The sequence below is a fragment of the Chanos chanos genome, chromosome 3 (assembly GCF_902362185.1).
Source record: "Chanos chanos chromosome 3, fChaCha1.1, whole genome shotgun sequence".
Classification (NCBI taxonomy): domain Eukaryota; kingdom Metazoa; phylum Chordata; class Actinopteri; order Gonorynchiformes; family Chanidae; genus Chanos; species Chanos chanos.
This window is the reverse complement of record NC_044497.1, coordinates 18,354,753-18,415,700: the sequence shown is the minus strand read 5'-3', so window position 1 is coordinate 18,415,700 and position 60,948 is coordinate 18,354,753. Positions and strand designations below refer to the sequence as shown.

Sequence of the window (60,948 nt, the reverse complement as noted above, 5' to 3'; positions counted from 1 at the left end):
CTTTCGAATCTCTAAGTGTAAACGGTTCCTTGCCGCTCCACTCCAATGCATAACACAGTAACTACACTGATTTCTCATGTAGCTGTTGACCCAGCCTCCCAAGACCGCTGAGAGCGAAGACTTTTTTTCCCTCCTGAACTGCACATGCTCAGTCAGCGCCGCAACACTAAAGGTCCGGTACTCCCATCCCATATATGCGGCCTGTGTGGACCACGGAAGAAAGCCGCAAATACGCTGATGTACTCACAGGAGATGGTCTCATGGAGCTTGTCAAATCGGCAGTGTCTCATTTGCGTTTGAGTCCACAATGCACTTTAGGATTTCAATAAGATGTATGTGTGTTCTGAGATAATCATTTTGCTTCTTGCCTGCAACTTCTACGTTTTCGTAAGCACTCAGGGTAAGTCCGTTTTAGTTTTGTTCTCATGTACGTCTAATGTTGCTGCCTTGTTACTTTTCTGCCCATTTATACGTTTTCGGTAATGTTTAGATACATATTCTGTTTTTCGAACATGTTAGAGATATAAAGAAATAGTTTTAAGTTGTGAAAATGCAGCTGTATTAAGGACTTTTAATGTTAGTTTTAACTTGTTGATTCGCTACAACTGCATCATGTATTCCAGCTACAGTCACCGTTACCGTTGTATGGCGTTATGAATTGATAAGCATAAATGAAAGACTTACAGGAGAAAGAAGACGAAGAAAAAAAAATCCAAAATGCTGAAATATTTAACTTATTCGGTCAATCGTTCACCAGAAATGTTTTCTACGCTAACTTGCGAATGTGACCGTTATGCTCCGATAATTTCCCCACCGGTTTATCTCGCTATCTTGACAATTTGCTGATTGAGCTGCCAGATTCTTGACTTTTTGCATAATTTCATAATGATCAAATTATGAGAGTAGCCTGCATTACAAAGAAAGCAAAACTTGCAAAATGTTTACATGTAAACATGTAAGGGCGTGCGCTTACTCGTAGATAGTTACACGTTTAGAAGATGATAGAAAATGTACTTATTTTATATTCTAGATTCAGGTATATAAAAACCTCGATGTAAATGTCACGGGTAACCGGAAAGGTACAAAGTGTAGGTACTAATTAGAGCTCCACACGGAAACAATGCCTCACGCGCACCAGTCTTGTTTGTTTTCAGAGACCATTTGTGGCTTAGTGTTATTACAGTTTTCACGTCCATTGGTTGACATACTTGTGAGAAACAGTTTCCTTGACCTTTATTTCAGGAAGCTTCAAAGAGTATGGTGATTTTCCCACTGTGAACCACGGACTCGAATTCTTCTTTAGATTTAATTAATCAGCGGGGAGCCTATGGGTTTCAAATTGGCATTTGGGCTTTTACGGACTTTGAAGTCTCGTTTGCCCACATGTGCTCGGGATGTGGCTTGTCTCGCGTAAATATCGCTCAGTTACCGACCAAACATCTGTTACGGTGTGTAAGTAAACGAAGGGGGGGAAAAAGAAAATGTCGTTTGATACCTTGTTTCCAAAAGAATGACAAAAAGATTTCTCAAAAATAACTAAAAAGCACATTTAAGTGTGGAAGTTGTCAAATGGCTTTAAACATGCCATGAGTTGATTAATCACATTCCTCGGCCTTGAGTGTGTCGCCTTCAGATAACGGTTTCTTCTCTCGCTTAAGCTACTCGTTTTTCCTTTTTTCTTGTTCCGTAGGCTACTTCCCTTTTCTCCTTGAAGGTAATCACGTCTATAGCAAGGCGTTGTGTAGCCAACACACTGGAACTGTTTTTTTTTCTCCAGGAGTAAACATCTGCAACCAATTTTAGCTCCTCAAAGTAGTACTCACGACATGAGTAAGAAAAATAGATGTGGCAGTCTGTGCCTCACTTCAGATTCATGACAGAATGTCATAGTTCGAATCGCGCACGCTGTGGCATGCCTGTTCGAGCCACAGCCTAATTATTGTTTTGGTGAAATAGCAACGTTTAAGTGTTACGCTTCGGTATCAAATATGTTTTTGAGCTGGTTGTGTCACCATGACTTTTGACTTCGGAGCAGAATAGATCGTTTTAAAGGAAGTATACAGCAACCGTAATATGGTATCCCCATAGTATGAGCTTAGAGGTATTTTTGATGAAGATGTGTAGTGTTCCATCACAGCCTGTCACTTTTCCCAGTTATTTTATTGCCGGACTGCTTATTGGTCACTAAATGATAAATGCCATTGAATAAGACATTGTGTAGCTACAGACTGTGATCTGTAACCTTTCACTCGAATTGTTTCAATCTCCATGTCGAGTATAGAAGAATGTTCATAATGCTGTACAACTGTTTTAGCACCACTACTTGTGGGAGTGCAGTATGAGTTATAAATATTAAAGTTAAATATCGTTCTTCGCCATCTATGAGAATATGATTAAATATGGAGTAGACTTTTCTCAGGCAGGATTCCTTAGACAGTCGTGATTAGACGTTGTTCTTATGTAATACGGGAGGACGTGTTTCTCTTTTGATGTTCTGCCAGCTAAATGCTCGAGCACTCCCCCCCGCCCACCCTTTACCTGGACATATGTAAACCATTAAAACTCCTTCAATCTTTTTTTTTTTCTTTTTTCTTTTTTGCACTTTCAATAGTATGCATATGGAATAAGATGGATCAGCTCTGCCTTACTTTGTATGTTCTGTTATTAAATGTGAAAAGACGTTGGTGCGGAACTGGTTTGCGTTTGGGACCCCACCACATCTGTTAAACAAGCGATAGCACTCAGGTGCTACATGGTTTGAACAGCAAGCAGATATCTACACACACACACACACACACACACACAATTGCTCACACCTGGTTTACACATGTTCCAATCACGTAACAAACCACATTATGGCCACATGTCCCCCTATGCCTTTGCATGTTATCCATCAGTGCACATGTGGCATGTGCTATTACAGTCTCACAAACATAAAATATTATAATATTCAGAGCCTTAGATATTTAATATGTAATTGTTCTGTGTGTAGATCTAGAAATCGCTGAGGACTGCATAGCAAGGATTGTTTTCCACTCAGTATAAAAACCACAATGTGATTATGGGCCTTTATGCTAGCATAACTGAATTCCAAATTATGAAACTATTCTAATCTTCTGATCCTACTTGTTCGTTACAATCCAATTTTAATTTGATCATTATGACATTAATGCTTTGGACATTAATGCTTTAGACTCTCTCTCTCTTTCTCTCTCTCTCTCTGAAGATCCTTTCAAAGTCAATTAAGTGACATTCAAAGTCAAGCCAAAGCAAAACAGAGGATTGAAGGAATTATGGTTTTGACAGATGTCTGATTTTGACAGTACACAAGCACATCCCTTGCTTTCAAGAAATTTCTTCAAGAGTTTCACAGTCTTTGAGGAATAGCCCCATTCACAGATGACTGACAGATGTTGGTAATTTTGAAATATCTTGTAGGCTTTCTTCTTCAAACTGTTTTGCAGTTCCTCTCTGACTAATGCATTGATCTTAGAACAATCATTTGGGCGCAAATGCCCCACAAAACCACGACTTTGGTTCTGTACAGTTACGGGAAAAAATGAGTAGCCTCTCTCACTCTGTTTATCGTGAGTCCATCACTCTCTTTCATGGATATTGAGAGTAATGGCCTTAAAATCTTTCAATTTAGGAACTGACCGCTGCATGAATTCCTTATCTTCAGCATGTAACAAGCCTCACTCTTTTTTTTTCATCACTGTCTCCAGATTTGGAGTCTGTGCAACTCAAAAAAATTCTCAAAGTGTTCTGTGATTCTCTCCCATGGGAGTTTCTTTAGTGCTGTGGCTTCAGAATGAGATGAGCATTCTGTCTCTAATGAATCGGGTAAGAGTTAGGCCTCACTTAAGAAGGGCCTGATCCCAGAACAGTTGCTAAAGAAAACCCATGTTTGTGGCCAGAGGGTTTGAAAGGCAAGCAACACAAACCCTGATTTTAGTCAACCATGAGACTGTAAAAGTATGGTATACACCAACTCTATGAAACTTCTCTTATATGTCCTTTTGGGAGTGGAACACATGATATTCTTGACATGATATTTCACTTAACAGAATGTGACAGACGGTCATTAAAACAGAGAAGAAGATTCACAGCTGCTGCCAAACACACATCTCCACTCTGAAACAGTGAATTAAAAATAATTGAAGCCTTAGGCACAACTGGTTTCCTCTTTCTGTCCTCCTCCGATCAGCACGTTGTCTTTCCCCGGTGCCTTCTCACTTATTTCAGATTTGCGATTAATTAATGCACAGGAAATGACCTTTGAGTCAGTAGCACTCTACTCTCTGCTCTCAAGAGGGCTGTCATAGAGGAATGTAGGAGTCAGTGAAAGAATCAACTGCCATTCAACACTGTGTGTGTCTGTGTGTGTCGTATGTGTTCTGAGCTGCAGAGACAAGAAAAGAAAGCAATGTTGATTATGTCTTTGTGGCCAGCAAAGACATAATCAAAGCATAAGAGATTTCATTGAAACATGTCCCCTTTTCCCCCACGTTTATATGTTTTCTGCTTTTATGAAAACTGAAGAGGAAGAGCGCCTCACTCGTTTCAAGGAGGAAAAAGAGGCATGGATTCAAAAGGAGGAGGGGAGGAGGGGAAAACAAGGTTCCAGCAGGAAGTGGACTGGCAGGAAACACAAGCAGTGTTTTTGTGTCACAACGAGAAAAAAAAATCAACTCTTTGCCGGCCGGCCACTTTTTTTCGTTTTCTTTTTGTTTTTTTGCAAGCAGCATCTATTTCAGGCTTTGTTTGTCGTTGTGAAAATATCCTCTTTCTCCGTTAGCCTCTGTCTGCACCAGGCCTGTGTTTTTATGGTGGAAAATGGGAAGCACATTTTGACATGCAGTATAGGTCTGAACAGAAGAACTTAAACCTGCCTGGCCGAACATTGCCTGAAGGTGGCCAGGGTCAGTCTGCATGCCCAGTCATTAGGTTCAAACGGATGTTCCAGTTGGACGCCTGTGGCACTCACACCTTGGCAAGAGAAAGAGACAAGAGGGTGGCGTCCAATCAAATCTCTTCTGATCTTGAACGTCTATAGCCAAGCAACTGTACTCTGCTGACAGAACAAGAAGTTCTTGCAATAAGACTGCAAATGCTGACTTTGTCTTTTTCTTTTGTGGCAAACCCTGACTTTGTCTTTCTCAGCATTGACATGCTTTTGGCATAGTAGTTTGTCTGGCATTTCCTCGATCAGGCTACTAAACATGGTTCCGGTAGAGGTTTGTAAACCTTGACCAGCCAAGAAGAGGAAGAGGTTATTCACCCTGTTGCCAGAGGCAAAAGCCCAAATACACAAGCACTATGAGTGGATCGTTTTACTCGACCACACTGCTGATGTCCAGTTGGATGTGTCCTTAAAATAATAAATTATAATTATAGAAAATCGCCTGGGGACACAATCCCATACCGGGTGTTTATCCTGTATTTTCTATAGTTTTTGTTGTTTGATCCCAACTTAAATGCAGGGTCCTGCCCTGAAAGTCATTCCCACACAGACCCAGACAGTTAACCACAAATTAGAAACAGACAGTAACACTGAGCACTGATAGCAGTTCATTACAGTCAGTTTTTATAGCATTCATTTTTCATTTGTTTGTCATTTTATGAATTTTGATACAAAGGAAACCGCTTATAGTGATCACGTCTGTTCGGGTAAAATTGATCAATATAAGCAGATGATCAGTATAACCTATTTTTTTTCTCTTTCTTTATTTCTCATGCAGATTACCATCTAATTGACATTTCTATATTTATTACATGAATATAAAGTAATGAAACGGACAGTGTCGCTATTTACGGAATTTGTGGGCTCTTTAAAAATACAGTAGGCCTACAGCTGTTTAAAACGCTTTTCAGATTGCAGCACTGTACAATTTAAATTACTGAACTGTATATAATTCAAATACACTATAATACAGTACAGCACTGTATATAAAATATAGCTTACTGTAGTTCAAATTATAATTAGGCTACAGCTTAAAACGTAGTATTGTGTGTGCGTATTATTGTGCATTGTGTATTTTCATATCATGCTCAAAACAAGGTAGACTGAGGGTAGATGTTCAAGACTAACAACCCTAACCATAAACCCTGACCCTGACCATAACCCTAACCAAAAACAATTTCCCATTTTCACTTTTAGTTTTACCACTAGCAACAATATCTTTTATTTTTAAAAAAGTGCCTATGCAGTTTTTTTTTACTAGTGGAGACAATGTGTTTCACCCCAGTTTGACGAGGCATTGCAGTAGAATAGTATGCTTCCAGTCAAATGTCCTCCTGAGTTAGAGACGGATAGAGTTAGACTTAGTTACTTATAAAGTCCTGAGTCAGAATCTACAGAGACCTACACAGGTAAGAATGTAAGACTTGTGCTTTGAAGTTATGGCTGGGAGAGGGCGAGATGGTTAAGAAAGGTGGTGGTTGATTGTCGAAAAATTCTAAAATAAGTGATAGTTACTCCTTTTGTAGTGACTAATCACATATCAATGTCTCACTGCCGCTGTGCAAACACTTGTGCCACATCTGCTAAGCGTCGACCCCTCTGATCTCTCCATGTCCAGTATCACACTCTCATGTGTGTGCCAGCTACGTGACTTCAGAAAGAGATGAGAACAGCTCTGCTGTGGCAGATGGCTGCCACTGACAAAAAAAAAAAAGTCATGTCAAGACATGCTGATTGATGGCCATCCACCATGTGGGCATCACAGGGAATGCTGAGTGCTTCTGAGATGGTGTGTGTCACATGGTTAATGGATGGCTCTGCAGGGGAAGATAGGCGAAGAAGCAGAGGTGGAGACGTCCTTTTTTTGGGGGTCGCTGTGTATTTTTTATGTCTTTATGTCTACTTGTCTTTGTTGTGTATGTGAAATAGGGTGATTTTTATTTAAGTCCTTCAACAAACGGCATATGTTAGACCAGTGCAAGTATTTTTACATTATATTTTACATTGTAAAATATAATGTAAACGTCATTATTTTGTACTAAGATTACGTTAAATTATCTCTGTGACTGGGCATCACTAGGCATAGTTGGAGTCAGGGTTGGATAACAAACTCTTTCTTCATAGATGATGGTCATTGCTGTATTGATGATTCCTCTCAGATGCTAGCCAGATTGCCAGGAAAACCTGCTAATCAGTTATAAAGTAGCTGAGTGCATTATGGATACCTTCTGTTGATTATCACTCACAGACTTCCACCAGTCTTTTGTGCCCCTGGCGTTTGCAGCAGTCGATTGGTTCATTGTTATGTTCCAGGACCCCACCCCTCCCTCCCCCCACTGCACCCCCTGTGTATGTGTCTCCTGTCAGGCTAAATGGATTAGCATAAGCCCCCATGCTGGTCTGTATCACTGTCTGTTTTGTTACCTTTGCTTTGGGTTTATCTCTTGTCTTGTTCAAAGCTCATCTCCCACTGTGAAATGTCAACCTTGTGTGTTTGTCCTCTTAAAATCCATACTCCAGGAGTCCTGCTCACCCTCATGAAAGACTGTGGTTTTTCATCGCTGCTTGTCAGGGCCATGTATGTCACACTACCACTCTTGCAAAATTCTCAGACGTTTACCCTTTGGACGGAGGATAGAACTCTCTCTCCAATAGGTTATCTTCTACAAGAAGACTGGATCCTATCTGTAAGCTTTGGCTCTACATGTGTTATGACATGTAATATCATATTTCACATATTCAGTGAAAATGAATTCATTCTGTGAAAATTCAGTTTTCACCAAATGTTGCCAAGCATATTATATACTGTACAATATCTGGCGGTCATCAGTTTAACTTAAGCAGATGAAATGGTCACATGAAATGGTTATGTATCACACAGTAATGCACTCTAATGCTGGGGTGTTGAGGCCTAAGAGTAAGGATACTGACTTTGTATGGAAAGCTACATTCATAAGATCAGTAGAGAGACTGAACACTTTCACTGTCTTACTTGAGGCTGTCCTCTGTCTTTGTGCCAACACACCAAAAGCATTTTGTTCATCAATCCCTGTTTATTTCCACATTTCAGTCTAAGTACACCACCCAACCTATACAACCTAATCAAGCATTAGTGGGTTTCTTTATCTTTCTGCCCAGGCTTCAAAGCCCCAGCTGCCCTCAGTTCTCACCTGTCCACACTTCCCACTCCTTTCTGGGGGCCCCACATCTGCCTGCAAGCTGTTCTCCAAACACTCTCTCTCTCTCTCTCTCTCTCTCTCTCTCTCTCTCTCTGTCTCTTTCTCTCTCTCTCCCTCTCTCTCTCTCTCTCTCTCTCTCTCTCTCTCTCTCTCTCCACACTGTTGATGTGAGTCAAACATATGACCACCTCTTATATGTGTAAGTTTATAGAGTTCTCTTCTTGTCGTTTTCTGCAATCTTCTGGCTCATTTCGATTTGATTTGATGGTGTTCGATGACAGTAGTCATGTGGCTTGCTTGGATTTTTTCTTCAGCAGCACATTTTGTACAGAATCAGTTCAGTTTTGTCAAAATCAGTTATCCCCCCCCCCCCCCCCCCCCCCCCCCGCCAAAAAGTAGGACATTGAGACAAGACAAATGCATGATAGGATTTGTCATCTGATGTTGGAGGACCTCAGCCTCAAATAACCAGTATCTAACTGGGAATGTGTTGGTCCCATGCAAAGGCTTAAATGACTCTAACAGTTAGCATGGCGCTGCCTCACAGGCTTTGAAGCCCACATGTCAGCGATAAAGATCAAGCAGGACCTCTCCTGATGCTGGATCAGCACGTACGGGGTCCTTGTCTGTTATTGCCTCCACAGCAGCCCTGCCCTAACTATTCATTGGAACCAGCTCCCACTGGTCAGTCTGCCAATGCATTGTACATTGCAGCACACTTCTGGCCCCTTGTTTTTCTAGCTACCCTCATTAGCGGCCCCCTAGGCCTCACGGCAGCATGCATCTTGATGAGCACTTTAGCTGCTCTGTGTTTAACTGTCATAGTGCATTAAAAGTCTGGCAGTGGGAAACGCCATGGTTCACTGAACAATTCGTCGCTCTGAACTCATCACATTGCTCAACTCATTGCTCAGCAGAAAAAAGAACACTTTTTTTTCTGCGCTCTCTCTCTCTCTCTCCCTCTCTCTCTCTCTCTCTCTCTCTCTCTCTCTCTCTCTCTCTCTTTACCTTTTTTTAAAATTTGGTTTATTTTCAAGAAGAACAAACAAATACTTCCCGTTGCCATAGCTTTTATCAATTTCCACAGCAACCGTAATTTGTTTGGCCTGGACTGAATGTCTTGCGTTCCACTCAGGGTCCGTGGAGCACAAAGGGCACAGACAGACAAGGCGAGCCGCAGAGCTGGGGCTAGAGCTGAATGGTCTACTGAACCCCCCCAAAACTGTGTCATTAAAATGGCAGCTCGTTAAGAGGGTCCAGGCGATGGCCACAAAGAGACCGCGTTGTGCCTGCAACCCAACCCCCCACCCCTCCCACCCCCTACACACCCCTAGCACTGACAGTGAAGTCTGGGTAATGTAATGCTGGTCACTTAGAACAATTACTGTTGGCAAATGTGTTCTCCAAATTTAGTACATGGATGGATATTGTACGCCAAAGATAGCTCGGTTTGTTACATTCAGAATAGTGATGGCTAACGCTAATTCTGTACATTTGACAACTGTACATCTGTACATTTGAAAAGATGACTGAAATCCTTACACTTCCTGAGACAGAGCAAGACTAAACACAGTGGAAGTGAATGCCGTTTTACTGACAGAATAATGGCTTACCTAACCATGAGGAGTGGGATGCTAGCCCAGAACTCCCTGCACACATTCTAACACACAGAACCCTGGTGTCTATGGGACATTTGTGGCCTTTCCCCCTCCTTTGGTGGCTGAAGGTTGCTGCTTTGACCAGACTGTTTGCGAAGGAATGTAAGTGCTTCATTTTTCTGTGAACAAGAGAGGGGGGTGGGGGGTGGGTGGGAACAGCAGTCCTCTGAGACCAGTGTCCCTCTTCTCCTGTTTTGGTCCTCCTGTCTGGATTGGAAACATATGAGCTGACACACAAAGAGCCAGAGGGACCTGTGCGTCCTCAGGCTTCTGCTTTGAGTCCAAATGGAATCCAGAGGCGTCGCAGGCTCTCTGTGAAAGCGTCTGAGGGTCCACGACCCCCGTCTATTTTCCTCCTCAAGTCTGGTTTCCATTTCTTGTTTGATCTGCTTTGTCAGGTTGTACTGCCCTTTTAATCTAACTGAAATCCCCGTCAGAGCTCTCGGTCTCTCTGGTCGTCAGATGTGTACTATCACGTGCTACTACACTGGGGGGTGCATGAGGCCTCACTGTCTGCAACCACCTTGATTTACTCATTTGAGACTCCTGAGTTGGGCTCCAAGAGGTGTTGGTTGGAGGTTGGTTGCCCATCTTTGGGATTTGGGATGCTAGCTGATACAGGCTGTGAGAAGCAGTGAAGTGGGTGTGGGTAAATGCTTAAGGAGGTTGAGTTGACGGAAGTGTTTGTCATTCCTTTGAAGTGGTTTGCGGGTGGAATTACTACTATTCCTCCAGAAAACAGGGACTCAGTAGCAGGAAAAGCCTAAAACATTAGCACATGTTGGTTAGCTTCATGTCGAAGCTTACAACCTGTGATTGGATTCCTCTAGGCTTTGGCTCGTCATACGTACTGTAAAAAAACAAACAAACAAAATACCCAACACCAATAGCGCAAAAAAAACCCCACACCAATTTAAGGTCTACACTTGTTTCCTCAGCACAAAAGAATGTTTAAAGAGGTTTTCCACAGGGACAGTGGGTATGACAGCACATAAAGAAGAGGCAGAATGACATTATTTCACTGCACTGTCTGCCCCATTCGTACTCCTGAATGAATTTTGAAATTAGATTGGCTTCATCAAGTATATGTCAAATACATTTGCATCATTAAATTGGCTATGTAAATGTCTGAAGGCAAATAACTGCAGGCTCCTTACTGCATCTTTAGCACACTGAGAAGGCTATTGTAGGAGATGATGTTGTGGTTAGGTCTGGCAGCCACTGACGTTCAATGGCCACTCTCTTCCTTTGTGTGTGACTCACTCTCTTACCCTGTGTCTGTCACAACTTTTATGGCCTCGTAATGAACTCAGCATCTCGAAAGTGAATGGAAGCCGTCAAAGGGAGAGGACAATTGTTTTTGTTTTTTGTTTTGTTTTTTTTTTTTACAAAACTTCATGTAGCCATGCAGCCATGAGAACAATATTGTCGCAAGTGCAGAAACACGCTTTGTAGTGTGTTAATATATAGTGCTTCAGACAGACAGACTTCAGAACCAAACACAAAAAAGAGCTATGGAGCCAGCCCATTAAAGCTTGATCCCCGTTTTATCAGATGGACAGAAGGAGAAGAATCCTGGTCTGTCTCTTGTCTGCTTCACAAACCCAAACAGGGGATAGAAGGCAGAGTCCGTCCAGACACTCCTGTCTCAGGGTCCAGTGACTCTCTCCAGAGCTCCTTCTCAGACACGCTGCAGACGCCGCAGACAATGCTAACGCGGCGCTCAGTGTGTTTCATCCCCATCAATACCCAAGTGGCATTTACAAGGCAGAGGTTAGGTAGAGGGGAGAAAGAGAGAGAGAGAGAGAGAGAGAGAGAGGGGGAAAAGATGGAGGGACAAAAAAAAGGAACAGAAAAGAACAGATCGAACAGAGCTGATGAAAGGAAGAGTCTCGGAGGAGACGCAAATGGAGGAGGGCTGAGTCTGGGCTGAGATGAAAGCCCTCCATTCCGATAATGATGATATTTTCTGAAGGAGCCTAAACAGATGAGGATATGTTTTTATAAGATTCCTGAAGTGTCTTCTGCTCTTTGTGAATGTTGTAAGCAAGCTGTTCCCTCTCTGAGACATTCCCTCTCTGAGACTGATCTTTCAGACACCCTAGTACCTATTCAAGAGTTATGTGAACGCTACTTTTTTGTCGCCATAGATTGTTTTATTTTTAGGGCTTCATTATGTTAGAGTGCATGTATGTGTATGTGATTAATCGGGAGCATAAGTGTGTTTCATGACAAATTTGTCTCATCTTGTGAAGAAACAGCGATGAACAGAATCTTTGAGTGATTAACAAAATGTTGTTTCTTCTTCCACTACTTCCTTTGATGTACATCATTCTTCCTCCATCCATTGTGGGTCGGTTGCTATGGCACCCATATGTGCTCATTTGCCAGAACACTCCAATAGCCCAAGCACTCCTAAAAAAGAACACCACACACAAAATATAACTTGAGCAGTTCTTTTTTTTCTTTTTTTTTCTTTTTTTTTGGTCAATTTCTTATCGCAAAAATAAGAAATGATATACAAGATGAACTTACTGGTAATGGCCATTTCTGTTCCTCTATAGATTGTGTGCTCTTTATGTTGTTTTCCAACCAACATGAATGAAATCTCTTAAAACCTTAATTTCGTGCTTGTCGAATCACAGTTCTGAGTATAGTCTGTGAGATAGGACTAACTGCTCTCTGTTTCTCTCCCTGTCTGTTCATCTGTCCATCTCTCTCTCTCTGTCTGTGCGTCTGTCCATCTCTCTCTCTGCCTTTCGCAGATTCCTCCTGCTGTCACCATGCTGCAGAACTCTCTCAGTGTAGGGAAGCGTGTGATCAGGTAAGACAAACACACATGCATCTCAAACATGAATCTTCATTTTTCTCAAAGGAAAAAATATATGTCATTGTCAGTTCAAATATCTTATGCTGCAACTCCTAAAATAACCATGGCTTTCTATTTTGCTATTGTTGTTAATATGTAAATCTGTAGTCCTTCTCAAACCCAAATTTAGAATTTGATCGAGGTTCTTTTTTTATGATGTCATATGTACCAATGCTGCCCCAGGTTGGGGATTCATTTTATTAGCTGTACTTGTCTGAAGTTCTTGGGGGAAAAAAAAAAAAAAAAAAAAAATATATATATATATATATAAAGCATGTTTAGAGGCCAGTTCATCATTCTTATGGAAGAAAGTGAAAGCCGTGTTTGAGAGAATAGAGAATACATACTTTATTTACTGAACAATGCACTCTGTGTGAGACCCAACTCAAATACACAGACCGTTTGGAAGAGAAGTAGTGCGATGTTTTTTTCTTCCCCCTCTCCTTTGAAGTTGAGTGATGAGAGAAAGGGAGAAAGAGAGAGAGAATAGAAGTTTGCCTCACTCCCTTTTTTACTGAGGAGCAGGTGAGGGCTCTCTCTCTCTCTCTCTCTCTCTCTTTCTCTCTCTCTCTTTTGCCTTGTGTCTACATCTTATTCTTGTTGATGGCAGGGAGAGAGTGTGTTGAGGGCCAAGCCGGCTGTCATGAATTCATGTCCCGCTTTCTCTGCTCTGAGACACCAAAGACATGAAAGAGACATTTGAAAAGCTTTTTTTTTCTCCCCAAAATCAATAATGGGCGTACCAGTGGCATTGCTGAAACTGGGCAGCCCTTTTTCAGCAGCACCTCCCTCCACCTCCTCATCTCAGTCTACAAAGAGAGTGTCCCATTCATAGTACAGTGCTAGGCCCAGAGAAACAGCAAGGGAAGCCCCCTCGTCACTACTGTTGCACCTGCCAAATAAAGAGAGAGAGAGAGACAGACAGACAGACAGAGAGATAGAGAGAGACAGAGACAGACAGACAGACAGAGAGGGAGAAAGAGAAGAGAGACTTCAAGTGAGGAGGAACAAGTGTTCTACAGTAAAAGAGTGGGAGAGAGTGAACAGAGAGTTTAGGACAAGCAAATAATGACATCTTGTTAGAGTCGGGAAGAAGCAGTGGTACGTCTGTGAGAGGGAAAGAGAGGCAGGTTTTGGAGCCGAATTGCAGGCTTGTGTGGCTGCAATCACTCTGAAATCTTGTGGCCTAATGGATGCCCTGGGCTTTGATGAGACCAGGCAGTGAACAGCGTGAAATAGAAGGGCTCGTTCGTCTTTAGGGGAGTCTGACTAGCACCCATCATTTATTTATCCCTTCAGAAAGGAGAGAGAAGTTCCCTGAACAGACTGGATGGGCCATTCCTTTTCACTCTTCTGGTCTTTTTTTTCTTTCTTTTTTTTTTTTTTCCTTTGGCATGCTGCACATTTCCTTTGATAGGGCGCCAAGAACCCGCTGCATGTCAGCTGCTCTTGTTACCAAGGTAAACAGTACAGAGCATCTTTTTTCCTTTACTTCTTTTTTTCTTTTTGACTGTACAGAATTACTGTACAGCGGTCCACATCGTGTAAGCCCCCCCCCCCCCCACCCCCCCCCTCATTACTAACAACTTTTCCATACTAATTTATTTATTGATTGATTGATTTACTTGCTGATAATTCAGCAATGTTTCTCAATTGGCAGAAGCATGTATGCTATGTCTAGGATGATTTTTGCAGAGAAAGCATGTATCATTTTCCTCCTTTTCTTTCTCTGCTCCTTGTCATAGACTGTTTAGGTATGAAAAGTTCCCCAAGTTCTGTGGCAATAATGGATGGATTTAACACTGTCTCCCCCCCTTTTTTTAACCATCAGCGGTTGAGTTTGTTTGCTGAGTTGGGTCTCGTGGACTGTAAGCCAAAGCTTGGTAGTCCTGAGACACTGAATCTTTCTGTCATTTGGAGAGGCTTTCGAAGTGGTCGTCCAGTTCCTGCAGCTGCAGGGCCAAATGAAAAAGCAAACAACTCCACATCATTAACTTTGCTGTACAGTCAGCCTGTCTGTGTTTACTGTGGGTTAACATTCTATTTATCACTGGAGAGGTCTGAGAACTGTTTTTTTTTGGGGTTTTTTGTGGAGACTGTGGTCAAGATATTTGTTATATTGTCAGTGTCATAAAATGCTGAAAGATGAAAGATTAAAGCTCCTTTATATCTGAAAAGGTTTAAAGGAAGAATTTATATTTGACCATAATTTAATCAGAATGTTTTTAAAAATGCCATCTCTTTGCAGCTTGCAACTATTAGGAGTGAATCCCGTTTGAAGCACCTTCTACAGCGATTACCAAGTTACTGCCCAGAATCTATGGTAAGCAGAACTCATGTGTCTTCAAACAGAGCCGTAAATCATATGTGATTTTTTTTTTTTAAGTTGTCGCTGTGACAACACAGGAAGTCTTAAATCGGTGACCGCTACTCCTGCTCCCTTCGCCTGCCTCCGTGGCCCTGTGATCTCACCTGGCCTTGGAAAATAAAGTATCAAAAGATGAAGTCTGGAAACCAGGGCTCAGTTCTTTTCCACCCACATCCGTAATTACAAACCTGAAATGCCAGAGTAGAGAACATGCAATTACAGCCAGCCTCTAATTAGCCACTAGGGCAAATACTTTATTTTATTTGGACATATGTCTTGCACTAATTTGCTCAAATGGATCTGAATGGATTTTTTGGAAGTGGCTGCGAAACTTTGTGTCCAAGCCAGGTTCCGTTTCTGGCATGTCTAAGCTGATTTGAGGAGCTGGACCACTGGTAAAGATGGGCATTGAATGTAGTTGTGCTTGGAAAGGGAATTTGAAAAAGTTGTTTTGATCCTGCCATAGCAAACCATGCTTCATATTTTGTGTTATGGCTGTGGGTTTTTTTTCCCCATTATTCCATCGTTAACCTTATAAAAGAGAGTGATGTTTTCTGACTTTGGTTCAGAAAGCACAAATTGAAGTATTTTCCATTCAACCCGAACCTCAATAGTTTATTTTTATCTTGTCATAGCCCAGACTTTGTCAAAGTGTGCTCTTCATCCTTTGTGTAACTCAGTGTATTTCCTGCATCATGTGGAGGTTAGTTCTGTGTGAGCTGGAGGTGCAGTCAATCCAGAAATATCTCACCACAGGACTTTTATGAGTTTTATCGTTTTTCTTTGGTTTTCTCACATTCATATACTCTTAATTAAACCAAAGTAATATTAAGAGTAACTCCAGAACCCCTACCCCAAAGAAATTAAACAACACCATCACTAACAAAAAAAAATCTTTCTTTCATTCCATAGTGAGTTTTGAAGGGCTTTTGAGGTTTAAGAGTGCAATTATTTTTGTAGGCTCCCTCTTAGGCCTTAGTCCAGGCAATCAAATTCTTGGGACAATGTACAAAAATGTGTGAAATGGACTGGGAAACTGCAGACCACAAACTTTCTCACCCAGTGTGAGTTACTGTCAGCCAATTTTAAAGCAATTTGGTTGGAGAAAGCACTCTCTCTGAAAGGTATTTGGTTTGAATCAAGGCTCAAAAGAGTTTCTGAGTATCAGTTCTGGATCAACAGACATTGACACATTTACATCTTGTAACAAATATGACAGCAATGTCGTAAAGGTGTAGAAAGTCCAAAAGACCTTAAGCTTGTCTTTCCTTGATTCCAACATCCCAACAAATGTCCTGAGTTAAGTGGGCCAGTTGAATCTGAACGTTTGGTGTGGTAAGAGTGTGTTATAGCCAGGATAATTAAACCAAAATCATTATTTTCTTAATCACTTTTGTGTGAGTTGACATGTTAATGTCAGAATGCATTAACATACTGTGATGTTGCACTAACCTTTCTTTCTTTTTGTAGAATGAGCTTTGGATCTGCATCAATTCGACATTACCTGGTAAGATATGTGTAGGGGTGTTAGTTAAATCCACCTGTCTGCTCTCTCTCTGTGCCAGCTGTAAAAGAACAAGAGAGGATTTTTTGAGAGGTTCTGAAAGCTTAATGCCTCCCAGATGCAAGGAAAGATCATAGCTCATATCCATCAGTTTTCATCTAACCATACCCATTAAAAGCCATCAGAGCTTTGAAGTTCTCCATGACAAAAAAAAAAAAAAGACTGCGCAGTACATTATGTTTTATCAAAATAGTATGTGTATGTATTTTTTTGTATATGTACTGAGGTATTTTGATGAAATCCAGCAGCATGTTGCTAAGAAAAGGGGGTGTTGGTTAGAAACCAATTATTTCCCCATGGCCCTTGTCCCTTTCACAGTTTTTCTAATGAATCAATTAGTCCTTGGTTGTTCTCCAAGTTTTTTCTAACAAATAAATTAATCTTCACTCGTTTGCAGGGGCATCAAGGAAATCGGAAGGTTGGGTGGGACTGGGCTGCTGTGAACTGGCCATCTCACCCGAATGCCGTCGAGAATGCAAACTGGTAACGATTTCAGCTTTAAGAAAACAATCTATGAATAAATAAATGAATGAATAAATAAATAAAGGGAAGAGGAGGGGAACTTATGTCTTTTAGTACCTTTGTTAAAACCCCTGCCGAGTCATTTGAGACATATGAAAGATTGATACAAACACAGAATGTTGTTGTAAAGGGAAACGTAGCTATTTTAAAACATCATTAACACTGAGGGATCAAATAGAAGTGTTATATTACTGATGTTGTAATTAAAACAATAAAATAAAAAACTTTCTCATATTTCTTTTTTCCTTGTGCTTTCAGGCATCTTCCAAGAATGATATCACAAAAATATGCAAGACAGACACTGAGGTATGAGAAGAAAAGAACTAAAGTCACCCTGCATCAGTGCTAATGCTTGTCATTCTCATCTGACAGCTGTGTTTATTTGTATCCAAATACATTTCAGCGCTTTTTAGTATTGTTCACAACTTCAAATGCCACAATAAAAATCAGTCATAAAAATGGAAAACATTGTGTCTTAAGAAATGGCCCTGATAAATGTGCATTACATCTTTATGATTCATTTCCTGCAAGGTGAATGGTTTCCTAAAAAAAAAAAACAGATTAGTTCAAAGAACTGACCAGACACTTAAAAAGAAGCAGTAACTCATCCTCTCTTGCCTGTCTTTTTGAAAAAAAAAAAAGAATTCTTGGAATATTCATCAAAGGGTATCTCTCAAGTATGATGACTTTAATTTCTTCTCATTTGTTTGTCCTGTCTCAAAAGACTGTTTATTTGCTGGATTCTCCACTTGTCTGATATGTGGCTTGAGCAGTATTTGTCTTAACCTCTGTGTTGAGTGATAATGTTGGTATTTCCAACATTATTTCCCCCACCCTTTATTTGAGGTGGTTTCCTGTAAGAGTCAAACTCCTGGGGATTGCTATTTCCATGTCCTGTTTGGATATTATCTCTACACTTTACATTTAAAAGATTTTGAGGATTACAAATCAAAATGTTCGTGGCTGATATGAGAAGGAGTGAGAAATTTTTTAGTGTTTGAGAATAGAGTCCAGGAAAAATTCTACAGTATCTTTTTTCTAAAGCGAAGATATGAGTGAGTTTCTTGCGGCTAAAGATTCCTAAAAGTCATTTGCAGCACAGACAACTTCAGAACAAATTTACCAGCAGTGTTTGCTCATTTTAACTTTATTTGCATGTGGGAAACTAGTAAAAGACACCCTGCAAAATCACTGACCATCCTATTCATTTAAAAAGATTAAAAAAAAAAAAAAAAAAAAAAAAACATTTGCTCATTCTCAAGGATTTTTTTTAATTAAATCGGGCCCTAAGAGTGAAGCAGCAATTGAGCTATGACTTTGCGCTGCTGTGTATTCGCTCTTTTTTTATCCTCCTCCCGCCTGCCTCTCCTTTAATCTGCCTCCCTTTCTCATTCCAAACAAACAAACACAGCAGCGGGCATAATGTTTGCTTTGGACCAGACTACCTTCAGCTTTAAGGCTTCCACTGCTTTCATCTTCAGCCCTCCGTTTGCGCGAGTTGTCAGCGTCTGGGCCAAAACATGCAACAGTCTTGGCGGAGAAAATATTCCCATAACTTTTTTTTTTTTTAAGTTGTTGAGTGTTTTAAAGTGAGGTGTTTATGACAGGAGGCAGTAAAGGGCATGGTGTTGTCAGGCCCAAAGATGGCTGGTTCTCTGTGCCGTAAGGATGTTTTTAAGGATCAATTTGGTTTTTTTTTTTTCATTTCACGCAGTGTTGTTAAGCAATGAGAGGATGGCTCAGTTGGAGTGATTCAGCCATAAACATTTTATTTTAGCTCAAGATTACGTATTTCACTGTCTCTGGTCACACCTTTACCTATAGTAGTTTCAGACATAACAAACGTCAGTTATCAATGTAGACAACTAGTGTTACTCAAATATTTTTTTCTGCTTCCCCCTTTGTTGTGGCTGAAAGTTGCTTTAGCCAATCATGACTTATGTTAATCTTTTGATCTCATATAGAAGCCCAGGCATTGTTTCTCTGTCATAATTCTCGTCGCTGTACAACTGTTCATTGTTATTTTTTCTCTATTTATGCAGAAACCACTCTACAGCTGCATCACCAAAAATGAAAGTAAGTGTCATGCTTCATAAACATACATAGTACAAAATAATTTTCACGTCTGGAGCAGTGTGTATTTCACTGAAAAAAATCATCCTGGCGGCTGGCTTAAAGTGCGGGTTTGCACTCAATCTGGAACATACAATCCTCTGAGAATGAGAAATCTGCATAATAGTGTCAGTTCTGTGAACTGTGACCTCTCATTGAAAGGAAATGAGGAACCCCTGTGCCTGTCCAGCCATGTTTATGTGCCTGCGAGGCAAGGTCGTGACCCCTCGTCATCCGGTAGACATTTTGGCTGTCACTGGAGTCACTGGTGAATGAAGTGCTTATTTGTACTCAGTGCTGCTGTTTGGGAGAATAATGCCCCACAGACAACCTCACTGACTCGTCATAGACTTCCTGTCCAAACCTCCTACTTTTACAATGCAGATACAAATGATTTTGACCGTCTGTCAAGCTATCCATTCATCCTCAGTATAAAATAGGATGCTCTGTGTGTGTGTCTGTGTGTGTGTGTGTGTGTGTGTGTTTGTGTGTGTGTGTGTGTTTCTACCCAGTGGGTTCCCTATGCTGCAGTTATGCAGGGAGACACACAAACTGCCGTGAATACTGCCAGGCCATCTTCCGCACAGACTCCTCCCCTACCGCCACCCAGATCAATGCAGTCAAAGATTACTGCCAGAGCATCAGCCCACAGCTCATTGGCTGTGTGGTCAACTACACCAAATCTTACCCAATCAGGAGCCCTATTGACAGTAAGTATACCACATCACAGCCAACTGAAGCTTTGATCAGTTAAGCCATACCCTTTTTCATGAACTGTATGAAAATGTTACGCCACAATCCAGCACGTTATTGAGCAGTTAAACTAACAGTTTACTCATGTTTCACCTTATGTCAGTTACTCACGTTTCGCATTATAAGAACGTCAGTTCTATAGTAAAACTCTGGGCTTGTTGTTTACAACACTGTACTCTGGAATTCTAAATCCATCCAGTATAGGCATCCTGTTCTAGTGCCTATATGTTGGGAAACCCCCTGGAAGTTTTGACATCAAAGGCTTAGATATTCTGGACCTACACTACCTTACACTACCTTCTAGGTAAATGTTAGGATCTTTGACATGTGACCTCTTTGTCCTGTCCCAGGCCTGTATTGCTGTGACCGAGCTGAAGAGCCCCACTGTCAGACAGCGTGCAAGCGCATTCTCCGCACCATGAACACAGAGCATGAGATCATCGAGGGCCTGATTGCAGAGTGTGGCAGTCAGCCCCTCCCACAGGATCCACTCTGGCAGTGTTTCCTGGGCAGTGCACACCCCCCCACCAAAAGTGACCCAGAGACCTCACCCACCGCCAAAATGGACTGTGCCAAGCTGCACTGCTGTTCTAAAGCCAATACCTCACTTTGTAGGTCAGTAGGCCTTTTACCTCTTACCTAAAGGGGCCACACAACAGCTGAAAAGCTGGTGAAACAGGTCAGTAACCCTGTGTGCACTAATAACAGGGAAGAAGCAAGGCAGAGTTTCACTTATATAAGAGTTTCTCTAGTATATATTGACCCTAAAAATCCACTGTCAATGTTGTGCCGTTCTGGCTGGCACATTGCACCTTAGTAATTACCACATTTTAAAATACCAGCTTGTTGTTACATGTAAGATGGGAGTATAGTCTAACAATTACCTGTGCCAGTGTTCCACTGTGCAGTCCAGTTATTATATAAAAGCCTAATTATCAAGGACGCCGAGTATAAAGTGGATAAATATTAGGGAGAAATTAATTGGTTACCACCACTGTGAAAGGTTATACTTCTGGGTTAGGGCTTAAAGCATAAAGAAGATATTAGACATCAGATGGTAAATCAGGCTAGTATCCTACACTCCAAAACCAAAAGGTACAGCCATCATGTAAAATTTCATTGCTCTGTGGAGGTTCATGGCATCACTATCTTGGCAATTGTCTTTACATTAACCACACAGCAAGGCTTTTACTTGCTCATTTATTCCAATCTTATGGTATGGCAATGTGATGTCTTCACATCACTGAGGTACTTTTTTCCTTTTAAAAACTGATCAATGTGACATGAATGTGGAACTTAACCTCCCCAGGGACATGTGTCAGGAGATAAGCACAAACTGGGGCACCCAGACGTGGCAGGAGTTTGACCAGCTGTGCGAGTACAACCCCGTGGAAACCGACCTGATCACCTGCCTGGCCGACGTGAGGGAGCCCTGCCAGCTGGGCTGCAAAGACCTCACCTACTGCACCAACTTTAACAACAGGTGAGGGAAATCTCCCAGCACAGTCTCTGGTAAAAGAACACTAGCAAAGTCTCTCTCATGATGATATCTAACTACCAGAGTAAGTTTCTTTCCCAATGTGGGGGTTTCTGTAATAGATGTACTTTGAATGAGTGACCATTTGATTTGATCATTCTCATATTCTCTACTCAAGAGCAGACCAGTATAAATAGCAAGTGGTGAAATTCATGTAAAGTATGGAACAGTGTAACCGTACATTGTCCTCGTAAGTGTGTCATAGATGTTTTGTGCTGTAATGAGGATCCAATTTCCTTGTCTAAAAGTCAATAATTATGGTCTCACTGGTGCCAAAGCCATGATGCAGTGGGTTTATGTACAGCATATTCTTGTTATATACGATGGGACAAGTGGTTTCAGCATTGTTTTGAACGTGCGCCTATCTTTTAGGATCTTAACCCACACTACATCTTTTGTGAGCTCCTTTGCAGTCCCCACAGTCCTAAACGTCAAAAGTTTTCAGAAGGCCCTTTGATTGCATAGAACAATGTATGCGACTTACACAGTGATTTCGTAAGAGTGTCTTCATGTGTCTGGTGGGATAACACTGTGACAAATTTGTAAAGCCTTTGCTAACCACTAAATGACACTTGGAAAAAGCTAGCCCCCTCTTGAGCTTTTATGAAGGACAACAGGCTCGATGCCTGGAAGTTGGCAAAGAAGCCAGGCGTGACAGAGAGAGAGAGAGAAACAGTGGAAGAGAGGGAAAGTGAAGAGCTCTGGAGACCCATCGAACATTTGAACCCGTTTGTTCTCATTTTGTGCGTGTTGGGTCCGGCCTTGGTTTGGAACCAAACTCATTCGAGGCATGATCAAAGAGGATGAACAGAACTCATGGACATTCTGAACTTCTGGAGTGGAAACACCCTTAAACCAGCAAGCATTTTGCTTTGCTGACTATGAGACCTATCTTTTTACAAAATTTCTAGGGACACATAGACTTAGAGCATGTTGAGTGGGTGAGAGTTAACTTTTAAACACATGTATATTGTTAATGTCAGATTCTTAGGTTAGGCCCTCTGTAACAGGAATTTAGTTGAGTATGACATCAAAACATCAAAAATGTCTAAAAGCTCATCCTTTGCTTAATGTAAGGATAAAGTATTCTCTCTGAAATATCCTGCATTTTGTTTTCATTGGACTCAAATGGATGAATCTCCTTTCAGAGGATGATTCGAAGTTTAGGCAAATACACATCAACCTCCATTTCCTTTGAAGGGCTCTTCAGACAGAGGGCTCTGTTTGGCTCCCCTGCGGATTTCAAAAGCTATTGCATCCCACGCTGTGGGCTTCTTGACTGCAGCCACCGCACGAAACACAAACATGGGCATAGTGGTACTTGGGTGTACTAACATCGTCTGGAGCGTTGAAAATGGCCTGGGGTGACGTGTGCCTGTCCTAACACTCATCTCAACTGGCACCAGGGCTGGGATACCGCTAGTGCCACACAGCAAATAAACCCAGTAAATTGGTCTGAAGCTCACTGTGAATGCATGGAGCACAAATACATAAACACTCATTGTACATCCTCTGCCTTACTTTAAGAGCAGGTTCACTACCAGTTGTCTGCCAGGGGTATAACGTACCAGAATTGCCAGAGGGGGGTACTGATATCACTGTATGATGTCATACTAATTATGATTATATTCCATGTTACACCAAGCGTTCGTTCCTACTTTAGTTTTACCACCTATCACAGTAAATCAATCAAACAAGTGACCTACCTCCTAATGTCTATCGCTGAGGGTCTTGGAAGGCATCTCTGAGTTAGTGGACTGGGTTCTATCACATAAGGGCACCTATGCAGTCCTGGGTTAGCACTGTTTTTAGCTTGTTTTGATCAATTTGAGAGCAGAGTCTTCTTTCACTGCCGTATGATCAGCGCTCTTTGTATGAATGATTGTCTGTGTCTTCAGGCGTCACCAGAACACTACTCTGACAGTGTGCTCTTTTTTTCAAGTATATTTTATTTATCCCTGTAGCGAAATGTGTCCTTCTGTGTTGCCCTTCTAACCCATCCTAGCTATTTAGGAGCATTGAGCAGATATGGTGTCACACTGGGTGACCAGCTCCAGTTCTGAGCCAGTGCCTTCGTCAGGGGCAATGGTAGGTGCATATGAACATCACTAACATGCATATCTTTGGGAGGATACCCACAAGAACATGAAGAGAATGTACAAACATCATTCTGAGAGACAACGTAGAACTTGGACTCAAACTCCAAACCTCTCTCTTGTGAGGCAACAGTACTAACCTCTACTCTACCCTAAAAAAGAAAAAGAAAAGATACATCTACTCCCCATCAGGGAATCAAACCATGGTCTCCTGTGTAACAGGCAAGGATACTCACCAATATACTAACTAGGACACAAGCTAAAGAGTAAGAGTTGGTCTGACTTAGAGTAAGCCCTTTGTCTGAGTTAAATTGATGACTTTCTTGTGGTTGAGGCTTAGTCTTTGCTTTTCACTCCATCCCATCTTGCAACAGTAAGAGGGTCCTGGAGCTGGAAAAAAAAGCTGTAAACAAAGCATCCACCGACCAGTTCTTCAGTCATAACCAGGAACCTCAGTCTGAAGATATACTTCCAGACAAGCCCACCCATCACTGCTCCCAGCTGGACCTACATGAAAGGGTCTTTCCCTAGTTGATCATCAAAGAAAATAAAGCTCCCTCAGCTGCAGGTTTCCACAGGAAGTCTCCCTGCTCAAACATTCAGCAAGACGCTGCCTCTGAGGATGTCTCTGCATTGACAAATACTAGTAAACAGTGACTGGTTGAGACTGTGGTGACATCATCTGACACCACATGTCAGAGACATACAGCAAGGTCGTTTCCACAAGCAATACAAATGTGTTTCAAATTAAATGTTTTATCTTTCTGTGAACTTTTATGCAATGCATACGTTTTTATCAAAGGGGAATTTTGTGCATTTCTTTTTTCTTGTGCTTGTGTTTATGTACTTATGTCTTTATCTTTTTTTCTTGTACTTGGGTGTTTATTTTTTTCTTTTTAAATATCTTTTGTTGTGTGGGTCGCATTCAGACAAGGTGTTTTTAACCTGGGAACCATCAGTTCAGGATCTGGATCAAAAATGTTTCATTCACTGCCAGCTGATTGAAAATGCTAAGCTACTGTACTGCATAGGTGCAGATCACAGGTTTACTGACTAGACAGTTTGTTGACCAGCAATATTATGTAAATACATTTCATTGGCTCTCACATATCACATGGTCTCAACTCCTTTTTCTTAACTACTGTCTCACGTCTGACTGTGTTTGTGATATCTCAGACCCACAGAGCTGTTCCGTAGCTGTAACATCCAGTCGGACCAGGGAGCCTTAAACGACTTCAGACTCTGGTCTAATGGGACCATCAAGATGCCCTTCATGAACATCCCAGTGCTCGATATCCGCAAGTGTCGACCAGACATGTGGAAGGCTGTAGCCTGTGTCCTGCAAATCAAGCCCTGCTACAGCAAGTCCCGAGGCAGTGTGATCTGCAAGTATGTCACATCAATCAGGACAAAATCTTTTCCACTTCTGTTTCCTTTTTCAGTCTTGTAATCTTATAATCTCCAGTTGTTTTTGTCAAAACAGTTGTCAAAACTCATGCCGTTTTTTTTTTTTTAATCATAGAATATTCCAACTAAATGTGTAATAGGTTAGGTCAGCGTCATTCAGTTCCTTCTGTGGTATTAGTAATGAAAAGATCACACACGGTGAGATGTAGTTCTTCACAGACTTTTGGTAAACATTTGAGTATTACCTGTTGATGATTGATTTCTTCAAGGCTATTATTTTGGATGGAGCATGAAGGTTTTAACCACACATTAGTGTCCAATTTAAATCAGAGATTTATCCTCAGTTACATTTGGCCTAATCCTAACATTGCTCTTTTATCAACACTTTACTCAATGTAAGTCTTGTGGTTTGTCTGAGTGCAGTGTCTGAGTCAGTATTGTGGTTGTCAGCCAAACTTTGGGTATTTTGCACAATGCTGTCACCTCATATGTAAGACTTTAACACCCCACAATTAAAGTCCTTGGGGCATGATCCTCTTCTGCATGCCGGCAACAAACTAAAACCATCAAGTAACAGAGGGGCACATGTTTGACTTGGCAGTGGCCTCCACCCAATGATGCTTTTAGTGGAGTTCTGTCAAGACATCCCACGGGTATGTTACTGCCAACAGCTTAATTCACAGATGCTACACAATCATGACTTTTTTCCCCTGCGTGTGTGTGTGTGTGTGTGTGTGTGTGTGTGTGCGTGCGTGCATGTGTGTGTGTGTGTGCATGTGTGTTTTTGCACTTTGTCACACCTGTATTTACACTCGACGCTCTGGTATTCAGTGTACTCAGTTTTGGCATGCATGTGTGCTCCGGCATTGTACCTCCGCCAGAGGGATTAGCCCTCCTCACGCAACTCTCCGGGAAACTGTCCTGGAATTGTCTGTATCTCGCTGCCCTTGACAAGTAACACCCCGACACCAGCAGCAGAGGACAAAGGACCCGGTGACAGTGAGTGATAGCAGGGTGCAACCTTAGCACCATCAGTCAGAGTTTGAGACTGTTACTCAGGGCTACCTGTCCCTTCAGTCTTGTCAGAGCAAGCATCAGTGTTTGTATGTGGTTGGTTCTGAAAAAGGGGTTTGCCAATCCATTCAGCCAGCAAGTCTGAAGACAATCTGACATGCTTATGTATGTACATATACGTATCGGATGTTTTTGAGTTACGCCTGACTTCATTTGCTTTGACTTCTTTGTGAGAATGACGAAACTATGTATAATAGCTTTGAGGAACCATTTTTCAATTCTCAGACTTAAAGAACTTCATAAATTAAGAAATGTTGTAAATGGATAATCTTAATCCCTTCAGACTTTGAACACAACTTTGTTTTGATATTTAACACTATTGACCATAGCTGAATGACTGTGGTCATGAGTCACTCTTTTCAATATGAAATCCTCAACATGACTGACAAGAGTTTTTTTTTTTTTTTAAGTCCCACCCATTTTGGCTTGACTCAGGTGAATGCCAGGCATATCTCTTAAATGCACAGGGATGTTATTTTTCTGTCTTCAAGAAACAAAGAAAGAAACAAAGCAACAACATGCATGCATTCCCCAGTTTGGAGCAAGACATGAGCTAGAGTAAGCAGACAGGGTCGGAAATTACACCGCAGGAAGTCAAATCAATTCAGTCGGACTCCTGGGAATCTCACATATGGGCCTGTGGCGGTAAAAGCTGCCCTGAAATGTGTCTTCAAACAAAGGCATTCTCTCTTTCCAAGCATGTGACCACTATATAATGTATACAGGCAACAGGAAAGAGGCTTTCATCTCATCTGTCTGAGCCTAAAGGCCCCGGGAAGCATAGGAATGTGTCGGTCCAAGACTTAGATTCATTTGGAGTGTGTGTTCTCTACGTGTTGTAATGCTATGCTTTCTATACTTGCTTATGTAATTACCATGTAATGAACATTGCATAAAAAAGTAATTACATTACATTCAGTAGGTCAAAGTTTTTGACTAGTGTAAGTTTATATCACTGTAGTGCTGAGATATTAAAGCAAGACAGAGTATGTGTGTCTCATGGTTTCAGCATTAAAAACCTCAAAACAAAAGTCTAGCAGAAGCAACACTTGTGATGTTTAGTGCTGGCTGTAGTATGGAGACATCCATTTGTTTTCCAGCTTTTCTAAACATAACCAAACATTTCTGTTTGCCTGCTCTCAGGTCAGACTGTGTGGATATCCTGACGCAGTGCGGCGACTTCAAACGCTTCCACGGGGACCAGACCCCAGAAGTCATCTGTGACCTTCTGTCCCCAACGGACGACCCCGAGCGCTGCATCCCTCTGCAGAGATACCTCAGTGAGTGTCCCCTTTTCTAACACGCTGTCAGCGCTCTCTACCCCCATTGAAGAAAAAAAAACCATGAAATGACTTGACAATAAAATGCTGAAGAACATCAGTGCCCACAAAGACTAATTAAAGATTCAAGATTAATTACTGAGTCATTGATTTTGTAATCTAGCTAAGAAGGCTCCCATGTCATTGTCTGTGTCATAGTCACATATTGTTCTGGTTAGACTCTCAGTATTACTCTTCAGTGAGTGAAAGTATCGCTCTTTTGTCCTACAATAAAGGAACCCTCTGTGTCCTGTTAACTAATGATTATAACCTTATGCCTCAAAACACTTGGTCCTGAGGGACAAGCTTAGTCTCTTACCCAATCAAATGTCAAACGGCACTGTAATTGTAAAGAATTGTGTACATTTAGGACAAGTGAAACATGGTGATATCTATCTATCTATCTATCTATCTATCTATCTATCTATCTATCTATCTATCTATCTATCTATCTTTCTCTCATTTGATCCACCTTGTTTTGATGACATGATCTCTTGATCTCATATTTCCAAAAAGCCTTTTAGATATTGAACTGGACACTAGGGTTACTCCAGTGTCCAGTTCGGTGATGAAAGTTCAGCCCATTTAAATGAGATTGGTGTCCACAGCTCCCAGTCCCTTTGAGAACATCATCGAGGAGGTGATTCATCCCTGCAACCCCAACCCCTGTCCCAGCAACTACCTGTGTGAGGTCAACAGAAAAGGCTGTCACCAAGGCCAGGACTGTCTGCCTTACTTCTGTGTGCCTGGTACTGCATAACTTAGAGCATAAAAACTGATGCAGAATCAGTGTGTTGTACCATACTGATTTGTACCAAATAGCTGATTTTCAACCATTTCTGGAATTCGTGAAGTGTTTGTTAGATATGTGTTTGTGTGTGTGTGTGTGTGTGTATGTGTGGTGTGACAGGATGCAAGCTGGGCGAGGCGTCTGAGTTTCTTGTCCCGGTGGACGCTCGGATCCAGGTGCCCCTGAGGAACGGGCAGGCGGGCTGCTACGAAGTGTGTACCTGCGGGCAGACTGGGCGGCTAGAGAACTGCGCAGAGATGCCCTGCATTGACACAGCTAAGACCTGTACCGTGGATGGGCAAAGAATGAGTAAGACTGTGATAACTCTCTCCTTATGTGCAGTACTCACAGGGCCACTTCATAAGTAAAGAGATGGCATTTAGCAGTAAGGAAAAATATATACTGAAGGAACAGAAAGTATTTTTCCTCACAGATGTCTTGATGAAAAAGAGCATGGGCAGCTAAGAAATCTGACATACTATACTATACTATGTTATATAAGAAACATCTGCCATCACCTTCTTCATAACATGCTGTGATGATAAAGTTGTGCAGCACCAACAAAGATATTGCTCTTTTTATGACAGACCATCATCATATGAAGGGAAATCAAAGAGCTCTGAAGCTATTTTGATGTTGTTTTTGATGTTATGAAGTTAGTGAAAACCTTTTATGAGAGAGATGTCAAACTGAATGGGGAAACCAGTCAGAACTGAAATCACAGGATCATCACAAAATGCTGTCAATAAGTGGTTAAGAGGAAGAAGACAGTGACATATGACAAAGATGCTTGCTGTGAGGATCTTTGTTGATTGTTGTCGCATTTGTTTCGGTATTTGTTGTTCTGTAATTATTTACAGAAAAAATAACAAGATAATCCAAACTCGGTTTTTGGCTCTCCCCTGCATCTTTAAGCGCTTCGTAGTGAACACTACATTTAAATCAAATATAAAAAGCGACCACATACTGGAATTTCCTTCCTGTGGTCTCTTATTGGGCGGCCTGAAACGTCACAGCCTGGTTGAAAGCAGCCTGAAGCCTCTCTGTTGTGTCCCAGCCGATCCATATGTGTGTATTGTGGGAAGAATCCACCATCATTGGCTACAGAATCTCTGACTTTCTTTCACACTGCCACCTAGTGGTCTGGTGTGTATTCACACAACAACAACAATTTGAATGTACAGATAAACACATATGTCATCTTTCAATGTAGATAAATACAGTGTTCTGAGAATGGTCTGCTAGGATGATTCTCAAGAAGAGTGAACAGACTGAGCGTAAAACCGGTACCACCCCAAAAAGTGTCAGATATATTTAGACAACGTCCCAATAAAGCAGAGAAATATGTGCAGGACAAAGAGTGCTATCTTTCATGTGTAATTAAAACTTTTGCCAATAGATAGAAAATTGATGGAGAAGCACTGCTACAGAGGTCAGAGGCTGCTATTTAAACAACAAACGTAAATGTCTTTTTTGGGGTTTTTTTGTAAGTAAACAGGACATTTCACCACACATTTGAACCTGAAGGAGTTTATTGCCTTTTCTTTCATGTTTATTTTTACTCCACTTCTAAGGGGGTCAGCTCTCTATGGCTTATTTGAGACAGATGTGGTTTGCTTTAGAGTCGAGCAGTGAAGCTTAGACCTACTTCGAGTGTTAAGTCAAGAAAATGAAGTAATCCAATGAACATTTTTTATCAAGTCCTAAGGGAAGCGATATTAAAGATCATAATAATAAACAACTTTCAGTTTAGTTCAAAGAAAACACATGCTTGTTGTGAAGCAGGAGATGGCAAATGTATCCCAGTGGAACAGCGTTCTTGATCATCTTACTAAGTCTTATATTTTATATTAAAACCAAACTAATACAATTACCTTACAGTCTTACAGTCATAAAAGGCAAACGAATATCAGTACCAAATTTACCGGTGATCCATTTGACCTTTTTTGCCCCTGATAAGGGCTTTTAATGTAGATCAGGCCTGGCTTGTTGAATCAGTTTGTATGGTTATAACCCGATTGCCATATGAGTATGTAGTTGTTTACAGATGTAAGATGGTAAAACATTGTTTTGAAAGTAAATAAAAACAGAGAAGTGCAGATGAGGCATGATCTGTAATGGTGTAACTCCATGCGTCACCCTCTGTTTCTTGAGGTGGGCAGGGGGGATATATGGTGACTGAAGAGGGGAATGTGGGTTTGTATTAATCAAGAGAGAATGTGGGTTTGAATGAATCAGTAGGGAATTTGGGTTTGTATTAATGAATGGGGAATGTGGGTTTGTATTAATCAGATCACGGGACCTCGTTTAGGATGGACTGCTACCCCTGCTCTTGCTTTGCTGGAGAAACCATCTGTTCCACACGTCAGTGCCTGACTGAGGATACGTCAGACGAAGACCGACTGCTCTTCACAGGTGTGTGTATGTGTGTGTGTGTGTGTGTGTGTCTGTGTGTGTTCATGGTCACATTTAGCCTCAGTGTTCAGAAAGTCCTTAAGGACACACAGTACTTGTTGGTTTTTGCAGCACCCTTTCTGGGTTAACATTTTCTAACTCTGCTCTCTCTCCCCTCTGACAGGCCTGCCATGTGGCTGTGCTGACCAGTTTGTGCCTGTGTGTGCCCGTAACGGTCGCACTTACCCCAGTGCCTGTGTGGCACGCTGTGTGGGCTTCCAAGACAATCAGTTTGAGTTTGGGTCCTGCCATAGTACAGACCCCTGCTCGCCCAATCCATGCCAGAAGAATCAGAGGTGAGAAACAACAGAATGCCCAGTTGCTGTACAGTTTGAAGCTGCTAGCTATAGCTTCATAGGGGGAAAAAAATTTATGGGATAAGACCTGAACTAATATTACAGTGGTTGAGCCCTTATACGCATATAAATTTCATCCTTTGTTTTCACCAAGGTGACTATGAGGTAAAAAAGAAGTGTAAACCACATTTACAAAAAATATAAAAAAATATTGTGTAGATGGATAGATAGATAGATAGATAGGTGGATAGACTAAAAACATACTACAAAGCTAGGAAAACAAATGAAGGAGAATACAATTTATTTTAATCCAGATTTTTTTTTTTTTGAAAGCAACTGGGGTAAAAGAGCACCTGAATATTCCCATGGAGCAAAGTTTTGAAGAGTAAATAAGGATTTCTCTTCTTTGAAATAACCCCCAGAGGGTCAAGCCTGAGCTCTGTCAGAGAGCTCATCCTCTTCTCTGGCGTTTTCAGTCTGATTTGTTATGAATGATGGTTTATGAAAGCAAAACGAGGATGTCTTTATGTGAAGCTCTGAGGACTTGAATACTAGCCTTTAGTGCTATTGTTTGTTCAGGTAACAGGATGTTTTTTTCCGCTCAATCTGAGGTGCTAATTCCTCCTCGAGGAGTACCATTGAGGAATTGTGTTGTTCTGACCCTTTCTCTGGATACGACTGCTTGGTTTGAAGATCTCCCAGACTTAAGGGATCAGTCGTGTCTGGAGAATAGTTCTTACATCATGCTCTCAGCTCAAAACACTTGAGACCTGGCTCCTAACAGGCTAACGACAAGTTGCTAACATGTGGTAAACACGTTTAGTGTGGATGAAGTAATGGAACTTGATTTCCAATCTGATAGTGTGTGTAAACTTAACCGAGGCTCTGGCATCATCCAAATGCTCCAGGAGGGTTTTTCCCTCAAACTGTCAGATGTTATCACTTGAAAATGGGATTTGATATGTCAGTGGCTAAGTCTGATAGCATTTTACTAAAATTTCCCAACCTTTCAGGTATTCCATCGCTTCATTCTTGACCATCTCTATAGAGTATGAACACATTGTTTATCTGAATACTGAATTCAATACATTAGTATTCATATAAACTAATGACTGAATGCTGAATTCAGAACTAAATGCATTGGCTGAATACACAATTAAATGCATTAACATTCTTAAACTGATTGTTTTGAGGGTCTATAGCTGACTGCAGACTCTAAAAAACAAATATTTTGTTAAACTTTCTCCATAAAAACAATGAGGCCTTATCAGTCCAGAACTTTATCGTATTTAAGAACAGAGTGTTTCAGACTCCACTGTTTTTAGACTCGTACCCAACAAAAACAGTGCAGTGTTTGCATCTGCCCTGTATAATACATAAAAACGCATGTTTTGTAAGATCTCTGCTTGGCCCGTCTTTCAAAGCAAAATATTCACCCCAGCATTTGTAAACAAAACAATAAAAAGGCAAATGCTTTCTGTTTAACACCTTATTCTTTTTTATGAGGCTAACCTTGACAGAAGACAGAGACATGCACTGGTTGGCATAGCGAGGAAACTTAAGACTGTTTTTGGAGATTTGCTCCTCCACTGAGTCATGCGTCATCTCCTAGAGAAACAAAGACTGAAATGATTGAAGTCGGGTATATAGTTGCATTCATTTCTGGTGCCGGTGGCTTAGCTCTCTTTACCACAGCCTTATTTTCCAATACTACAAGCTAAACAATGAAAGCAATTACCTTTTATATACATATAAACACTGTTCAGATATGTCCATCTTCGTTTATCACTATTCTGTTCCCCTGTTCACTGAAAGCACTAAACAATTTCTGTTGAGTTGCAGCTGTGCTGAGAACAGTTATACTTTTAACAGTCAGTATTTTTTAATAATGAAAATAGGACAGTCTGACAGGGGACTGTTAATTATAGATGGGTAGAAGCTGAAAACATGAAAATAAACAAATGAATATAAAAAACAACTGTTGTTTCTCTCAGGTGCATCCCCAAACGGAGGGTGTGTTTGACCGACATCGCCGACTACCCCTGTCAGCAGTATGAGTGTGTGAGTCGGCCTGCCGGCTGTGACCACACCCATCTGGACCCTGTGTGTGACACAGATAATGTAGAGCATACCAACTTGTGTCTGCTCTACCAGAGGGGCAAGACCCTGGCATATATGGGCCACTGTCAGGTAAGTGATCAGTAATACACCCACTAAGTCATTATGCATATTAGAACTTGAAAGTGTGTAAAGTGTGTTTCTCTCTCGCTCTCTCTCTCTCTCTCTCTCTCTCTCTCTCTCTCTCTCTCTCACACACACACACACACATTAAGGTCCATGGTCTGCCCTGAAGTCTTGGGGAAGGGGGGGGGGGGGGGGGGGGGGGGTGGAGAGAATATGTCAGTGAGGTGGTTATGCACTGCCCAGTGAACGCATGGCACAGAGCTGTGGGCTGCAGTTCTGCCAAATTCATGGCCTAAAGCCTTAGAGTACACACACACACACACACACACACACACTCTCACCTACCCCGTGTCACATTGCCGTGTGTCAGTCAGTCGATAGCCTTTTGTTGTTTAAGTGTGTGCATGTTTCGAGCGTAGCTTATTAGCATTGAGCATTTAAAACCCAGGGGATTTCCTTTCTCCCCACGGCTCTCAGGTTGCCGTCCCACTCCATTGGCTCCTGTGGGGCAGAGTGGCAGAACCAGGCTGGATCAGTGACACGTTTCTGAGTACTGACTCATTAAAAAGCTACTTCAGGGGCAATAGGTAGTCTAAACAGATACCCAGATAAAGACACACTCAATCAAGCTGTTTGCAGTTATGTCCAAGGAGATACTGTGTCCCATCTTCCTTTCTCCGTTCCTCTCTCTCTTTGTCTCCCTCGCTCTCTCAGTTAGGAATTTGGTCAAATTTAGCCCTACTTAAAGATATTTCCATTAAAAGGGAAAAGGAAAACAACAACAAAAAAAAAGATCTGTAAAGTTTTTCAGTAATGTGTCCTCAAAAGTATAAGCATATACTCGTGGTTTTATTCAACAGACCATCTTTTTTTACATTTAACATTTTGGATATAACATTTTATTTAGCAGTGTGTCTGCGTAACAAGAGTGATGTTAGATGTTCCAAAGTGTTTGTGTGTGTGTATGTAATATAGCTATTTTCAAACAATCTATTCACTTATCACTGCACCTTCCATTTGTGTGTGTGTGTGTGTGTGTATGTCTTTATCAGGACTCCTGCAGAAGGCCCAAAGCAGTGTGCGGTCATAATGGTGAGACATATAATACGGTCTGTGAAGCCTTCTCAGAGCGAGTTGCTGTGGATTACCAGGGTCGCTGCCATGCCGTCGGGGTCGTGTCAGAGTACACATCAGATTCAGGCTGTAATGCTGTACCCTGTCCTCCACTTTCCACTGAAGGCTGTAACCCTGTCACTCCACCAGGTCAGTGGACCTGTTAGTCGTGCTCAGAGCTGTCAATTACATTTGCATTCAGGTGTACTAAATAACATCCAGCAAATTAAAAGTTAAAAAAAACCAAGATCAAACTAGGTACAGTGCGGACAGTTGTTTCTGTTAGCCTACTAACTGCCTGTTTGTGTGTGTCTGTGTGTGTGTGTGTGTCGTGTGTCTGCAGGTGCATGTTGTCCTTTGTGTGCTGGGATGCTACAAATTCTCTGGAACAAAGAACAGATGAATGCATTTGCCAAGGTAACTCTCTCTGCTCTACTCACCCTGCCTCCTCGGACGCCCATTACAACAAACAGCCAGTAGATGGCAGCAACACTCCTGTTTTCTATAATGTGCCAAATAAAGGTCCAGTCTGTTTTATTCTTAGCTTTTTTTTTTTTTCTCAGCTGAACAGGAACCAGCCGGTCACTGTACGTGACGTTTTGAAGATCCTGCGGCTGCACATCTCAGTTCCTCAATGTGACATCTTTGGCTATCTGAGTATAGACTCAGAGATTATCATCCTCATTATACCAGTGGATTTACAGCCCACACCACTGCAGGTATATGGCTCTGTGTGTGTGTGTGTGTGTGTGTGAAGATACACCACAAACCCACTGCAAGCAGACTCTCCCATTTTCATACCCACAGTATAGAAACTGTATGTAAAGTGTTGCTCATGCTTTCCTACTGAATAAACTGAAAGGCAGGACAGCATTTGAAATGTGTCACACATGAGTAAGTATTCTTACAACAGTCGTACTATGTTATTACCCTCTAGGTACAGCTTGACATATTTACAGTTTTTACTATGCTCCATCAGAACAAACACATCACTTAATTCAAAATGTTCACGGAAATCCAAACAGACGTGGTAAATTAAGCAGACATGTTGAATGTATTAACCATGCAGTAGCATAATTGTTTGTGATTGATTAAATGCGAAAAGGGAGGGATCATCGGTTCCTGGCAAAGCAGTCTTATGCCTGAGGCTTTCTTAGTCAGACTGTCACAGTGTTATATTTTCCTTCAGGCAGCCTGACAGCATAATGCTCTCTTTCAGACAGACACTTAAAATACATTTACAGTCAAAGGAGACTGATACGATACTCATTTGTGCTAACAAACCAAATTATTCATTTCATCATTTCTTCAGGACATGTTGTTGTTGCTCATTTGCTTAGAAAGCTTCAAGAAACCTTGCATCTTATCACTAATAGTATTACCCAAGGCAAAAGTTTAAATCATGAAACTTCAGCTAATCATAAAAAATAAACTCTTATTCTGATATATAATAAAGCCTATTGTGTAGAATAACACCAGAAAGCACTCCTTTAAAATATGAATGCATTTGGAAAGCAAAAGCCACGCATGTTTGCTATGATGTAATTTTTCTTCTCACTGAGCACATTTTACATTTTCTCAACTTCATTTCTTGTCATTGAAATTGGCGCCAAACAAGTCGTATGTGTCATTGCAGATACATTAGCACTTAGGCCTTGGTTATACTTGTCACTTGATATTTCTCCCACACCAAAATCGGAACACAAATCTGCCCATGTGTGTACATCTACGTTTAACTGTTCATTGCGAATGGCTTTCCTGTTTCTGAATAATATAAAAAAAAAAAAAAACCAAAAAACAAGGGTGAAGTCTAATCATGCTCTCAGATATACCATGGACACTGCTTTGGGCACAGACCTAAAATAAAGTTTAGCCAAAGATGCTAATGCTAAAAGCTTTGTCTGTTTCCCTCAGATTGAAGCCTGCAGCAAAGAGGCGGAGAAGATTGACTCGCTCATCAACTCTGGCAGTCCCACGCTGGCCTCACACGTTCCACTCTCTGCCTTCCTCACCTCAGAGATCAAAGTCTCCACCATCAGCTCCGCTGGCTCTCCCTCTGCCACCCCCCTATCACCGTACCTCTGCCTCCTCCTTATTCTCCTCCTCCTCGGTTACACAGTGAGCCCCTGGGACACTTAGCCACCCTGCCCCACCCTGTCTTTCAGACCCATTTCCCCAACCTGCCTCCCACTCCCATTTCCAAGTAACTTGACCCCATGTTCACCCTTAAAACTTCCAGACATTTTACATGACAAGAAATGAGCAGTCTTAATAGCTTTGACAATCAGTAACACTCACCTAACAGCAACCATCACCCCCAAATACTGTGTGATGGAAAGTGATGGACTTGGAGCTTTTTTCTTTCTTTCTTTAAATCACACAATCTTGAAAGGACATTGTGCAGAGTTTTCTTTTCTTTTCTGTTCTGTTTTTATATTATTATTTCAGTACAGTGGTTTTCTTCTTTATTACTGATTTGCTCTGAGCATCAGGAATGAAACGAAGATGAAATCAAAATGGAAATGAAAGAAACCCTGTCGAATGGGAAAGAGCTGTTTGGTTGGATGAATCTCAGAATCAGAGGAAAAGTGTGGTTGAGATGCGAGACAGCTGCTGCTTCAGTACAGTGACATTAGTCATCATCTCAAAGGCCCCGTGAATCCTCTCAAACCCACGTTCAGGTCCTTCAGCAGTCTCTCAATGGAAAGACTTGGGTCGACGAGGGAAAAGAACTGGACCAGATTACCTACCAACAAGCGCATTCCAACCCATAAGCTCAAAGACGAAAAAGAAAAAAAAAAGGGATCGCTCCTCGTTCCTCTCTGTAGATAAACTAATAAACATACGAATATATAAGAGGAACAACAGCCATGTTAATGAGTATGACAATCACATTGCTCATCCACAAGTGGATAATCAACAAATATGCCTTAGTTATAAAGTTTATATATAAGTATATATAAAAATAAATATATAAATATGTGTAAAGAATTCCTATATGAAGTAATGCAAAAACTGTGTAATTTTGATGAAAAATTCTTCAATGTTTAATTTTGAAATGATTCCAATGGAGAAGCTGTAGTCTCAGTGTGCCATTTTTTTCTTTCTTTCTTTTTTTTTTTTTTTTTGTTATTCATGCATGATGAAAGTTATGAAGTGTTTGTACTCGAGAATGTATCATAGTGTGTGTCTTGTAGAGTCTGTCTGTTTGTCAGCCCTGGGCCTAAGTAACATGAAGTGTCCTCTTTTCTGTCAGTATTACCGTACTTAGGCCTGTTTTGTCGCAGTTTGCCCCCTTTTTGTCCTGTCATAATTGTTTGTCTATGTGCATTTCAAACTCATTCCATGTGTATTTTTATATGATAATAATAAATATGTTCATATTGCCAATATGTATGTTGTTTTGACATGTGGACACCATGCTCTTGCTTTCAACATCACTGTGTTCTATAATTATGTCTCACTACCCTCGTAACTATGTCAGAGGAACCTAAGTGTGTGAAAGACAGTCAGCAGCACCCCAAAATGTGAACGCTTCATGTAATCTCTGCCTTTTTATGTTTTACAGTGAACAGGAATAGAAAAAAAATGGAAATCTCTTTGCTCAGCTGCAGAATCCAAGATGTGAGAACCAAATAAATTATGTTGCCTGGGCAGTGCACAGCTACTGGTCACTGTACTCAGCCTCTTAAGATTTGGACAGTGTCCTTTTAACGCGACGGTTAAAATAATCATTCTTGCTTGGACAGTGGATAGAGTACTGAGTGCCAAAATACATCAGGAAGATGTGAGGAACACTGCTCCAACCTTGAGCTGTTTTGTGTGACCCCCAAATTTCAGACCCAGTCTTCCACATGAATTGATGTCTCTGTTTTAACCACATTAACTTTCATCTGACTGCTATTGATGAAGGTGAACGGGTCCTTTAGAAGTTGTATATGTGATGTTACAGGTAGAGGATGAGGAACATTATTCTTTTCACTATGCTGACTTTTTTGTACAGCAGCCTAACATCTGAAGGTGTCAAGTTTCACTCTTTCTAGTTGGCTTTTTATGAGCCACAAAAATGTCGAAAAGGAACGTGTTAAACATGTCGTGTCAAGCCACAAAATGTTAAGAAAAAGTGTGGACATGATGAGTCAAGCGAAAGTTACCACTCCTTACGCTTGTTGTGGTTTGGCTGTACCCGTGTTGAACAGGCCTTTGCAGATCAGTAAAGGGTTTATTTTCCTTTAAAATGTGGATGTGAATATGAATGTAGATGTAATGATTATTGGATGGTGTCTGTGTTAGTTGTTGTTCTCATAGATGAAATAGCCATAGCGTGAGAGGAAGACTTGAGGAACATTTATTAGCTGATTTATTCAATACCAAAACCAAGCGAAATGCAACAAAGATGCAAAAAACTGTCCTCAAATGCTTCTCTCCACGTGTTTTACACCACGTCTTACAGGTGGATCTTGCGGCTGGTATCCCAGGAGCAATGACTCTAACCTGTATTCATGTGTATATAAATATATATATAAACATGTTACTGCTTTTCTGCATATTGAGACATATATACTTCACATTCACTTACATTCTGTGATCATATGGAGGGATAACGCTGATCGAGCTGATTCATCATTGGTCTGTAGGACATCTAACACAGACTGATGGCTTAAATTGGTTTTATCACCATGATCACTCACTGATCAGTCAGACAATCCATTGACCAATGATTTTACTGAATAACCAGAATAAACAGCTCTCAGTGTCACAGATATCAGGCAAATTCTTGAAACTCAAAACTTTTTTTAAAGGTAGTTTCTGAAACTTTTTTGTAAACTGTTTGCTCAAAGAGCTACATGATTTTCTTTTATGAAAGCACAGAGAATGCATCAATGACAGTTATGTGAGGACTTCTTTTACCTCGTCATACTACATTACATGTATTTGGCTGACGCTTAAGCGACTTACAAGTGGGGAAACAATTCAAGCTCTGGCATAGTGCGAGACCTATGAGTAAGCGCTAAGTATTACATCTGTTCTAAGTGCAAGCAATAAGTGCGAGTTTCTTTCAAGACAGAGGAAGGAGAGTAAGGCATGTTAGGGTGTTAGAGGTGTTAGATGTTAGGAGAGTTAGGAGAGGGGGTGCCCTTGGAGAAAGTGAGTCTTCAAGAGATTCTTGAAGATAGAGAGGGATGCTGCTATATTTGAATGAGTCTCCCTGTTTTTGACTCGTGTGATTCTGCTGCAACTTTCCGTGGGAAAAAAGTCAGTTCAGAAACTTGGTTATTGGTTATTGTCATCAAAACAATAATTTTACAAATATTTCAGACAATCACATCTGACAACTTCCTCAACAGTACCTTGCAATTTAGAAATACATCAACATCTTCACAGTTGTGAGGAAAGATACCACACTCAGAACCAAAGTGAATACAGATATATGTACTATAAAATGGCTTTGCCAGAGCACAATAAAGACAGTTAAAGTAACACTGGCTTAACATTCGTACCACTAAACCAATGAAATCACCAGTTTGTTTGTTCCTCATTCTGACCTTGAGACACACCCAGACAAAACATATATATGACTGTAAATCACCTCTGCCTTTTCATATGTGTGGTTCTCACAGGTAAAAAACTAAGTGTGCTCTTTTCATTAATAACTTCAACATATTGCTCAGACAGAAATTTGTTCCTAAAATTTCATGCAATGTGTTTGTCTTGAGAATGTGCATGCATGTATGTGTCTTCAATTAGAAAGACCTTCAACCAAAAATCCATCTCTGCGCCTCATTATTTTTATTATTTTGAATTACAAATGCCCAACAATAACAAGATCACAGCAGGAATCCACAAAAATACATTTAAAAAGCTATCCAAATATTCTCAGTGCACAAAAGGAAAGCTTTTAGCCTTTTTTTAAGGTTTTTTGTTTAGCCTCTTACTCTAAAGGAAAAACAAGAGGTATTGATGAGTGTGTATGTGCATGTGAAAAAAGTGGGGGGAGTAAAGTTGTGTGCCCTGTTAGTTTAGAGAAAAGAATGTTGATGTGTGTGAGAGTGTGCCCTTCCATCTGACTCATGAACTGTCTCAGTGTATATATGACAGCTTGATGCAGCCAACGTGATTGGAAAAATGGAAGGACCTTTGAAGCTACCCAGTGAACGCTACAGACATCCGGAGATCAATATGACATTGTTAGTGGGAATTCAGAGAAAAGGAGATCACACATGAGTATTGTTTTGGTTCATTTCATGGACTTAAACAATAGCCCTGTGGAAATAAAGATGTCATTTCTGAACATGATCTACACTGAGGGTGTGACCAAATTACTCAAATGAGTCTTCAAAGGAGTCAGAATGTTTTTGGAGATCACAGCCCAAGAACTGTAAGTCCACCTAGCACTGTACCCAGGTGCTGAAGGAGCTCTGTGTCATTGTGTGCAGTTACAAGTGTGTTGTCTTGGTAACAATGAACTTTGAGGAGGCATTGCATGACACTGATCCATTGCTAGGTTTGAGCTGTTGTGATTCCAAATGGGAGAAGATTCTTACACAACTGTCCTTTCTGCATGGTTATTGTTGGGTCCCTGCCTGATTTAGAATTGACTCTTGTTCGCAGGTCTGTATGTACGCGATCAGTCTAATCTACCAAATTTCCTCCTACCAGGTCAGGAGACAAAGATAACTTCAATGAAAGTGTAGGGTAGTATATGAAGAACAAGGAAGGATTCACAGTGATTCAAAGTCTTTTCCGTTCTGACCAAACTGCCCTTCTTCCCAACAGGCACTGTAGGTGAGGCTGCATTACTGTGCTGCAAAACAAGAGCACACTGATAAAGAGTTACTTAAAAACTGAATCTTATAGAAGCTTGCTGGATGTATTCTTGTACATCATATGGATTTTATCAACAGGCCAACATGATTAATCTTCAAGTTTCTTATTAGCTACAGCCACTTCACTTACAGTTTGTTCTGAATGTGTGAAACAGAGTGACACCAGGGTCATGGAAAATGTGTCTGTCTGTTAATAAACATGTCTCTTTCACATTGACACTGAGGATTACAATTCTGCTAATGCCTTGTTTGCACACTGATGCTGCTATACATTTTCAGATCCATAAATGACATTTTTTCTCATCACTGAGATACTGGATGGTGACTGAGCTAGTTGTCACCCTCATAGATGAGATGGCTGTAGCGTGAGAAGGAGACCTCAGGAAAATGACGTGACTAGATTAATTGAAGATTAAGTTGTACTGAACAAAATGTAAATGTAAAAACAACTTTTAATAGCATAATTGTGTCAGGACAGATGTGGAGAGTTCACTCGCTCTTGTTTGTTTGTTCTGAATGTGTGAAGCAGAGTGACACCAGGGCCATAGTAAATGTGTCTGTTGTAAATAAACATGCCCTCATACCATATCGTACTTCAGTGTCTCTTTCACATTAATACTGAAGTTTATAGTTCTGCTAATGCTGTGTTGATTGATTAGCTTTATATATGGTGTTGGTGTTAGCTGTCATCTTCTTGGAAAAGATGTACTGTGAGAGGTAGACTTCAAGAAAATGAGTGTGTTAATTAAAATGAAGAGATGGACTGAATGAAATTCGACCAAAAATTTCAGAAATATACTTGTGTCATGACAAACATGGAGACTAACTGAAATGTAACTGCGACAATTTTCTGTATAAGACAACATTTTGGAAATACATCAACTGTAAAGAGAAAATCCTGGACAGAAACAGAGAGAACGCGGATATACCCATACCACATCAGCTGTGCTGGAAATAAAAATTGCGAAATAAACATTAAAAGAAAAAGGGGGAAAAAGCAAAAGAAAAAAAAAAGCAATTGACATAGTCACCAAATATGCCTATGACATCACACTTCAAAAAAAAAAAAAAGAGTGTTGAGTGAGAACTGTGGTCACAAGTTTATTTGTTCCTCATTCTCACACTGAGGTGCATAAAGATACGGAATACAAACAAATGTAAACATGCCTGGTCATCTTCTCATCCTCTCCATCTGTCTTTCTCTCACAGGTGAGAAAATCACTGTCTTATTTCTATCAATAAATTGTTTAACATACTGTTTAGAAAGAAGTATGATTATGAAATTTTGTAAAATTTTAGTGTGTGCAAGTATGTGTGATTTCATATCAAACTCATAAATGTAATCTTCAGTATCTTTTCCCAAAGTTCATGTGCCCTCACTTAGTACGTAAAGCTCCACTTGCTGTCATTGAAATATTGATTCCAGTGTTACTGCTGTTGTTTTTATAGATGGCCATGGTGTTACCACTGTGAGTAAAGTAACTGTTCAAGAAGGAAAGTCCATCACTGTTCCATGTCTGTACAGTCAGATATATGTTAATGAAACAAAGTATTTGGCGGTAGGAGACTCTTGGATGTCGAGTGAATATGTACAATACTCAGACAACAGAAACAAAGCAGACACTGTGTCTATCTCGGATTATACAACAGAGAGAATCTTTACTGTGACCATGAAGAATGTTCTGGAGAGCCAGAGTAATAAATACAGGTGTGGTGTTGATCTTAATGGACCTGATGTCGGGACAGGATTTGGCTTAATAGTCACAGTAGGTGAGAAAATTATACCATAAAGTATTCATACTAAAATTTGTCAGTCAGAAAAATAATCTATCAGTGTTTCCAAGAACATAATTAATCTGTTTTTTATCCTCCAATTATATATATTTAATGTCAGAATTCTGACAAACAATTTTCCATGCAGATATTAACTGAAAGGTGAGTAGAGGAATGCACTTAGTCCCTCTAACTGAATTACAATATCTTTTCTTGTTTGTTTCAAGCAGCTGTGAAACAGACTCATGTACCTAGCTGAACTGAGCCAAAACATCATTAAGCATAATGTTTATTCAATCTGCTATTGCTTTCACAAGTCTGTTTATTTTTCCTCTGATACTAACCACTAAAACACTCTCGCATTTTCTCTTACATTGTTTCATTAGGTATCCCAAAGCTCTATACCGACAATCAGGAGATGACAGGCTATGAGAACAGCTAAGTCACCATTCACTGTAACTATAAAACCTCAGGGGTGAAGAGGTGGTGTAAGATTGGTGGGGTGTGTGTGGAAGATTCTGGCATGTTGGATGGAACTCCAGTTCATATTCATGATGGTGGTGGAGTCCTCAGTGTGACTATGAGCGGAGTGTTAATGAAGAACACAGGCTGGTACTGGTGTTCAGTGGGAGAGGTCCAGATGCCTGTTCACATCACCGTAATACATAACCCAGTAAGAACAACACAATCTCCAATATCTACAAAAATAATGTCTACAAAAACTGGTAAGGACTGGTAAACTCTGGTTTCCCTCTTACAGTGAAAAAGCCTGTGTGCAGATTTCTTTTCCATCTTTAATGGTGTATTTAATGTTATCTGGGTTTGGGTAAACATTCTCTCCCTGTTTTTAGTTAAATACAGGAGTTACTGCTTTGTTTTGTCTCGGTCTATGTTTAAAGAATCATCTGACTTTGTGTCAGGTAGTCAGGAATGATATCATAACATTAATAACAATTTTTAAAATCTTCATTCTCACAGTGGTCCATTTCACAGAATCCTCAGTAACTCCTGCATATGGGCAAACACCTCCCTCAGAAAACACAGAGTAAGACTGACATTTTCATACAGCATGTACCTTCAACAGTAAACAGACACAATCATAGATGTAATGAATAATGATTGTCTCACAAACAATAATTACATTTTGTTCAAACACTGTACTTTGTTCAGTTAAACATATCAAATACTTGTATTCTATCTTTTGTTATTGTCCCTCTGCTATGTGCGAAGTTCTTTAATGACACAGATGAACTTCTTAAATCTGATCTTTTACAGGTACAACCAGGCGATTTTCATCGTAATGAAAATTGGGAATGTTCTTATCTATCTCATTTGCTCCATTGTGGCCACAGTTAAGTGTCTTCATTACAGGCATTTTAGGAATGTTTGAAAACAAGTATTGTTTCAATAAAACACACGGATTATAAGACAGTGTCAGAAAATTTGTGTAACGACCTCGCCTCCTCCCTCGCCAGTCTCAGCCATTCCGCGATCAGCGTCGCCGGTCTACTAATCACCGGCCTGATCTCTCATCCTGCACACCTGCCTTCACTTTAGTTTTCCCGTCACACCTCTCCCTATTTAAACCCCTCAGTCAGATCAGTCAGTGCGAAGTTTACACTTCCCTGTGTCTTCTGAGCCGGCTGTTTGTTGCGTGTTTTGTATTCGTTCTGGCTTAGATCCTGAACTCTCCTTCTTTTGGCTTTGTAAAGCTCCTTTTGTTTATCTATTTGATTAAAAACCTCGGTTTTGCCCGCACTTGCGTCCCCTGCTTTGGTGTTGCCTGACAATTTGTTTGATTAGGCAAAATGAAAAACAGCCACCTTCTCTTTATCTGCAATAAACATCGTTCGCTATTACATTGAAATTGTCGCCAGAATACTTTTGCATGATTTCAGCTTTGCAGTGATTCCACTACCTCCTTGGTCAATAAAATTAGATTTTACGTCTGAAACCACGTCTCTGGCTTCCTGGTATTAACTATGTGCTAGTACTAGGTTGAAATTCTCTGGGTGAAATTCCCAGGATGGCGTAGTTGGCTACAATTTAAACATTATTTTTTTATTTGACTTGGTGTACTAAGCCCTTGCCACATATGTAAAAATGTTAATTAGAAATGGGCATTGCCTAAGACACTGAAGGTAATGATGGCGGACACATTCTTAGACTGCACGCTTCCATTGTAGTGAATTTCGTTTCGCTCTCATTTAGATTGGATGGGGCAGATTGTAAGTTTGTACTGATTGGATTCACCGAAGCAAGCGAAATTGAGACGGAGAATGTCCAACTTTATGCAAATGAAAACCAAACCAATCAGTTCAGCATGGGATGTGTTTGGTACGTGATGTTCGTCAGAGAAGTCTGCCCAAGACGGCAGAGGCTAAAGGCTACATGTAGCATGAAGACATGTAGGCTATGTCTGTGTCCGAAATGGCATACTAGCGTACTGCATACTGCATGCTAGCCTAGTATGCACTGCGTACTGCATACTATTCCACACGCTAGTATACAGTATGGTACACAACTATGAGAACTTTCGTGTAGTGTACTACACGTTTGCTATTGGTTGGGCTATCTGTTCTGTTAAAATCGAACAGCACACGACTACAACAAATATCTATCAAAAGTAGTCTTATAAGAAAGCGTATGAAGACTTATTACACCAAAATATGCAACTGATACATTTATATTCAAAACTGCAGCTACAGTTGAAGTTGAAGCCGCTTCCGTCACTGTCCGCCCTGTTTTTTGAATTTTTTGACAGTTGAAAATCACCACGTTGCTTCATGGGATGCAGTACCCAACGAAGTGAGCTCCGGTTGTATACTGCAAATTTTCGCCAGAGTAGTACATCATCCGGGTAACTGTTGTATACTGCAAAATTTTTATTTTTCATGTACTGCATACTACTTACTACTTGCTAAGATCAGTATGCGAGTAGTATGTAGTATGCCATTTCGGACACAGCCTCAATGATTAAAAGATATGTGGGCGATCTCATTGCGTACATCAACACGAATTGTTTATGTTACATGAACTTAGTAGGGGCTAGAGCGGCAGAAAAAAAACTCTCAATGGCTCTGGTTGGGACAAATAGACCAGTGTAGATCTTCATTTAAGCATTCAAACTTTTGAGCTAGGTGACCTGCTTGCTGTTTTCGGGAACAAGCCACCAGAGCGAAATTTCATGGGGCAAAATTCGCAAGGTGATTTGCTGTGTGGTGTGTTTTTTAGGATTTCGTGCACTTTTGTGATCATGTGTCTTCCATCATTTGCGCCCGTGTTTTAGGCACCGCCCATTTCTAAATAACATATATTGGGGTCAAGTGTGAGCACTGTCCAATAAACTGTTGATAACACATTTACATTTTCCTGCATTGTGCTAAGTTCTTTATTAGCTTTTTTCGAAGCCTGTTAGTGCAGCACTGATGGTTCTGGGCATTTTGCTACTTTAACAGTTCAGCACTCACTCAGTAACTATTACCTGTCAATAATAACTAAACCCAAGAAACATCTCTCACTTACGTACAGTAAATCGCATTTGGATCACCAAACTTACCAACTTATGACACCCAGCACTGGAGACAGGAACTAACTTTCATGAGTATGGACGTTTATTTTTCCTCTGATCCTAACCACTAATACACTCTCTCTTTGTCTCTTGAACTGCTTCTCTATCTCTATACCAACAATCAGGATAAATATATATAAGTGTGTGTGTGTGTGTGTGTGTGCGCACGCGTGTGTATGTATATATAATCATGTTAAAGTGCTTTAGCATTAAAGAATGAAACGATTGTGTGTGTGTATCTGTCTGTTTGTCTGTCTGTCTGTATGTGAGATATGGACGTATAAGACATATCAACTGTGTACTAGCTTACTTCTTCCTCTCAGGACACAAGGAATCTTTAGCAAAAGATATGATTGCTGACTCAGAAAATCCTGAGGTAATATAACTAGTTATGCCACTGCTGCAATAGTAACCAGGCAAACAAGTACCCACAAAGAAGATTAACAGATTATCTTTATTAATACTATTAAATTGGTTACCTCTTGCTTCACCCAATTTGAGGTTACATACAATTTTCATTAAAGCCAAGCTGTAAGTGTTTTCCTAATTACATTCTCCAAAAATGTAATGATGAAAACTGAAAGACTTAATGAGAAAGACTGCATTGTGATTTCAGTAGAACTGTTCACCTCTTTTTTCCTCTTTTCTCTGATGAAGAAGCATGAGGATGGAGGGACATATTCTACACTTTCCTTCAAAAATTGATCATCGCTGAAAGTCAGTATCATTAAATGCTCAAAAATTTCAAAGCATAAATTTTATCTTTTGAAAACAATTTAGATTACACTTTGTTTCATTCTGTTTCTGGCTTAGCCTAAATCACACAACCCTGGCGCTGAGGAAAACTATGCAGTTGTGCGTAAATTTAGGCAACCCACTAAGGTACAGAATTATCTATCTATCTACCTACCTATAATTCAAAAAGTCGAAGGAGTGTTATGAATACAAATGCAAATTGATGTTGCTTTCCTGTTCACTGCAGTCTGCTGTTACTAATACTGGACTATTGTGTCAGTTGGCCTGTATTACCAAATTAAAGAGGACAGTACTAATATTTGCTTGTAACATGCTATGTGAGTCACCAGCATTACAGTGGAACATGCAATGTGTATGGATGAAAAAACTCTGACTCTAACTCAACCTTTTCTTTATAACAGTCAACAGATCCTCATAATGATGTGACATATTCATCTGTGTTCAAAACCAGACAACTTTCAGAAAGAGTAAACCATCTAGATTATTCCTCACTGAAACCACACAATGTCAACTATTTTGTTGAATGATTTTCTTTTGTTTAATCTTAATTCAGTCTGCAGATTCAGAAGCATCTTTCTCACATATCATTAACAATCAACTAGCTAAATAACAAACATTCTCTCTACCTTTTTCTCCTCTTTTCTGTCTAGATCAATAAGGATTTTGTCTCCAGTGCAGTGGTGCAGCAGATCAGCATTGATAATCTGAATTGTAATATTCAGACCAGAAGCATAGCAATGTAACAGACAGCCATGTAAAACTACTCAGTGCTTAAAGTCGTTCCAAAATAGTGCTTAAACATATAACTCCTCAATAATCTCTCAATGTAATTGCACACTTTTTTTCTCCACAGTATTCAACCATTCTGCTTCAAACACCTTCAGTCCTGGAGTCCTCTCATATCTTTTCTTTCTTTGTGTGCAATGCAGATTGTAGGTTATTAATAAAAGAGAGAGAGGGATAGAGAGAGAGAGAAATATAGGTAGTGCTCAGTGGTTTAACCTCTAACTTAACTCAGATTGTTTTAACTTCAGTTTTCTTTTTCTCCAGCAGGATGAAGTATCGCTTTGAGTGTTTGAAGATTGTTGCTCTGGAAGTGAAGTGATCTTTTCTCTTTTGTCAAGCAGACCTCATGGAATACAAAATAGGAACTTTACATCTGTCAAGAACCAAGACTGTTTTCGGATGCAAGTGCGCAACACAGGAATTTATTCCGAAAAACAGGCAGAAGGGAACAAGGAACTGAAGAGGTTCAACAAAGTCTCTCTCTTAAACAATACAAACAGGCTCTAACGTAATCTCAGGCAAAGGTCTGCGGCATGTGACCAAAAGTAGACTTCGCAGGGAAAGTGCAGAACTAAGGAGTATAAATAGGAAGGAGAATTAATGAAATTAACAAGTGAACAGGTGCAGGTGATGAGTGATCAGACCGGTGATCAGTGGACCGGCGACGCTGAACGCTGAGTGGCTGAGGCCGACAAGGGAGGAGGCGAGGTCGTTACAGTACCACCCCCCCCCCCCCCCCCCCCCCCCCCCAACGCACGGCTCCAGCCATGGAGCGCCGCCGGCCTGGGGGGCGTCCCCGAGGGCGAGGAGCAGGACGATCTGGGTGAGCCCTAAGGAATTCAGCAATAAGGTTGGGATCCAAAATGTCAGAACGGGAAACCCAACAGCGCTCCTCGGGACCATACCCCTCCCAGTCCACCAGGTACTGCATGCGGCCCCGACGGCACCTGGAGTCCAGGAGTGTGCACACTGTATAGGCTGGCGCGCCATCGATCTCCAGCGCGGGGGGTGGGGTGTCTGGGGGGACCGCATCAGCCAAGGGACCAGGAATCACCGGCCTGAGAAGAGAGACATGAAAAGAGGGTGAAACCTTGTAAGTGGGCAGCAATTGTAAAGTGTAGGTGACCGGGTTGACCTTCCGGAGGACCTTGAAGGGCCCCACAAACCGAGGACTGAGTTTACGGCAAGGCAGGCGGAGCTTTAGGTCCCGAGTGGAGAGCCAGACTCTGTCTCCAGGGTGGTATTCAGGTGGGTCCCGGCGGTGACGATCAGCCTGGATCTTCTGCCGGCGGACGGCTCTACGAAGTTGGACATGGGCCATCTCCCAGACCCTTTCCGCCTGCCGAAACCAATCATCCACTGCCGGGGCCTCCGTCTGGCTCGGGTTCCAGGGACACAGGGGAGGTTGATATCCAAGGACGCATTGGAACGGGGTGAGGCCGGTGGAGGAATGACGCAAGGAGTTCTGGGCATACTCTGCCCAGGGCAAAAATTGTGACCAGTCATGTTGTCTACGGTGGCAGTAGCTGCGAAGAAACCTCCCCAGGTCCTGGATGGTCCGCTCTGCCTGGCCGTTGGACTCCGGGTGGTAACCAGAGGTGAGGCTTACCGTGACTCCCAGTCTCTCCATGAAGGCTCTCCAAACCCGCGAGGTGAACTGAGAACCACGGTCAGAGAGCACGTCCTCCGGAAGGCCATAGCAACGGAAGACATGGTGGAAGAGGGCATCCGCAACCTGGAGAGCAGAGGGAAGAGAGGCAAAGGGAATCAGACGGCAGGTCTTAGAGAATCGGTCTACCACTACCAAGACCGTGGTGTTTCCGTCCGACAAGGGGAGGTCCGAGATGAAATCCAGGGCTATGTGAGACCATGGTCTCTGTGGGATGGGTAGCGGCAGCAGCTTTCCGGCAGGGACCTCCCGCGGGGACTTGGTAGTGGCGCAGATGGAGCAAGACCGGACGAACCGCTGCACGTCAGAAGCCAAGGTGGGCCACCAGTATCTTGCGGACAGGAGGTGAATGGAGCGGGTTATACCAGGGTGTCCTGAAGAGGGAGAGGAATGTGCCCAGGTGATTAGTCTATCTCTGAGAGTAGTGGGGACGTAGGTCTTACCCACGGGTAGGTTCGCTGGTGCAGGGTCCCTGCGGAGCTCCCTCCGGATGTCCTTGTCGAGGTTCCACTGGACTGGAGCGACGATCAGTGAAGGGGTGACGATGGTTTTGCCTTCTGAGGGGGCTCCACAGGACCCGTGGATACGGGATAGGGCATCAGCCTTGCCATTTTTGGACCCTGGGCGAAAGGTGATGGAGAAATTGAAGCGGGAGAAGAATAGGGCCCACATGGCTTGACGGGGGTTTAGCCTCTTTGTCGCTCGGATGTACTCCAGGTTGCGGTGGTCCGTTAGGACAAGGAAAGGCTCCTGAGATCCCTCCAGCCAGTGTCTCCACTCCTCAAGTGCCAATTTCACCGCCAGGAGCTCACGGTTGCCCACATCGTAGTTCCTCTCCGCCGGGGACAGTTTCCTGGAGAAAAAGGCACAAGGAAATAGTTTTGACGGCTCACCGTGTCGTTGGGACAGGATTGCTCCCACACCAACGTCGGAAGCATCCACCTCTACAATGAATTGTTTCTGGGGGTCAGGCATTTTCAGGATCGGAGCAGAGGTGAAGCGATCCTTAAGCTGGCGGAAAGCAACCCTGGCCGCATTTCCCCAAAGGAGCCGTCTGGGCTGCCCCTTGAGGAGAGCCGTGAGGGGGGCGGCCACCGAGCTGAATCCCCGGATGAAGCGGCGGTAGAAATTGACAAACCCTAGGAAGCGCTGGAGCTCCTTCACAGTGCTGGGTTCTGGCCATTCTGTCACGGCGCTGATCTTCTTCTCCTCCATCCTCACTCCCTCAGGTCCAATCCCATAGCCTAGGAAGGAGACAGTGGGCTGATGGAACACGCACTTCTCTGCCTTCACGTAGAGCTGGTGCTGTAGAAGGCGGGACAGGACCGAGCGCACATGCATGACGTGCTCCGGGAGCGTGGCAGAGTGGATGAGAATGTTGTCTATGTAGGCAATGACGAATCGCCCCAGCATATCCCGCAGCACGTCATTCACCATGGCCTGGAAGACAGAGGGTGCGTTAGCAAGACCGAATGGCATCACCTGATATTCGTAGTGGCCAGAGGTCGTGCTGAAGGCGGTCTTCCACTCATCCCCTTCCCGGATTCGGATGAGATTGTAGGCACTGCGGAGGTCCAGTTTGGTGAAGAACCGGGACCCCCGAAGTTGCTCAATTGCAGAAGGGACCAGAGGGAGTGGGTACCAGTACTTCACCGTGATGGCGTTTAACCCCCGGTAATCGATACAGGGGCGCAGACCCCCATCCTTCTTTTCCACGAAGAAAAACCCCGCCGAGGCTGGAGAGGTGGAGGGGCGGATGTAGCCTTGCTGCAGGGCCTCGCTGATGTATTCCTCCATGGCTCGGGTTTCCTTCAGGGAGAGGGGGTACACGCGACCGCGAGGAGGTGAAGCACCGGGAAGGAGGTCAATGGCGCAGTCCCAAGGGCGATGAGGAGGGAGACGGGTGGCGTGATCCTTGCTGAAGGCTTCTGCCAGGTCGTGATATTGGCTGGGTCTCAGGAGAAGTCGTGACTGGAGGGTTTTCGACAGATGTGGCTGCACAAACTAGCTGTAGGCACCGGTGCTGACAGGTTGGTGACCAGGCGATGATCTCTCTCTCTGGCCACGAGATGACGGGATTGTGGTGCTGGAGCCAAGGTAGTCCGAGGATGAGTGGGTGAAGGGAGCCAGGCAGCACTAGAAATGAGAGGGCCTCATGATGGATGGCTCCCACAGTGAGATTGACAATGCTGGTGGTGTGGGTGATTGACCCGCTTCCCACTGGGCGACCATCCAAGGCGTGGACAGAGACTGGAGCTGGGAGGCGATGGAGGATGAGTTGAAGGGCCCGGGCCAAGGCACCACTGATGAAGTTGCCCACCGCCCCCGAATCTAGCAGGGCTGAAATGGAGGAGGAGAAATCACCGGAGCGAACCGTCACCGGCACCATGAATGGTTTAGCCACCAGAGATAGAGAGGGAGCGCTTACCTCACTACGGTAGGTACTTCCCCGGGGCAGCGTCCCTCTGATGGACTGTGGGGGCCGAGCAGGTCTCACAGTGCAGCACGCCAGCTGGTGACCCTCCCCTCCGCAGTAGAGGCATAAACCCTGCTCGATGCGGCGGCGACGTTCAGTGTTGGGGAGATGGATGTGACCAATTTGCATTGGCTCGGGCTCAGGGTCTGAATGGGTCTGGAGTGGCAATCTGGCAGGTCCGGAGTGTCAACGCCGCTCACGCAGCAGACGGTCTAAACGGATGGACAGGGCAATGAGGGAGTCCAGACTCATGTTCTCCCCGCGGCAGACCAGCTCCATACGGATATCCTCTCTGAGTCCCCGCCGGTAGATTGAACAGAGTGCTGGCTCGTTCCAGCCACTGGCAGCAGCAGCAGTCCGGAAAGCCAGCGCGTAGTCTGCGGCAGAGCTGGTGCCCTGGGTGAGCTGGAGCAGTCTCTCTCCCACCTCTCGCCCCTCTGCTGGGTGATCAAACACTGCACGAAAAAGGTTCTCAAAACGTTCATAGGTAGCAACTTCCTCACCTCTTCTCTCCCAGACGACAGTCGCCCACTGCAGCGCCCTTCCTGTCAGTCGCAAGATGATGGTAGCAACTTTGGTCTCGTCCGAAAGGGAAGGATGGTGAGCAAAGTATAATTGGCATTGTAGAATGAAACCGTGACAATCAGCAGGGGCGCCTTCATAGTGCTCAGGAAGTTTAACCGGCGAATCATGCAGACGGTAAGACTCGGCTGGTGGAGAAGGCGGGGGAACCGGGACGGGAGGTGGGCGCAGAGCAGTCGTGAGTTGCTCCATGCGGTGGACAACCTCACCCATGGCGGCTCGAAGTTGGGCGAGCTCACGCTGCTGATCAGCAACTGCTTCGGCCAAGGCTGGCACCGGCGAGGACTCCCCACGAGGGTCTGGACTCTCCTCCATGGGTAAGGGAATGTTCGCTGCGTCCAGGGTGGGCGAAGTCTTCTGTCAAGAACCAAGACTGTTTTCGGATGCAAGTGCGCAACACAGGAATTTATTCCGAAAAACAGGCAGAAGGGAACAAGGAACTGAAGAGGTTCAACAAAGTCTTTCTCTTAAACAATACAAACAGGCTCTAACGTAATCTCAGGCAAAGGTCTGCGGCATGTAACCAAAAGTAGACTTCGCAGGGAAAGTGCAGAACTAAGGAGTATAAATAGGAAGGAGAATTAATGAAATTAACAAGTGAACAGGTGCAAGTGATGAGTGATCAGACCGGTGATCAGTAGACCGGCGACGCTGAACGCTGAGTGGCTGAGGCCGACAAGGGAGGAGGCGAGGTCGTTACAACATCATATGATTTATTCTAACACTTTGTCTAATTCTATGTGTGTGAAATTTGCTGTTAACCTCAGACTGCGCTCTGTGTTGCATTGTAACAGTTCCCCCTCATTGTCTCTGTGAAATTTGCTGTAATTTTTAAATTTGTTATACAAAATTTTAAATTTGATGTAAAAGTTGTTTGGTCAAAACTTTATTGGCCTTAGATTGTATCTCTACACACCCTCGAGAGTGTGTGTATTGTGTGAAATGCTTGGTTAGATGTCTGTATAATATAGTTATGGCATTATAATTATGATTATAATTATAATGTATAATATTTATTATATTACATAATTTTGCTAGAGTGACTTATGTTGACTTGTCTTGTACATACCAAATTTGCTTTTTGTTTTCTTCACATTTATTTGGGGAGGTAAAGAGGAATCTCATTTAAAACAGAGGCTGATATTAACAGTGACCTTTTCTAATGACATTGACCGCTTCCTTTAAGACTTCAATTATGAATAATAATTAAATGAACTTTACATTTACACACTTAAAATTTGTGCCTATTGCACACCTGACTGGTCAAGAAGGGGTCTCCTCTCTCTGTGGTCCCTCTTCCATTTTTTGCCTGTTACACCTGGGTTTTTCGGGAGTTTTTTCTTTCCACTATGAGGAGGTTCCATCCTGTTTTGTTTGTTGTGGTCATGTAAAGCCCTATGAGACTTTAAACAGTGATATTGGGCTCTAAAGAAACTTGAAAGTTGACTTTGACGCTGCGTTTATCTTCACAGTTCAAGTGTTTTCAGTAACTCAAGCCCAAAGACACAGTTACCACACAGTCCCACAGTGAAAGGTTATGAGGCAGAGTTGATGCGCAGGGTAAAATGTGACCAACTACTGTTCTCCCTTTCTGTTATAATTTTGTAATAACATTACATAATTTTTCTATTTGTTTATAATAAATACATAATATTTTCCTCCCACTTAAGTATTTATGATGGGCAGCAATTATCTGTTCACTGGTGGCTTCAGGCTCAATCTGTTAGTACCAACTGCAGCATCTTGATTTCATTCCAGGGGCAGAGGACACGGTGAGTCCTAATGTTACTGAATGTAAATCCACCAGTGCCAGATAGTTTTGCCCCTCATATGGCTTTGTAAAATCCATATTGATATGATTGATCAATATGTTGCCAAGGTCAGATGGCCATACCTACAGGTGAGAAGGTACAAAAGATGGTTGTTTCTTAATTTGTGGCATGTCAGACATATTTTTGCCTGTTGGTTGGTCTGGCATTTAGGTCCAGGCTGCCAGGAAAAGCTGTGAGCCAAAGTTCCAGTTCTCAGAATTCCCAAATGACCTGCATATAACAGCTTGGATGCCATCGTCTCTCACATTATCCACATCAGACATGTCTGTTGCACCAAACGTTTGTTGGAGTGAAAGGCAGACAGTTGACTCCCATTTGTGTGTGACCTGTGTGTAACTTGTCCTTTACTATAACTTCTTCTATCGTCCCGACTTCATATGGTATTTTGGACAACCCAGTATAAGCTAGGTTTTCATGTGAGGCCTTAAAAAACTCAAAGTTAAAAAGTTCCTTTCTGGATATACAGCTTGAATTCTTTAGGGCAATCAAGGACCATATATAGACTCTAAAGATGCCACTTGGAATATCGATTGCGCTATTATGATTCCAAGAGGACAATCCGGGAATATTTCGCTCTATTGTTATTGAGAAGAGTTTGAGAAGAGTTTGCCTGATTGGAAGTTTGCATATATGTGGTTGGCCTGTAAGCAATGTTCTGGTAACTAAAACTGTGGTTACCAGGTATTGAGGCAAAAAAAATCTTCAATGCATTGAATGGTGTAGAGTTCTGAATGCAAAGAAAGATTCTGAGCAAATCCTGGCCTACTTATCATTAGTCACAATAGCCAACTGGGGACCAGTCACTGTGGACTGCTGCACAGGAGCATCCCTAGTGCAGAGGCAACACAACGTTAAGTTTTGATGATATCAACTAGAGACACTCACTGTCTGACTTAAACAAGCAGGAGCTTATGTGCCTCTATCAGATTAAGACTTTGGTTCATACTTCTGCTAGTGCTGTGTTGCATGGTGAGTCTCTTACTCATCATCGGTTGCTTACTGTAACTGATGAAAACAGACCAAGATATGCAATGTTTTAGTGGATCATTTATTCACACACAAGCAGAGTGCTTCCTCCAGTCATGAATACTCAGAGAAGAACTTTAAGTTTAAACTTACAATTAATCAAGATTTAACTTATGTGTAGACTCCTTATCTCACTGTATTAGATCTAAACTTCTTCTTTTGGAGGAACTATTGACAGTGTATAGTGTTCGCCACTATGGTTAGCCAGCCAGATGGTTCTCTGTGTTTCCGTGGGAAAGAGTCAAATCAGAAATCTCATGGTGCTTTTCATGCATGCTGACATATTACAAATAGTTTGCATGTATTACAGCTCAATCTTTTTCCCACCCCTAAGATCTATCTATGTTTTATCTGATTTTAAAACTAAAGAAATGTTTGAGAAATACACAGAGCCAGTACACAGACAAGGTTACCAGTCCAGGTAAACTTAATACTGAATTCTGAAATTTTGTCCAGCTTCCCCTGAAATTAATTGCAATCAGGTCATCTCTTTCAGAACAAGATCATGATAACTGCATCATCAAAATGTAAAAACATATTAGAATAATACCATTGCCTGCAGTCTCTCCTGTGGCAGATGGAGATTTCAATGATTTAGCAATAAGGAGCAAAAGAGTGATACCGTAGCATTAATGACAGTTTTATTTTTTTTTCTTGCCTTCGTTCTCACAGCAGTCCATTTCATAGAAGCTTCAGTGAGTGATTCATATGGGCAAACACCAGAAAACACAGAGTAAGAAGAACTGTTATTTTCATATAGCATACTATTTAAGTAGTAATAAGAAAGATAATCAGTGATCTCCATTGTAGCTGCAGTGAATGTTCTTCAGTACACATGGTCGAAAAATGACTGAAGACACAGCACTGGAGACAAGAGCTAACTGGGTGTGTTTTCTCACACAACTCCTTTATATAAACTGAGGTATAACTGCAAGCATTGGGTGAGGAAACACAGTTGTTCAGTGATTACATCAAAAGCTGGGCCTAGGTGATTTGCTTGGTCATGACCTTGATGATGTGTGATTATCTGAACATTAGTCTCATTTGTGACACTTCTGCTGCTGATTCAACTCGAATTCCCTGCTCTACAGTTTTTACAGTGTCTGATGCGTTACAAAGAGTCAGTGCACTCTGCGTGATAAGTAGAAAGCACTTACCATAGATTTCTCTCACATGCTGGATAATAAACAGTGATCCACTGAAATAATCAAAATCTCCTTAACAACACCATGTCAAATATTCAACAGTCACAGAAAATGGGATTCGAACCCCTGCCAGCTTCCCACCTGCTAACATCACCAAACACTGCAGAGACCTGGTTATGAACCCGAGCACCCCCAGGAATCCTGTTCTTTTCGACAGATAGCAGTGTTATGCCTAAGGCATCCTCAGGCAGTCAGTCACAGCGTTGTATTTTGCTTCAGGCAGCCTGACAGCATAATGCTCTCTTTCAGACAGACAGTTAAAACACAGCCATTATACATTTACAGTCAGAGGAGACTGACATGATACTCATTTGTGCTAACAAACCAAATTATTCATTTGAGGATGACCTCAGGGCTAATTCTCAGTGTTGATTCAGAACATTGTCATTGCTCACTTGCTCAGAAAACTTCAAGAAACCTCCCATCTTATAATTAATAGTATTACCTAAGGCAAGATGTTAAATTGTGAAATTCAGATGCCATAGGCTTACACACTGATTGCTGTCACTCACTGATCAGTCAGACAATCCACTGACCCATGATTGTACTGAATTACCAAAAATAAACAGTTCTTATCAGGCAAATTCGCAATGTCTTTACACTCAGTGGCATTCAAACCAATTTTTTAGAAAAAATATGTGTAACATTTTGGGAGATGGTGTATTCACACAACTAAAATATGTTTTTTTTTTTCTTTCTTTCATGAAAGCACAGAAAATGCCTAAATGACAGTTATGTGTTGAGTCCTCATACCTCATCGTATTTGAACGGGACTTCCTCTTTTTGGTTCTGCTGGTTTGTGATGGGACGGCACAGCGGTGCAGTGGGTAGCACTGTTGCCTCACAGCAAGAAGGTCTTGGGTTCGATTGCCAGGCAGCCAGGGTCCTTTCTGTGTGGGGTTTGCATGTTCTCCCCGTGTCTGCATGGGCCAGGAGCTCTGGTTTCCTCCCACAGTCCAAAGACATGCAGGCTAGGTGAATTGGAGACACTAAGTTGCCCCTAGGTATGAATGTGTGTGTGAGTGTGTTTGTCTGTGTGTCCACCATGCAATGGACTGGAGACCTGTCGAGGGCGTTTCCCTGCATTTCGTCCTATGAGTTCTGGGATAGGCTCCAGTACCCCCCGCAACCCCAATTAGGATAAGTGGCTTCAATAATGACTGAGTGAGAGAGTGGTTTGTGATGCCACCATGCAGCCCTTAACCCATGTCTGTGTGGGGAAAAAAAGATCAGTTCAGAAATTCTCATGAAAACTTAAAAGCATTATAGATCAGTCAAATACCCATTCCCCATCACTGTACTATTTTTGTTAATAACTTGTCTAATATACCATTTTAGAGAGATATAATATAACTGTGTGCATGCATGTTTGAGCATGCATCTGTCCTCATTTAGTGTGTAAAGCTCCACTTGCTGTCATTGAAATGTTAATTCCAGTGTTAAAAAAAAAAAAAAAAAAAAAAAAAAAAAAACCCGTTAAATGGCATTCTGACTCCAGAGGTGTTCTTACCGACACACCAGGGCGACACTACAATACCGGAACACTCCCATACAGTAAAAAAAAAAAAAAAAAAAAAAAAAAATTCCAGTGTTACTGCTGTTGTTTTTATAGATGGCCATGGTGTTACCACTGTGAGAAAAGTAACTGTTCAAGAAGGAGAGTCCATCGCTATTCCATGTCTATATGATCAGAAATATGTTAATGAAACAAAGTATTTGGCTTTTGGAGATACATGGGAAATGAGTAAATATGTACAATACTCAGACAACAGAAAGAAAGAGGAGACTGTGTCTATCTCAGATAATATAACAGAGAGAATCTTTACTGTGACCATGAGGAATGTTCTGGAGAGATACAGTGGTTACTATTGGTGTGGTGTTGATCTTAATGGACCTGATGTCGGGACAGGATTTAGCTTAATAGTCACAGAGGGTGAGAAAATTATACCATAAAGTATTCATAAAGAAATCTGTCACTCAGAAAACAATCTGTCAGTATTTTGCAGATCATAATTAATTAATTTTAATTACATGCATATACAGGTCTTCTTGTTTACTTTATGCAGCTTTGAAACACTCTTGTGTGCCTAACTGGACTGAGACAGAACATCACTAAACATAATGTTTATACACTCTATCATGACCACAAATTACATTTGATGAGTCTGTTTATTTTTCTTCTGATACTAACTACTAATACACTCTTGCATTGTTTCTTTTTCTGTTTCATCAGGTATTCCAGAACTCTGTACCAACAATCAGGAGATGACAGGCTATGAGAACAGAAATGTCACCATTCACTGTAACTACAAAGACTCAGGAGTAAAGAGGTGGTGTAAGATTGGTGGGGTGTGTGTGGAAGGTTCTGGAATGTTGGATGGAACTCCAGTTCATATTCATGATGGTGGTGGAGTCCTCAGTGTGACTATGATCAGAGTGTTAATGAAGAACACAGGCTGGTACTGGTGTTCAGTGGGAAAATTACAGATGCCTGTTCACATCACTGTACAGCCCAGCAGAACAACAGTGCTGGCCTTCACCAAGGGTGAGAGCTCCAAACAGATAATGAACTCTGAACCCACCAAAACAACCAAGACACAAACACCAGCCAAGATAAATAAACACTACTTTCCTAATTACAATAAAAAAGCAAGTGTGAGGATTTGTTTATTCTATTCAGTTCTTTTAGACTGTATATTTCACATAAGGCATTACTATGTCATTGTGTGTTTACCTGTGAGTAATTAATCTGACTTCAAACTTTCTCCAACCATCACAGCAGCTCACCTCTCAAATTTACCTTCTAAGGAAACCACCCGTACAAACCTGATAAGGTAGATATGTATTCAACAGTAATTAGCTTTGCAGTATGTGTCACAGTTTCTGAAGTGTCTCTGAAGCCAAAACTAAACCTCAGTTTAAATGCTTGACGAAGCCTTGAAAGCCCCCCAGGACAATGCTATACAACATAGGTCACTGACTGATTGACTGGTTGGTTGACTGGGTGATTCTTTTTGAAAAATACAAATTTTTGAAACAGCAATTAAATTTTACTATTATTATTATTATTATTATTATTATTATTATTATTATTGTGCTGATCTCAGTTTTTCGTTGGTGAATTTTGCGTTGGATGTCCATTTTTGTAAAGTTGTTGTGAGCTGTGTATTCTTTATGAATAATTCCATTTAATTATCGTACATGTTTTAGTTTTGTAGAGCAGACATGGTGGCTGTGGCTCACTGTTTTGGCTGTGATGCTGACTGTCTTCATGTGGAACAGTCCTATTGGTCAAACTGTACACAAAGAGTAGGTTCATTAAGAAGCACAATAAACTCATTAATGAACAATAGCAGGGCTGATCTGAGATCCAGAAAGCTCTACTGCACCAACAGCAGCCGACCTTAATAATGGCACAACCGCTCACATATTAATTCATTCAATGCAAGGAATCCCAGTAAAACGCAATGCTTGTATAAATATTTGTATAAACAGAGAAATGTGTGTTTAGTATGTGTATAAATTTTCTGGTGATTGTAGGTTGATATAATGTCCAAATATGGTACAATATCGTTATGTGACATAATATTCACATTACATATGAGAACACTGTGACGTGTTAATGTAAATATACAGAACGGAGATGTCATCATAGATTCAATGCTTGGTGCCGTGGAAAAAGAGAATTCCACAAATAGTGATTCAACTGACTGTACACAAGACTTGTCAGAAATTAAGCCATGATGACGTTGTCACTGTATAGTGTAAACACATGTGCTCATGATGAGTAAGGAACAGTGAAATTTGAATTCTCTGTATCAGAGAAGTAGTGGTATGGCTACGTGTGGTGCTGCAGCTTTCAAGACCACAAAACACTTTTACAGTAATTCCTCTACATTTGGCTGCACCCCTCTCAAGGGATTTCCCTCTCTTTCCTCTTAACTCTTCTCCTTCTTTTCTCCTCTCTCTTTCTTAAGTCTCCCATTCAGGACACGAAGAATCTTCATTACAAGTCGTGAATGCTGACTCAGTCAGTCCTGAGGTAATATGAGTTAACGTGTGCCACTCATGAGGCAGTCACTAGGGAAACAACCATACACAAAGCCCAGTAAAACAACAACAACAACAACAAAAAGATTGATTGATGGAAATACTTATGAACTTACACTCTGTTGTTCTTGTACTCA

At 41.7% G+C, this 60,948-nt stretch overlaps 1 protein-coding gene across 1 annotated transcript; it reads left to right on the top strand.

Annotated features, from left to right (window-relative positions):
• The first annotated feature begins 265 nt into the window (after positions 1-265).
• Positions 266-36,534, top strand: reck (reversion-inducing-cysteine-rich protein with kazal motifs). The gene is made up of 21 exons (XM_030770084.1): positions 266-400; positions 12,566-12,624; positions 14,918-14,992; positions 16,508-16,544; positions 16,999-17,084; positions 17,382-17,429; positions 19,166-19,199; positions 19,748-19,945; positions 20,339-20,603; positions 21,298-21,471; positions 24,798-25,010; positions 27,246-27,382; positions 28,030-28,170; positions 28,332-28,520; positions 30,504-30,626; positions 30,790-30,961; positions 32,956-33,151; positions 34,198-34,408; positions 34,602-34,675; positions 34,822-34,977; positions 36,173-36,534. Exons 1-21 carry the CDS (start codon positions 331-333, stop codon positions 36,395-36,397), a joined length of 2,883 nt encoding a protein of 960 aa, XP_030625944.1. The 5' UTR covers positions 266-330; the 3' UTR covers positions 36,398-36,534.
• Positions 36,535-60,948: the final 24,414 nt, after the last annotated feature.

Excerpts from the sequence above, each read along its gene's own strand:
- reck (XM_030770084.1), top strand. The coding sequence starts at position 331 with ATGTATGTGTGTTCTGAGATAATCATTTTGCTTCTTGCCTGCAACTTC. Across the intron at positions 19,946-20,338 it reads AATCAGGAGCCCTATTGACA|GCCTGTATTGCTGTGACCGA; the intron begins GTAAGTATACCA and ends GTCCTGTCCCAG. Across the intron at positions 34,676-34,821 it reads AGATGAATGCATTTGCCAAG|CTGAACAGGAACCAGCCGGT; the intron begins GTAACTCTCTCT and ends TTTTTTTCTCAG.